Genomic DNA, 60,948 nt, shown 5'->3' on the forward strand with positions numbered 1-60,948 from the left:
GAGGCTATGGCGGCCATCTTGGACTTCGGACAGACCCGAAAAATAACAACACTTGGTCAGGACCATCTCAGGATCATTTCAGGCAAGTTTCAGCTCAATCCCACTGGTGGAACTGGAGAAGAAGTTTAAAATGTGTTTTTCAAGATGGCGGCCACGGCGGCCATCTTGGATTATGGACCGACCCAAAAAATAACAACACTTGGTCGGGATCTTATCAGAATCATTTCAGGCAAGTTTCAGCTTAATAGCACTAGTGGAACTTGAGAAGAAGTTTAAAATGTGTTTTTCAAGATGGCGGTTACCGCGGCCATCTTGGATTTTGGACCAACCTGAAAAATAACAACACTTGGTCAGGACCATCTCAGGATCATTTCTAGCAAGTTTCAGCTCAATAGCACTGGTGGAACATGAGAAGAAGTTTAAAATGTGTTTTCAAAATGGTGGCTATGGCGGCCTTCTTGGATTTCGGACCGACCCGAAAAATAACAACACTTGGTCAGGACCATCTCAGGATCATTTCAGGCAAGTTTCAGCTCAATCCCACTGGTGGAACTTGAGAAGAAGTTTGAAATCGGGTCAGATGACCTAATAAACCAAACCAAACCAAACCAAACCCTTATTTAGGTGAGGTTTCCAGCAGTGATAATTTCTCGTAGGGGTCGACCTTAAGACTTTTTTACACATAGGAGACAACTCCCTGATACATTGCTTTGTGCCATCCAAATTGGTACCAATGGCTGTAACTAATTACGTAACTATATTTCTAAATCAAGAACGCATACATGTACAGTATAGTCACAAAACAGATAAAAATAAAAATTATTTATTTTTACGAAATAGAAAAGATTGTACCGTGAACTAAATACCAAAATACTATTAACAGTAAGCATATCGCCGATAAGACATATTTTAAACAATTTTGAGAAAAAAGTCGACTTTTTGTACATGAACGACTTTTTCACTGTTGATCTGGTTTATTATTGTTTAACGTCCTTTATTGCATTTTTGCCAGTGAAATATAGAAATTTATCAAACTAATAAAACTTTTATTTTCACTGCAGCGATGAGCAGTGAAAATATAAGTTTTCCATTTTTGACCAATGAGAGCGACCCTTTGTATTCACCTCGTTGAAACTTGCCGATTTTTCCAATCGAAGCGGAGATAGATAAATTGGTTATTTTCCTGTCTTTCTGAAATTTTCAGATTAGTTTCTGACAAAATACTCACTAGACGTTGGCTATTCATGCTCAGATTCTCCAAAAACGGCAGAAAACATTTAAATTGCGTTGATCCGTCCTTTCAAAATGGCGCCGTCAAGTTAACGTGGAGTAACGTCACAAAGAGATGACGTCATTACTGATTCCCGCACTTTTTGACACTATTAATTTTTTGATGTTTTTTTATTTTGTTTTTAAGTTGATGAAATGCATGAAAAGAAAATTGAATGGTTTCCCCTTAAATATAACATATATTTCACTCGTATGACAGAATATTTCGATATTTTTCACTCGTGCTTCGCACTCGGTCTTTAAAAATGGTAGTTGCTACTCCTGTTTAGCGCTCAGCATATTTGGAGTGGGACGACTGGTTCGCCCGTTGTCAGTATAATGTGACCGGGTGGGGTGTGCTGCTGGGTGTCTTCGGCAGTATGCTTCAGCAAGGTAGCTCTATAAATCGGCAAAAGTTCCGGCCTATCACAAGGAGACTTAACACGAACATACCGCAGCCTCCCAAAACACACATACGCACTCACCACACGCATGCATGTAGCACGCACGGGAAGCCGTCCTTAAATGACCTTAGCTGTTAATAAGACGTTAAACAAAATAAACCAAACCAAACCAAAAATATCGTTATTCTGTCATACTCGTGAAATATATGTTATATTAAACGGGAAACCATTCAATATCCTCTATATATACAGCTAAGGTCATTTAAGGACGGCCTCCCGTGCGAGCGACATGCATGCATGTACGTGTGGTGAATGCAAATGTGTTTTGGGAGACTGCGTTATGTTTGTGTTAAGTCTCCGTGTGGTCGCCTGGAACTTTTGCCGATATATAGTGCTACCTCACTGGAGAATACCACCGAAGACACCCTGGACCCCACCCGGTCACACTATACTGACAACGGGCGTCCAACTCCTAATATTCTGGGCGCTAAGCAGGGAGTAGAAACTACCAAGACTGGTATGTCTCGGACAGGGGACAGAGCATAAAGCCTTCCTCACAGGGGCAAACGCCCAGCTAAAGGCCAAAAGTGAGGCATTGTTAAGGGAGACATATAAGGAAGGAGAAAATTCTGAGGAAAGGAGAGAAAAGATAAGATCCCGAATTTAGTCGCCTCTTACGATCATGCTATGGGGCAGGAGGGTACAATTCTTACGCCCTGCATGAAGGGAAAAATTTTAATGCCCTTAATTTCCATATTCAAAGATTTCAAAATTATTTAGTGTATAGAGAGCTGTGCCACTCCTATCCTATCCTGCCCAAGGATCAAAATTTTAAAATTTGGGCAAAATGATGACTTTTGGCCTTCATGTGTGTCACACCAATATGACCGGGTGGGGTGCGGCAAAAGTTCCGGCCTATCACAAGAAGACTTAACACGAACATACCGCAGCCTCCCAAAGCACACATACACATTCACCACACGCATGCATGTCGCACGCACGGGAGGCCGTCCTTAAATGACCTTGGCTGTTAATAGGACGTTAAACAAAATAAACCAAACCAAACACCAATGACTTTTTTCTAAATGTTTTTTACAACCCATAGTTACGCATTAAAGTCATGTCAATTCAATTCAAACTTAATTTATATTCGGTACAGATTATAATAGGTCAACATTAGATCTAATGAGCTATCAAAACCGACTCAAACAGTAAGACATGCACAGATACAAAAGAAATAAAAAAATAATAAAACAGCAAAAACATAAGCTTACAAGGATATTTACCCGATTTTGAGTTTAAAAACATTATTTTAGAACTTAATACATTGTAAAAACAGATCAGTGCAGAAAATAATTGTTCGGAAGTCTATTTCTTTTTGGATACCTCTTTAGATATAGCAGTAGCACTTGACAATATGGGGAAACTGACCGTCTGATGTTTTGTGTCCGTCTATATGTTCTGTCTGCATGTGCTGCATTTCATTGTTGCCAATACCAGCTGTTTTTTCACTGATTTGAATTGTGTGAGTGAAGTTGTTATTCTGATGTGATTTGGTAGGGCATTCCAGATTGAAGGTGCTTCTGACAGAAAAGAGTGCTTGCTATATTTTGTTGCCCTAACATGTAATAATATATGCAGTGTTGTGATATCTGAATGTGTATGGGTTTTTTCTGTGATATTGTTTAAGTCATGGAAGTATGTTGGTGTTTGTTTGTTTGAGATTTTAAAGACTTCTATTGCAAAATTTCTGAGTTTCATGAGTCTCCTTAGTGATGGTAATTTTGAACGGGCTAGTATTTTTTTGTATCTTCCTGTGTGTCGTATTTGAATCTTAGTCCCCTTTCCTGAATGTTTTCAATTGTTTGGGTGTTGGTTGCTCCGCAGATGTGCCATGCGAGTGGACAGAAATTAAAGTTCGAAGGGATAAACGCCTGTGATGTTTGATTAATATATGGTATTAAATATCACCACTGCACACATAAATAGTGAAACAATATTTGTACTAGCAGTTACATTGACATTGAAATTCGACCTATCATACCGATATTCAAACAATTTCATGCATGGAACTATATTGTTTTTATATCTTTCAGAGAAATAATTTAATTGAAAAAAATGTTTATATATATATATTAATATATTAACCATTAAATACTCCCAGGTATATACTATATACGATTTTGATTGTATGTTAAATATATAGGACTTTTACCCTTTTACAATGTTCTGTATATATAAAAAATACCAATTTTTGATTTTGTCGAAATGTTCACCGGAGACAATCAACACACTATACTAGATTTTGACCAAAATATGTTTGTGTGCTAATGCCTGGAATTAGTGTTCACCTATCTAAGATAAGGTGCACTACCCAAGGTAACTCTACTAAATTATTATTATTTTTTTTTTGAGAACTTTTACTATTTCACGACATCTGTAGTTGAACTCATAGCTTGCATCACACTTTACTGATTACTACATGAATAGAGTCGAAAGCGGTGTTTGTGTCTAACTGTGAGGTACTAGCAAAGTCCCTATAGTTGCTGGATTTTTTCAAAAGGAGACCTTCAAACAACTCGATGTTGAAATTGACAGTTTACGGGGTTTTGTTTTTTCTTGAAAATTTTACCATCATTACAAATTGTTTTTGTGTACAAGAACCAAAAGTGGATGTCTCATTTTCGTAAGGTAATGTCATAGCTAAAATTGTACCTATGTATTTAATTGCAGAAAATCATACTCTTGAGACCATTTGACAGCATACGGCAATGTTGTGATAGTTTTTTTATTAAAGAAAGTGAGCCCTATCGTACATATCTTACGGGCAACACTATAAGTAGGCCATGGCACAGGGCTATGACATCTTTTGAATTTTTTAAAACATACATCATTGGTTGTTTTAAGGTTGCAAAAAATAACAGCTGGTTTTGGTCAAATTGGTTCGAAGTCCTTTTGACATGTTCTTTTCTCTTTCTTAATAACTTTCCTCCGTCTTATGTCTCCTCTGGTCATCGCTCTTATAATTCCATTTCGATTGCCCCTTGGAAACAACATTATTAAACTGATTTTATCCGAACTGCTTTACATTTTTTAATTGATTCAATTTTGATGCTTCAACATTGACATTTTACAGCATTATAAAATCATATAGCTAGAATTAATTTATTCAGTAAATGTATTTATATATAGATATGTATACTTTATTAATCTATTCTTACCTTCAGATCATAACTCATATTAATACTTGCTATGATATGAAGGTATCGATAACAAATAAATATACTGAAAAAGTTAATACAAGTTTATTTAATCTCGCAAAACTGATTTTGTTTTGATTGCTCAGAACGTTTGTTTTTTCCCCATTACATTAAGGAACGTCTTCGTTCTCTTGTGATGAGAGATTTATTTTCCAAGAAAGACGTTAGAAACAAAGTTATTAACTACACGAGAACTATTTCGTACGACTTCGACACGTAAAATACACTTAGGATGAAATTTTGATATTCTGATCAACAGCCAATCTTATTGAAATATAGATGCTTAAGTCTCCCTACGTTAAATGAACATCGTTGATGTAACGTAATGAAAATTAGCATCTATATTTTAATTAGATTGATCGACAGGCTATCTCTAGTTTGGTGACCATACCATCCAAAATTCTGTTGGCATAACCATGGATAGACTGTGTCCCAGACGACCGAGTTGGTTTTGTTTTCATAAGATATTGATTATATATGAGCTGATCACAGAATATAACAAACCTTGAATTTTACCCATGAATTGATGATGTCATGACTTTTAGATAACAAAATAGTATTGGCATTGGAAATAATCACCCGGTAGTCAATATACTGATGCCTCACTAGATGGTTTTTCAATGTCAAAAATCCTGTTGTTGAATTCGAAGGTTATCTAAACCATATATACATGTAACATGTTTTATATCAATTAGATGGTGACATTGGCATGCTTGTTTATATGTATTAAAACAATTACCGATTGAAATGTGTATAATCAACATAATCAATGTTTTCCTACATGGAGTCCTTTTTCTTAAACAGAGGAAAATATGTGCTTACCTGAGAAGGTTGATATATCTGGTAAAATCTGCAAAATTATTCAGGTAAATTACAGCGTTCTTGGCGGCGTTGCTTGATTGTAACAAAACTGCGATGTGGTGCTTTAAATAGCGACAGTAAGACAGGCAGAAGATAAATTGAATAGCATCGCAGTTGTCACATGACGTTATTGTACAGAGAGATTGGCATTGGCTGATTGACTATCCAATGCTTGACTCGGTATTCGTCCTTTACATCATTCAGGTTTATATATATTTATCAAAAAGGCTGGAACGCATGAATAAGCCATATTGGCGATCCAATTTTAAATACCATCTCAAGACTTGAATGCACTTTAATTTTGTACATGGTGTAGTTTTGTTATACTTACTAGAAAAACAGCTAATCTATGTGCTATTGGAAAATGCCAGAAAACACATACAGTTTAGAAACACATGGTCTAACAAAAGCACACAAATTTCCTCCTTTTCGTGGAAATATAATGTTAAGTTCATCATCATTCAAATTCAAGTTTTTACCTCTTTTTTGCAAGAGTATTGCGTGTCCGTTAGGTTTGTAACTGTAGTATCTCAAAGCGATCTATCTTGCAATGTGCGTACGCCCTGCAGGTAGGGTAGGGCGTGAGGAGTGTACCTGCTGCCCCCATTGCATTATCGTATGAGGCGACTAAATTTAGGATCGTATCTTTTCTCTTCTTTCTTATAAGAATTCTCCTTCCTAATGTCTCCCTTGACAATGCCTCACTTTTGGCCTTTAGTTGAGCGTTCGCCCATGTGAGGAAGGCTTTGGGTTCTGTCCCCTGGCCGAGACATACCAAAGTCTTTAAAAATGGTAGTTGCTACTACTGCTAAGCATATTAGGAGTGGGACGACTGGTTCGCCCGTTGTCAATATAATGTGACCGGGTGGGGAGTCCTGTTGGGTGTCTTCGGCAGTATGCTTCAGTGAGGTAGCACTGTAAATCGGCCGTTCTTATATGACCTTAGCTGTTACTAGGACGTTAAACAAATAAAACCAAACGTGTAGCATACCTTAACATATCAAAGTGAAAATGAAAGTTAGTGGTTCCTTACCTATGCAATCAGTCCGTGTAATACCAGTTTAAACATATTTTATGTGAACATTTCAGATTAAATTGGAAACAATTTATAAAACCTAGCAACGCCCTCTTTCAAAAGACAGTATATAGTGGTAAATGCATGTCAGCATTTAATGCATTTGATATATACTTATAGATAAAACAAACATCTTAACATTATTAAATTCTGATGTAGATACACAATAAATTAGATACATGTAAGTTATTGTATGTAAATTAGAAATGAATCACCATTTTGGCTATAAATGGTATTTTCAATTACAGATTTTAGCTACGACAGTCTTTGGAAATCGATTGGTATTCCTAATATATTCTTGTACTAATAATCATATATAATCATCATCATCGTCGCGCTTTAGGTTATAAGAACAATTAAACACAAAAATCATATCAATAGATATATCATATTAAGACAATTTTCTATGAAGTATATCACGACAGTGATTCTATACTTTACACTAAAAAAAAGTAATAAAATTGATTTTTTAACGAATACCAAGCTGTTCTTGTTCTGTTTTATAAGGATTAAATCTGCATTCTATTTCTTCCACCAATAATCAAATAACAGCAAAATCATGGTTCATATAATGTTTAATATCTACGCTGTTATTTGAAGAATATGCTAGAAAAGTGTCGTTGGCAAACATTCCAAATATTGAAAACAAGTTTTCTCAAATTGCATTGATATGTAAAAGTATAGTAGGTATGAAGTGGTACTAAAGCCCAGGTTATTTATGGGACTCCAGGGTTCCGTTTCTTTAAATAATGACAAGAGATAAAGTTTTGGACAGGCTAAATGTAGTACACAGGAACGACAGATACCAAAGAAGGTTATCACAAACAACAACACATTGTATACATGTGAAAAAAATTGAGCGCGACGTGCCTTCACTATGCTGCCCTGCAGGTAGGGCGTAAGTGATCGTAAGAGGCGACTTAATTTGCTATCTTATCTTTTCTCTTTCTTAGCAACGTTCTTCTTCCTAATGTCTCCCTTGACAATGCCTCACATTTTGCCTTTTTTTGAGCGTTCGCCCTGTGAGGAAGGCTTTGGGTTCTGTCCCCTGGTCGAGACATACCAGAGTCTTTAAAAATGGTAGTTGCTGCTCCTGCTAAGCGCTCAGCATACAAGGAGTGGGACGACTGGTTCGCCCGTTGTCAGTATAATGTGACCGGGTGGGGTGTCCTGCTGGGTGTTTTCGGCAGTATGCTTCAGTGAGGTAGCACTATAAATCGGCAAAAGTTCCGGCCTATCACAAGGAGACTTAACACGAACATACCGCAGCCTCCCAAAACACACATACGCACTCACCATACGCATGCATATTGCACGCACGGGAGGCCGTCCTTAAATGACCTTAGATGTTAATAGGACGTTAAACAAAATAAACCAAATTGACCTTCAAACTGACGGTCACCAAAATGATAGTGTAATGATTTTGAATGAATCTGGCATCTGAGATGAAACATTTCAAAAAAGGAGTTGGACGAGGGGAGATAACCCATACAGCACATTGTACAAGTTATCTCCCCTCGCCCAAATCCTTTGATTTTTAAATACTTAGAATATAAAGGGAAATATTCAAAATGGCATCTCGAATTAACGACAAGTGTTACTGAAAAACTAAGGACAGCAAAATCATCAGAATGACAAACTGCGTCATACTTCAAAAGAATTTTGGAAAAAGATTGAAAAATGACGATTTTCTAAAAATAGACACATTTGATCCCATAGCTTACTTGTTTAGGTCACCTGAGACAAAGTCTCAAGTGACCTATTCTTATCGCCTTTTGTCCGTCGTCGTCCGTCGTGCGTCGTGCCTCGTCCGCCCGTAAACAATCTACATTCTCAACTTCTCCCAAACCACTGAACCAAATTCAATGAAATTTGGCAGGGAGCTTCTATGGCTAAAGGTCAACTAAAATTGTGAATTATACGGTCCCCATCCACCGGGGGCCTGCGGGGCGGGGCCAAAAAGGGTCAAATTGACTAAAATTTCAAAAATCTTCTCCTCTCCTCTCAGATAAGGTGGAATCAAACACTCTTCATAGATGAAAGGGTCTTAAGGTGCTCTACCAAAAGTGTGAATTTCATGTCCCTGGGGTCTCACGTTTGCCCCTCGGGAGGAGGTAAACTTTACTATAGTTTATATAGAGAAATCACATTTTTGACTATTTTTTGTTGGATTTACAGTCAAACCTCGATGATTCGAACTTCGTTGATTCGAATTTTTCGCTGTATCGAACTTTTTGCTTGGTCCCGAATTTTCTCACTATATAATACTACTAACGAAACTATGTATGATTCGAATTTTTATAAATCGAAGTTTTCGATGTATCGAACTTTTTTCATGACCCGTTAGCTATGATATTATAGGTAATTGACATCTCATGATTCGAACAAAAAATTTACCTGTACTGACCACTGGACAGGTGTTTGTCGTGACCCCTGCGGCAAGATTTCACACCTCTCCCCCAAATGCCCCGACTGACAATAGGGATAAGGATAGCGTGTGTTGTCACTCCCGGTCATGGGGTTAATTAATAATCAGACCAAATTGATAGATAAAAGGTGTATTTAGAAGCCATGACATTTAATCACTCCGGTAAAACATTTCGGTAGTCGCCTCTGATAATCTCCGCCGCCATTGAAATCAGCGGTCGGTGAGTAAATTTTACGGAACTGTAAAACAACCGGACCAATTTTAAACACAAACAATTAGCGATGGCTTCACTCATATTCAAAGTGTCACGTTTCAAACTTATACATAAATATCCAAGTAAATCGATTATTTGTCATTCAATCATGCATTCTCCAACCGATCGGCATTCCGTATTTTATATGCACATAACGTAAACGCACGTGTCTTTAGCAGAAAAGCCTAACGACTTACGTAAGTGTTCATTGTACTTCTTTTGCTTTATCTGTTAAACGCGATATAAGTGTTTTGTAACCGATACAAATTTTGTTTAATTAATGAAATGCTTAGATATAATTAATGAAAATAATTTTTATTTTGTTGTGTTTGAGGTATAACTTTTCGATGTGAGCCTGACAGGCGACGATCAACAAGAAGACACTGAGGACATGTAACGTTAACAGATATGGTCATTATCAAGAAAACATCAATCTATTGTCAACCATGAATAATTCGAAGTTCCGCTGTTTCGAAGTTTTTCTGTAAGTCCCTTGAACTTCGAAACATCGTATATTGGAATTCATACTAACTTGGTTCAAATTATCAGCATGGGATGACAGTTAAATGGTATGTACATGTTGGCCCTGGTTGACCCCCAGGGGCTGGCGGCCGGGGCCAAAAAGGGTCGAATTGACTGAAATTTCAAAAATCTTCTCTTCTCTCAGATATGGTAGAATCAAATACTCTTCATAGATGGAAGGGTCTTAAGGTGCTTTACCAAAATTGTGAATTTCATGACCCTGGGGTCTCACCTTTGCCCCTGGGGAGGGGGTAAACTTTACTATAGTTTATATAGGGAAATCACATTTTTGATTATTATTTGTTGGATTTGTATTGAAATTCATTCTAACTTGGTTCAAATTATCAGCATGAGATGACAGTTTGATGGTATGTACATGTTGGCCCTGGTTGACCCCCAGGGGCTGGTGGGCGGGGACAAAAAGGGTCAAATTGACTGAAATTTCAAAAATCTTCTTCTCTACTCTCAGATATGGTAGAATCAAATACTCTTCCTGGATGGAAGGGTCTTAAGGTGCTTTACCAAAACTGTAAATTTCATGACTCTGGGGTCTCACGTTTGCCCCTGGGGAGGGGGTAAACTTTACTATAGTTTATATAGGGAAATCACATTTTTGACTATTATTTGTTGGATTTCTATTGGAATTTCTTCTAACTTGGTTCAAATTATCAGCATATGATGACAGTTTGATGGTATGTACATGTTGGCCCTGGTTGACCCCCAGGGGCTGGTGGGCGGGGCCAAAAAGGGTCATATTGACTGAAATTTCAAAAATCTTCTTCTTACAACCCAAATAAGGTAGAATTGAATACTCTTAAGGTGCTTTACCATAATTGTGAATTTCCTAGCCCTGGGGTCTCACGTTTTCCCCATGGGAGGGGATACACTTTACTATAGTTATAGGGAAATCACATTTTTGACTCTCATTTGTTTTATTTGTTTTGAAATTCATTCTTTCATTCGAATTTACTGAAATATTTCAAAAATCAGGTGACCGTTAAGGCCCACGGGCCTCTTGTTTTATTTGACCTTTGACCTGAAAACTTTTTGTGGTAAATGTTAGCGCCAGGCATTATCTACAAATAACATAATTACATGACCTCTAGAATAAATCCTTTTTTAGTTATGGTCATTTTAAACTTTTTAAAACATGACGTCATGGCGGCCATATTGGATTGTGGATCGACCCCCATGATAACAAGACTTGGTCAGTACCATCTCATAACCGTTTTGTCAAAGTTTATGTTGAATCGCACTGGTGGAATTTGAGAAGAAACTTAAAATGTGAGTTGTAGGCATACATAAGATATAGAGAGAAATATTCAAAATGGCGTCCCGCGTTAACGACAAATGTTACCAAAGAACTAAGGAAATCAAAATCATCAGAATGATAAACTGCATCATATTTTGAAAAAAAAATCGAAAATATTGAAAAATGAGGGTTTTCTAAAAATAGACAAAGTTGACCTCATAAGAAACTTTTATATTTGACCTCTGACCTGAAATCTTTTGGTGAGTAAAGTTAGCACCAGGTATAATGAACAAATAACATAATTACATGACCTCTTTAAAATGAATCCTTTTTTAGTTTTGACCATTTCTAAACTTTTCAATACATGACGTCATGGCGGCCATATTGGATTTCAGACCGACCCCATGATAACAAGACTTGGTCAGTACCATCTCATAGACATTTTGTTAAACTGTGTGGTGAATCGCACTGGTGGAATTTGAGAAGAAACGTAAAATGTGAGTTGTTGGCATACCCCAAAAAATATAGAAATTTTCAAAATTTGCCTTTTCGGTAACCGGAAGTGCTATTGAAAAACCAAAGGTACCAAAATAATCAGAAAGACATACTGCATTCATATTTAAAATATTTTTTGAAAATAGAGAAAAAATTAAAAAATCTAAAAATAGCAATTTTTGACCTCTGCTATGTTGGCCATCTTGGCGGCTGCGGCATCCATGCTGGATTTCGGACCAATCCGAAAAATAATAACTCTTGATTAGAAACATCTCTGGATTAATTCTGGCAAGTTTTGGCTCAATCACACTGTTGAAGCTTGAACAAAAGTTTGTTGAATAAAAAAAATTGAAAAATAACTCATTTGAACCATGTGACCTTGAATGAAAATCAAGGTCATTTCAATGAAAATCAAGGTCATTTCTGTTAACATACTTTGTAGTCCTTAACGCAAGCTTGCTATAGACCAAAAATGAGTTCTCTGGGCCTCTTGGTTCATGAGGATTTGTCCTCTAACGATTTAGCAATGATTGCGCAATCACTGAAAATTTCAAGATGGCGTACTGCCTTAACCGGAAGTGATATGAAAACACAGAAGGTATGAACACGATCGAATTGGCATACACCATTGATTTGTAAAAGAATTTTTCAAAAAAAATTATAACGAAAAATTTCTAAAAATAGCATAACTTTGACCTCCAGCGTTTTTTTTTTGTTTGACCTCTAACCTCAAAGCCGTAATTATGTAAAAGTTGGCCCCAGATGAATCCTAAATGAATATACCTTTGAATATTTTTAACCTCATACCGTGTTTGAGTTGTGGCCATTTAAGCAAAATAAGCTTTGACGTCATGGCGGCCATTTTGGATTTTTCGACCTACTTAATTTTTATTTCCTGCACCCCTTCAAATCATTCTTTAATCAAGGCTGAAAAAGAAATCTGAATAACTTTAACCAGTTTGGCGTTACAGTTTCTTGTAAATGAAATGCAGAAGATTAGGAAGAATAATAATAATAATAAGAAACAGAACAAAAACAAAGTGAAAAGCCCTAATAATAAAAAGAAAAAGCATAACAATAACAATAGGGATTTCCATCCGAAATTGAAACTGATGGAAATCCCTAATAAAGCCACATGCTTATCTATTACATATACACCTACACGTACGTACACACCTAATACTTGAATAGGTATGTTATATCATTGGACCTTCTCTACTATCCCAGGAACTTAAAGTAACACAAATGAAAATATGATATGTACATTTACGTGTATGTGTATTGTAGCCAGACAATCTAAGAAAATTGCTAGACTTTGTTACATGTACTTTTCCTCACTGTTATTTAGCATTTTTGATAAAGTTCATTTTGTCTGTTAGCGTTAGACTGGGGATGTATGCTGTGTTTTTTAATGTTTTGTTTTTGTTATTATTTTTCCAATTTCTGAAGCGACATGTAAGCTGCACTTAGCCTGTAGTTGAGATTATCTTTCCAATGATATGTGATCTAAGAATTTCAATTCAATTTATTTATTAACTGGACCATATTGCCAATTGGTACATATTGTATACACAATCGTAATATACGTGAACAGCAATACAAAATGCAAAGTGGGGAACGAGTGACGGATCTGTACATATAGCCTGGATCTTCTTGGCTTCAAAAATAAATTTTCATGGTATGATATAATTCACTGACATGTTACACTCAATAACTTACTAGTAGGGTGACACCTAAAGGAGTGTCATTGAAGGAATGAAGTGTAGTGAGGGGCGATAACTCTGTTTGAGCACGAAAGACGGATAAAAATAAATACTCAAGATAATATAAGAATATCAATCTTGAGTTCAGAGGTTCCATGCACGAGTCCTGGTTTTCATCAAAATCGCTCAATGCCAATATTTCGACCAATAAGTTTGGTTTGGTTTGGTTTGGTTTATTTTGTTAAACGTCCTATTAACAGCTAAGGTTATTTAAGGACGGTTTGTTTGTTTGTTTATGTTTTACGGCCCATCGACAACTAGGGTCATTTAGGGCCAAACAATATACTATCGTTTTTTTTATTTTTAAAGTTAAAATCAGATAAAATTTGTCATTTTTAAAAGCATTCGTATTGTATATTTAGATCATTATGATAAAAAAAGTTGGTTAAAAATGGTAAAATATATATATGTACGAATAGATTATGTGAACTTTGTGATATAAATAGAACGACAAAGAGAGTAACGTAAAAGACATCAAATTCTATAGAATAGATCGATTTCTTTCAAGTAGCTAAATATTGTTTAAGGACGGCCTCCGGTGCGTGCGACATGCATGCGTGTGGTGAGTGCGTGTGTGTGTGTTTTGGGAGGCTTCGGTATGTTCGTGTTAAGTCTCCTTGTGTTAGGCTGGAACTTTTACCGATTTATAGTGCTACCTCACTGAAGTATACTGCCGAAGACACCCAGCAGGACACCCCACCCGGTCACATCATACTGACAACGGGCGAACCAGTCGTCCCACTCCCAATATATTGAACGCTAAGCAGGAGTAGCAACTACCATTTTTAAAGACTCTGGTATGTCTCGGCTAAGGGACAGAACCCAAAGCCTTTCTCACAGCGGCGAACGCTCAACTAAAGGCCAAAAATGAGGCATTGTCAAGGGAGACATTAGGAAGAAGAAACTTGTTCAGAAAAAAGAGAAAAGATAAAATCCCAAACTCAGTCGCCTCCTACGATCATGCAGTGGGGACAGCAGGTACAATTCTTACCCCCTACATGTAGGCCAGTCGACCAATAAGAAGCCTCGCCGTGGTTCTATGGCAACACATCCCACGAGGTTGAATTTTCATGTAAAAGTTGACCAATTGGATGCTTCCATGTGGTTGCTATATGAATCCCGTGTGGTTGACTTCGAATTCCCCTATATTTACCATTTTCAATTCAAATCCAATATTTAAACTTCGACCAATCAGAAGCCTAAGTATGGTTGATATGACAAGGATACCCATGCAGTGGAATTTGCAGTCCCCTAATACCTCTATATAAATTTTAATCGAAATCAAACAATATATAATTTGTTTACCAGTTAGAGGCAAGCAAGTCTTTGGCGGTCATCTTGGTTGACTGATCGGAAAATAAAGGGTCAGTTGCACATCACATGACTTAGATGAACACTTGTGTAAAATCCCCTTCCTTTAGCATTGATACCTTCACTTGCACTTAATTTCCTTACTTTAACTTAATTCCCTCACTTGCACTTCATTCAATCTCGCGACATTTAAAACCCTAAATATTACGTTTGAAAATTAATACTGGCTCGAGGAAATTGACAGTTTTGTGGTTACCAGTGTATGTTTAAAAAATAATACTGGTGCGAGGGTATTGAAGGTTTTGGGGTTACCAGTGTTTAAAAATTAATACTGGCGCGAAGAAATTGAAGGTTTTGGGGTTACCAATGTATTAATTCTCACAATTGTAGTTTTTGGAATATGACACTGTAATTGATGATGAGACATAAGTACATCTATTGGCATTTATCCAAGCATAAGTTCAGGGCCTCTTGTGTGTTGTTCAATGAGGTAGTCACCAACTACTACAAGGAGACCCAGTCCCAAAATGAGCTTGACTGAACCATTCACACGTGGAGATAAAACAAGCAAACAAAAGTAACCGATGTACTAGCGGTATTCTAATCGATAAATAGTGACATATGCCATCAAAGATTACAAAATGCCATCCATATCATATGATGTCAAAATCAGGGCATCTAGTATGTTGTTATATGAGGTAGTCACCAACTACTTCAAGGAGACCCAGTCTCAAAATGATCATGCATGACTGAACCATATGTGTGGTGATAAAACCAGCAAACAAACCAACCCAAGTTCAGCTTCGGAACAAATGCACTTGCCGTATTCTAATCGATGAATAGTGACATAACCTTTTTAAAATGTCATCATTTGATGACAAAATCAAATATTAATTTACGCATACCGTATTTTATTGTAAAAATCTGTTAAAAATAGCGGTTTCATAAAAACAAGAGGCCCATGGGGCCTGTATCGCGCACCTGGTTGGATTTGGTCAAATGTCAAAATACTGTTCATGTTCAATTCGTTTTGTTTGTCAACCTCAAACAATGCTTTAAAGACATAATGAAGTCCAGACAACATGCATTCATAACTTAATGGCTTGTAGCGATTTAAAGGAATTACCATTATTTCCCATATGGGGCCCCATCCCTTTGGTCCCTTAGGGGTCAAAGTCATCATTAATGCAAAATCCGTTTTGCTTTCTCCAAGGATGTTTCTGACCAAATCGGGTTTAAATCCATTCAATACTTTATGAATAGTAGTGATTTAAAGGAATTACTTCTATTTCCCCTAATGTGCCCCTACCCTTTGGTCCCTTGAGGATCAGAGTCGCTATTTATGCAAAATCTGTTCTTCATTCCCCAAGGATGTTTCTGACTTAATTTAGTTAAAATCCATTCATACCTTTATTACTTGTAGCGATTTAAAGGAATTACCTCTATTTCCCCTATTGGGCCCCGCCCCTTTGGGCCCTTGGGGGCTAGAGTCTCCATGTATGCATTATCTGTTTCCCTTCCCCCAAGGATGTTTCTGACCAAATTGGGATCAAATAATTTCATAAACTTTATGACTAGTAGTGATTTAAAGCAATTTCCTCTTTTTGCCCGGTTTGACTCCGCCCCATTTGGCCCTTCGGGGTCAGAGTCACTATTTATGCAAAATCCGATCCCCTTCCGACAAGGATGTTTCTTACCAAATTGGGTTCAAATTCATTTATACCTTTATTACTAATAGCGATTTGAAGGAAATACCTATATTTTCCCTATTAGGCCCCGTCCCTCCGACCCCTTGGGGGTCAGAGTCACCATTTACGCAAAATCTGATTCCCTTCTGCCATGGATGTTTCCGACTAAATTTGGTTCAAATCTTTCATAACTTTATGACCAGTAGCGATTTAAAGGATTTACCTCTATTTCCCCTTTTTGGGCCCAGCCATTTACCATTAATGCAAAATCTGTTCCCCTTCCCCAAGAATGTTTCTGTTCCCCTATTAGGCGCCGCCCCTTTGGCCCCTTTGGGGTCAGAATCACCATTTATGCAAAATCTGTTTCCCTTCCCCGAAGGATGTTTCTGACCAAATTTGGTCAAAATTCAACAAGAACTTTTTGACTAGTAGCGATTTGAAGCAAATGTTGACGGACGCCGGACGCCGCGCCATGACATAAGCTCACCGGACCTTCGGTCCAGGTGAGCTAAAAATGGGAAAAAGAAAGAAAGAAACCTTCCAGTGTCTTTATTTGTTTCCATGGATACTGTTACTGGTTAATAGAGCGCATAAAATAAACCAGGATAAAGTCTAAATTGATTGTGCGATAGTTACTTTGGGTTTGTTATAAAAAATGAATAATTATTCAATTATCACTACATTATAATCAATCTTAATATCATGACCAGATATGAGTGAATCATCAACCTTTATTTATCCCAAATGACAAATTAGGTGATTAGCAAGTTTTAAATTGTTTTCATGTGATTTTGAGCGATAGTTAATGTAGATGAAGCTTAATCAAGCATAATAAATTGCGTTTTCAGTAAATTTTTCAACCTCTTATAATTAAGGAAGCATGTCTTATTCTTACATATGTTTTTGCTATGTTTGCTTGGTTAATCATCCATGAAAAACCAGGGTCATTTTGAGGAAGAGTATCCTTGTAGTAGTTGATGACTACCTCACTGAACAACACACAAGAGACCTGCAATCTAATTAAAATCTAAATGGTCATTCCACTACGTTACATGAACATCTAACAACATCGTTCTGATGACCTTTTGGATTAGCCAATCACATGACTACTTCCAGAATCTTGGAAGTGAATTTTATATGTCCGAATTAGCAAGACTAGAGTGCATAACTTGCCTAATCTGTCACAATAAATACATAATAGTTCAAAAACCTTTAGTATAAATTTGTCAGAATTGGTTTCTATGTAAGCGAAAGGTTGAAATAAGTTGGTATGGAATTTAAAGCAAAGATATTTCAAAATTTACTAATTGCTACATGTGTGCAGATGCCATTTTGAAGAAAAACTATTTTGTAAAATAGTGATAATAAAATATTGGTAATTCTTGAATTTTTTGAAGTAGTTTTCTGTAATACCTTTTGTAATAAGTTGAAACTGATTCAAATTCAAAGTCGACTATTTTATGAAATTGTGATAGTTAAAACCTGGTAGCTCTTTGATTTTGTCAAATTATTTTTTTCTTCGTTGCATGAAAATCAAAGGTATATTTTATGGTATTTGAGGCAGATATATTTGAAAATTGACTTCATTTATATATTAATGCAAAATATGATATAATTTGACCGTCCTAAGAACCATCTCAATGAAGGTCAGGTAAGAGACTTCTACAATTTTGTATTTCAAAATTTAAAGCATTTGTATATAAATATTTCATAAAAAAGGTTTGAGAAAACAAATATATTATTGAAAACAAAAAGTCATATTAAAAAAGGCCAGTTGCCAGTGCTGAATGGTATTATATTGCATTGTTCAACGACCCTTTGATAATTTGAGTTATTTAGGGCAAAACACAAGAAAAACAAACTATAAATCACTAATATTGTGATAGCTATAAAGTCAGCTTCCGTTCCGCGCTATCATGTCTCTTTGACATCAGTCATCATATGACCCTGCTGTTAGGAGGACTTAATCTCCGAAAACAAAACAGACTTCCTCAATGCACACCAAGTAGTTATTATACATTTTAATCGTACTGTAATGTAAATAGTCCAGCAGGGAACATCAGTTTGCAATGAAAATCGTGTAAAGGTTATCTCTCTTTGCTTGTATCAATTTGTTTCCGTCTTTGATATAATATTTTAATATGTAACTTTAGTTTAAACTATGAAACAAAATCTTCTCTTTTTTTCTTAAATCCGCTAATTTATATTCAGTTATTCACCAAAAAGCACATTCCTTCTACAGTTTTTGGGAAAGAATATTGAATATTTTGCATACAAAGTTGAGGTATAAATATGGTTCATTAAACGATTATCTGTTTAGATGTATGATCTGCATAGAGTAAATCTACCTGAAACTTCTGAGTGCTCTTGTGGAAATCCCTGTGGGAATGCCGCTCGTATCTTTTTAATATGTCCTCCATAACAGGCTTTGGGTTCTGTCCCCTGGCCGAGACATACCAGAGTCTTTAAAATGGTAGTTGCTGCTCCTGCTTAGCGCTCAGCATATTTGGAGTGGGACGACTGGTTCGCCCGTTGTCAGTATAATGTGACCGGGTGGAGTGTGCTGCTGGGTGTCTTCGGCAGTATGCTTCAGTGAGGTAGCACTATAAATCGGCAAAAGTTCCGGCCTATCACAAGGAGACTTAACACGAACATACCGCAGCCTCCCAAAACACACATACGCACTCACCACACGCATGCATGCCGCACGCACGGGAGGCCGTCCTTAAATGACCTTAGCTGTTAATAGGACGTTAAACAAAATAAACCAAACCAAACCAAACCTCCATAACATAATTCTTACGCCCTACCTGCAGGGCAGCATGGTTGTGCAATCGTTGATAAGTCTTAAAACGACATCTCAGTTAGTGCTACCAAGAATGATCTTGGAACTACATGCAAGGTCAAATTGGTCACAACGCTTGAATCTTAAGAACAACTTCTCAATAACGAAGAAATCCAAGGACTTGATGCTGACCTGTAGCATGTTTGGATGGAGGACTACCATGTTTATTCAAATGAATAACCTTTAATTAAATTCAAGGTCAAATAAGTAAAAACAATTGAATTGCATCTTTTCAAGAACCAAGATACGGACCTACGGCTCCAAGCTATTGGGAGGATACCGGTTTTAACTTAAATTACCCCTGTGACCTTGAATGAAGGTCAAGGTCATTCATAACACACTTTGTAGTTCTTCATCCCAGCATGATTCAAACTCAATAACCTGAAGCGGGATTTAGGGTTACAAATGTCTTTGATGTGGATTATCTTCATTCAAGGTCATCAAGGTTATCTCAGCCTTTAGTTTGTCAAAGGTTTTGTGTGAAGTATCAGGTCATTTCGTAGGATAAGTGATAAGTTATCAATATCGGAAACTTCCGCGGAGTCCACAGAAACTTGTCTTATCAGTTGCTCCATAATGTCCTCCCGTGATGTACATATACCGGGACGCGGCAACTTAACATCTGGTAGTACCAGAAAAAGACACGACATGTATGCGTTGAGTTGCTGCTTTACGGAATGTGAGACGCGGTGACGAAGAATGAAACGCATTTTGATTTGAATTTAGTATCTGTAATTGCGTGACACAGGAAACGCCAGAGAGCATATGAGATATAAATTAGCACGTGACTGGCTCAAGAGGTTTCTTCCGGCGCCCGTGCATGTTCCGCGCGCTATCTGTTTAATAAAGTAAATTTGACAGCACAGGACTTGAGCACGTCTGTTCTCTTCTTCATCAAATCGATCTTGACCCTTGCGGATCTACTAACATCCTTTTCCGCGTTATTTTATCTGCTCTGACACGTGCTCTGGTACCTGTAAGACGATATATAGCACACATGTGGACGCATTTCTGTTCACATAATATGTTTAGATATCGATTTTGATGTAATACACAATGAAACTTCGTGTTTTACTTCAATCCGTTTACGTAATATCGCCGTATGTTACTAATATAATCATGTATATAACACCTTGTTTCAAATAGCATACCAAGAGAGATTGGTGTAATCTTCAAGCCTAACAATATTTTGTCGGTAGATTTTCTAACACGATACCAGCTAAATACAAAATTTATTTTTGTTTTATATCTGTACCCCTAGTGTCGTTGCGAATTAAAATAAAGTTTTATTTATTGATTAATAATAATACAATTTTAACTTTTAATGAACCAACAATCAAGTTTGATTACTCGGACACATAGACCATTGCCAATCAAAAGTGCACAAAACTTTCGGGAGTGTCAGGTTAATCTTCTACTAATATCACATCAGAATTCCTTTTCCCCTTTGGTACCTCCACAAAATCCTATGTAAATTGATTGCAAGATGTGAAGTCGATTCAAGCTAAAGTTATACAGAATACAACAAAAAATAAATATCTACATATGCATGCCGTCACTCACCACATCAATCTCACAGTTTTCTGATATCACGGCCGGTTAAACTCGGTAATTGTCGTGCGATATGTATGCAATAATGGACGACAACAGAATTTTGGTCGCCGACGCACATTTAATTGTCTTTTGAGATTGCAATTTTACGTGAAATGGAATAAAAATCTATACCAGATGTGTGACGACCATTATATGACTTACTCTAGCTGTGTTTGTGTGTAATGTCATTATTTTAAAGTAAACGTGTCATCATGATGCCGATTGCTCCCTTTCTGCCAACCACGTGTTTAATTTATTGCGATATATTTAATAGCCGATCATAGTGAATACAAATTCAAGCCATGTCGGCGCATGTACGTGCTTTTACCACACTCCAGTTGATGCGAGTACGCGATTACGACCCCGCTTTAGCTATGAATGAATTGGTTGTCTAATCTGTAGGATATCTCAAATATCGTTTGCTCTGACCGCAGACTTTCGGACCATGGTGTCGCCAACTTGTTTCGGTGCTCCATCACCTGGTCGACGTCATGTACCGATGTGTTGGCGAGATAAATAGCCTTCTCTTGGTCCAACATATATACATATAGATATATTTGTATCGATACCTTTCCAAAAGATATACGTGTATTATACGATATCCATACATCACAGCCATTGAATGCCATAGAAGCGTATTAAACAAAGCATTGTTTCAGTAAAAGTTGGTACATTTATCAAGCAAGTGTGCAATACGATTGTATGCTATGGTATGCCTAAGGGGCATCTTAACAGCAAATCAAGTAAAAACAGTCATAATTTACAAGCCTATAAATTCCTACTGTGATGCTATTTAAATAGATTTTTTTTAGTATTGTATCATGACAAACCTGACTTACTGTAGACATATGATCTGTTCAGTTGTTTGTAAATTTAAGCAAAACATGCGAAAAATGTAACCTTCATGGGACATGTTTAGCTCATTTGTATCGCATTTATAGCACAAAATAGCCATACAAGTGTCTAAAGCTCTAAATAGGAGCATTGGTTTGACAAGAATTGACTTGAAATGCAAATGGCCGTTATGAATAATATCACGAAAGTATTTAAAATATTCAAAATGCTTTCTTATAAGACACTAATAAATTCTTGACATGGCATTTCAATCAATTAATATACTCCTATATCATACTTTTAAGACATATCATCATAGTAAGACAAATTGTTCAACCCTTGAGGTTGGGGTAAAGTATGCATATTTCTGAAAAAGGCCCCAAACTCACCAGTTGGACAATTTGTCTTAGAAAAGTCCTTCTTACTATGCTATGACCATATTTGTCTTAAAAGTATGATATAGGGTATATTTATTGATTGAAATGCCACATTTGTGTAATTTTTCCAAACCGCAATTTGCATATCAAAGTCAAAACAATATTAGTGTTTATGCGTATGTAACGTTATAGGGTAACATACCTTTTTTAATTTGTGAGTTATTAATTAATTGTTGTACAATTTATTAACATATTGTACTGATCTCATAGTGTTGTAAAGGTACTTAGTTTATCGAGAGCATGACGATATTTGAGGACTGTGTAGCGAGTCGTAAGTAATTTCAGAGTTTATATCGTATGTCCATGATTGATTATGTAATTCGCCGTTTGTATAGATCGTATGTGAACTGTAACTATGCGTGTTACCTATGTCAGATGTTATGTATCGGCGTAGTAAGTCGTACTTGTCAGTTTGTCTCGGAAGTTTATGTTTTCACGTTTCGCGGGTGTTAATTAACCAATCAAATTGGGATCCCGGCAAGTCAATTTCTCGGGACCGAGTCCCGTTAGTTTCGGGATTCTGACATTGCATCGTCAGTCACGACCCACCAGCCGGTGAGTACAGTAGGTTTAGGTCTCGGAACCGCTTACCAGGTTCGGGCGTGATTCATTCCTATTTTTCCTAGGGAACAAAACTTAATGTCTTGTAGAAGTATGAATTAGTCTATTTATAGCAGGGATTTCCCTGTTTATTACGCCATTGTCAAATTATATAGGTCATAGTTTACATTAGTGATAAAGCTACCGCATCAGTTGTACGGCTACCGTTTAGTTGGGTTACATAATCAGGTGGCATTTATATGCACATTGATTTAATCAGTCTAAGTAGGAAGTGATCATACATTTCTAGAATTATGTTAGAATAGTGAATCAGAGTGAAAGTTGAGAAGAAAGCTAGCGATAGACAACATTGAGTACTTGTGTATTACAGTTACGTTATTGGTTGATGGTTGATGTACCTGTCTGTACTTTACCCAAAATAAATTGTTATTGAACTGTTAATTTGGCGTGTGTTGACTGTCACTGTGTGGGTAATTCTAGTGTAAAAAAATCATTAGCCTTGTTGACCAGAGGCTGCAGAAGCTATGCTGACCAAGAGTAATACAGACTGTAAAGACTCTGATTGCTAAGGGTTTGGTTTGGTTTGGTTTGGTTTATTTTGTTTAACGTCCTATTAACAGCTAAGGTCATTTAAGGACGGCCTCCCGTGCGTGCGACATGCATGCGTGATGGCTAAGGGTATAAGAGGCCTGATTGACCAAGGCATATAATAGTCTATGTGAGTAGAGAGAAATACATGTAGATGGACCCAACCACGTTACAACTGGTGGCAGCGGTGGTGTAAAAAGTTGAACCCAGTATTTGTAGCTACTACTAGTCCTGAACGCCTGAATGAATTTTGATAAAATTTTGTCTGGAGCATTATTGGCCAAATGGGATCAAAAGTATAAACGGAGGGTGCGGCTCCCCTGGGGCCGGAGGGGCGGGGCCTAATCGGGGAAATTGAGTCAAGTCCTTTAAATCCCTACCAGTCATGAACGCTTGAATGGATTTTGATGAAATTTAGTCTGAAGCATTACTGGGCAAAGGGAATCAAATAAATGTATAAACGGAGGGTGCGGCTCCCCTGGGGCAGAGGGGTGGAGCCCAGTAGGGTAAATCGAGGGTAATCTTTTAAATCTCTTACAAGTGCTGAACGCTTGAATGGATTTTGAGAAAATTTAGTCTGGAGCATTATTTGGCAAAAGTGATAAAACATTGTATAAATTGAGGATGTTGCTCCCCTTGGGCTGGAGTGGTGGGGCCCAGTAGGGGAAATTGAGGCTAATTCTTAAAATCCCTACTAGTGCTGAACGCTTGAATGGATTTTGATGAAATTTAGTCTTGAGCCTTATTGGGCAAAGGGAATCAAACGTTGTATAAATGGAGGATGTGGCTCCAATGGGGCTGGAGGGGTACGGCCAGAGAGGATTGAGGTTAATCCTTTAAATTGCTATTTGTTTAAACCCCTGAGATCCTCACCCAATAACATTATATAGCATTGCTGGTTGGTTGGGTTGGTTTTATTGGTTCAACGTCCTATTAACAGCTAAGGTCATGTAAGCCCTGGGGTCTTCCTCCCACCCTATGGACTCAGTTTCTTTGATATATCTTTGAAACCATTGAGATCCCCACCTTACAACCATTTATAGCATTGTTGGACATAAACAAATAATTTGGTTTGGTTTGGTTTATTTTGTTGAACGTCCTATTAACACCTAAGGTCATTTAAGGACGGCCTCCCGTGCGTGCGACATGTATGCGTGTGTTGAGTGCGTATGTGTGTTTTGGGAGGCTGCGGTATGTTCGTGTTAAGTCTCCTCGTGATCGGCCGGAACTTTTGCCGATTTAAAGTGCAATCTCAATGAAGCATACTGCCGAAGACACCCAGCAGCACACCCCACCCGGTCACATTATACTGACAACGGGCGAACCAGTCGTCCCACTCCAAATATACTGAGCGCTAAGCAGGAGTAGTAACTACCATTTTTAAAGACTCTGGTATGTCTCGGCTAGGGGACAGAACCCAAAACCTTCCTCACAGCGGCGAACGCTCAACTAAAGGCCAAAAGTGAGGCATTGTCAAGGGATACATTAGGAAGAAGAAAGTTGTTAAGAACGAAGAGAAAAGATAAGATCCCAAGTTTAGTCGCCACTTACGATCATGCAATCGGGGCAGCAGGTACAATTCTTACGCCCTACCTGCAGGGCAGTAAAAAATATAAACAATCATGATGTAAAAATAGGCCCTGGGGTCCTTCCCCACCTCAAGGGACTTAGTTTGTTTGATAAACAGTATCTTTGGAACCATTGGGATCCCCACTCCATAACCATGTATTGCATTGTTAGGCATAAAGAGATAAACAAAATCATGATCAAAAATATGCCCTGGTGTCTTTTCCCCACCCCTAGTGACTTAGTTTCTTTGATATATCTTTGAAACCATTGGGAACCCCACCTTATAACCATGTATAGCATTGTTGGACATAAAGCAGATAAACAATATCGTGATGTAAAAATAGGCCCTGGGGTCTGTTTGACATCAACAAATAGAACATGAACATTATTTTGATGTTTGGTCAAATCCACCCAAGTGAGCGATACAGGCCCTATGTGCATCATTTTAAATTCCACTCAGTGACAGTTGTTGCTAAAATTGCTATGAAATTAAATATATAAATAAATAAAAATGGTAAAAATTATAAAAAGAGAAAGGGAGAGGCAGACTAGGAAAAATAGGGACAGAAATGATTTAGTCCAGAAAAAAACTAGAATTGTCGCCAGGATGGGTGACTAATACCCCCGCAATCTGCACGAGTCAAAGGTGAATTGGAACTGTTAATGAGAGGCTAACTAAGATAACCCAGTAATATAGTGACCAGTTGCCATAGCAACCATACTTTTGAAAAAAACAGAAAGTGGCATGCACATCTACACATGGTCCCCTATATTTGTGTGAAGTTTCATTGAAATCAGCCCTTCGGTTTAGGAGGAGTTGTCCGGACAAACTTAAAGTTATGGTTCTTATCAGAAAACCTGTTTATAGTGACCAGTTGCCATGGCAACCATAATTTTGAAAAAAAGTGGCATGCACATCTACACATGGTCCTCTATAATTGTGTGAAGTTTCATTGAAATCGGCCTTTAGGTTTAGGAGTTGTTCGGACAAACTTAAAGTTAATGTTCTTATCAGAAAACCTGTTTATAGTGACCAGTTGCCATAGCAACCATAATTTTGAAAGAAAAGAAAGTGGCATGCACATCTGCGCATGGTCGTCTATATTTGTGTGAAGTTTCATTGAAATTGGCCATTTAGTTTAGGAGGAGTTGTCCGGACAATCTTAAAGTTAGGGTTCTTATCGGAAAATCTGTTTATAGTGACCAGTTGCCATAGCAACCATAATTTTGAGAAAAATAAAGTGGCTTGCACATCTACACATGATCATTAATATTTGTGTAAAGTTTCATTGAAATCAGGCCTTTGGTTTAGGAGGAGTTGTCCGGACAAAATGCGTCTACGGACGGATGGACGGACGGCCGGCCGTACTCACTCAAGTGACTTGTGATTATTTTCACTTATTGGGTGCAATAGGTATAATATGCACTTACAATTGTAGGTGCTGCACATTAGTGTCCGTTATGTGAGGAAAATCATCTGAACGTTATAGAGGGGTGCACCTTACATTTAAAACTACACATTAACGTAGACATATTTGGTTTGGTTTGGTTTATTTTGTTTAACGTCCTATTAACAGCTAAGGTCATTTAAGGACGGCCTCCCGTGCGTGCGACATGCATGCGTGTGTTGAGTGCGTATGTGTGTTTTGGGAGGCTGCGGTATGTTCGTGTTAAGTCTCCTTGTGATAGGCCGGAACTTTTGCCGATTTATAGTGCTACGTCACTGAAGCATACTGCCGAAGACACCCAGCAGCACACCCCACCCGGTCACAGTATAATGACAACAGGCTAACCAGTCTTCCCACTCAAAATATGCTGAGCGCTAAGCAGGAGTAGCAACTACCATTTTTAAAGACTCTGGTATGTCTCGGCTAGGGGACAGAACCCAAAGCCTTCCTCACAGGGGCGAACACTCAACTAAAGGCCAAAAGTGAGGCATTGTCAAGGGAGACATTAGGAAGAAGAAAGTTGTTAAGAAAGAGAAAAGATACGATAATGCAATGGGGGCAGCAGGTACAATTCTTACGCCCTACCTGATGAATTCCGGACAATATTCCGCATGTTTATCGGACAATGCACCCCTTAATCTATGACGGTTTTCTTTAATTTCGCACCTCATGATTTCCGGACAATATTCCGCATGTTTATCGGACAATGCACCCCTTAATCTATGACCAAAATCGTACACCAAGCAATTGAACAAATTTTAGGAAACAACGTAATCATGTTAATAATTTAAAAAGACGGACAAGATTGTCCGTAGATTGTTAAAATCAGCTGATATTTCAAACCCTATACCACCACTAATTAATGATTATACTGGAATTCTTGAATTTACCGATGAATGTAAAGCCAACATCTTAAATGATTACTTTGTTTCTATTTCTACAATTGATGATACTGACATTGACGTACCTGAAGTTGAATTACGTACGGACGCTACTTTATCAGACATACCCTTGAGATTAGATGAAATTACCGACATTCTCAAATCCTTACAAACAAATAAAGCAGTTGGCAATGACAAAATCAGTCATCATATGTTAAAAAAACACCGCTGAATCTATAACATTCCACCTGTATTTAATATATAGGTCTTCCATGGAAACTAGTATCTTTCCGAAACTATGGAAATTAGCTTTGGTAATGCCGTTTTTCAAAAAGGTGATAAGAAAATGTCTTCTAACTATAGACCGATATCTTTACTTAGTACTATTGGAAACATTTTTGAGAGGTTAATTGTTAAACATCTACATAACTTTTTACTTGAAAATTCGTTGATATATAAATACCAATCTGGCTTTCAGCCTGGTCACTCTACTGTCCACCAAATAATTGAAATCTATCACACTTTATGTGAGAATCTAGAAAAAATGAGGCCAACATGCTTAGTATTCTAGTATTCTGTGATATTTTTTTAAAGCGTTCGATCGAGTGTGGCACAGGGGACTAAATGTAAAATTAGCTAATTATGGTATAAGAGGGAAACTTTTATCTTGGTTAAGTGACTACGTAAGTAATAGAAACCAGCAAGTTTTCGTTGGGAATGGTAAATCTACTGTTAAATATATAAATGCTGGTGTTCCACAAGGTTCTCTATTAGGTCCCTTACTCTTTATTATATACATCAATGATATAACTGATAACCTTGAAAGTCTGTCTAAACCATTTGCAGACGACACCTCCTTATTATGTTCTGCTAATTCTCTTTTGGCTGTCGAAACAAAAATTAATAATGACCTAGCAAAAATTCAAAGTTGGGCAGAAAAATGGCTTGTTAAATTTAATCCTTTAAAAACGGAAGCTCTAGGCTTGTTAAATTTAAAAAATAGATATTAATTTTAATGGCTTGTTAAATTTAATCCTTTAAAAACGGAAGCTCTACTCATTCCCAACACTGAACACGATTGTGCTATAGATATTAATTTTAATGATGTAAGTGTTGATTTTGTGGATCATCACAAGCACCTACATTGTAGGAGTAACGTTAGATGAAAATTGTAAATGGAGTAAACATATCGAAAATATAAGTAAAATCATTGCAAAACAGATAAGTGTACTTCGTAAATTAAAATATGTATTAAACAAACTTTATTACAGATTTACAAAGCTTATTGTCTACCACTATTTAAATATTGTTGTGAAGTTTGGGATGGGTGTTCCCTCAGTGATGCAGACAGACTCGAAAAGCTACAGTTAGAAGCTGTCAGAAATATAACTGGGTTACCATCGTATGCCAGCAGCGAACCCCTCTATTCAGAAAGTGGATTGGAACCATTGTGTAACAGACGTTCTAGAAGAAAAATTCAATTATTTTATAAAATTAAAAATCACCTGGTTCCAAAGTACTTGTCGTCACTATTACCTCCTCCTGTTTCAGAAAACTCTCAATACAATCTGCGTGATGCACACACCTTCTCTTCCAAACTTCCGTCTACAATTAACTAACTCCTCTTTCTTTCCATCCTCCATTCGACAGTGGAACCAACTTGATCTTGAAATCAGAAATAGTGTGTCTTATCCGTCCTTTAAAAAATCCCTCAAAAACAGTTCTGTAGTTCCAAATTATTATTCTTTCGGTGATAGAAAATTAAATATATTGCATGCTAGACTAAAAACAAATCATGCACACTTAATAATGACCTATATAGAGTAAATTTGATTAATTACCGTCAGTGCCAATGTCGACATCCAATTGAAGATGCATATCACTTTTTCCTTGCTTGTAATAATTATGTGAACCAGAGCATACCGTTGTTTCGTGATTTGAATGAGTATATTCCACTAGAGCTGCAGTTACTTTTTACACGGAAGAAATGATTTATTGCAAGATGAAAATTTAAGAATTTGTCAAGTCACTCAGATATACATCGCTAACTCAAATAGATTCTGATTTCTCTCCTACACCCATTATAGATTTATATTTTATGTATATATTTACAATGGTATATTATGTTTTTGTGTATGTATACAGAAGTATGTGTGTATATATAAAGTATCAATTGATTATACTTAATCTTTTCAGTTGCGGACAACAAAAGAGAAACGGATATTCAAGGAAGTAAGGAGTGAAAGGAGAACGAAACATTGGCATGGGAAGTGATGAACAATAGTACCAGCAGGAGCTTTGGAAAGTGCTTTGTGTATACTTCTGTTCTAAATGCTTGTGTGGGTATAAAGATATGTAACACTCTCTCTCTTTCAATTTAAATATGTAAATATGCCATCTTGTTGTAATGATTATGTGTAATTATATCGGGAAAGGGCTTTATGTAAGTTGTATAACTTGTGCCCAATCCCTTTGTAAAGTTCAGTTACAAATAAAAATATGTTTAAATCAATTTAATCTGACGGTTTTCTTTAATTTCACACCGCATTAATTTCGGACAATATTCCGCAAGTTTATCGGACAATGCAACCCATAATCTAAGACGGTTTTCTTTAATTTCACACCTCATTAATTGCGAACAATATTCCGCATGATTATCGGACAATGCACCCCTTAAAGCCTTTACTGTTTTCTTTAATTTCACACCTCATGAATTCCGGACAATATTCCGCATGCTTATCGGACAATGCACCCATTAATATACTGTATGACGGTTTTCTTGAATTTCACAACTCATGAATAATTCCGGACAATATTCGCATGTTTATCGGACAATGCAACCCTAAAACACTTAACTGTTTTCTTTAATTTCGCACCTCATGAATTCCGGACAATATTACGCATGTTCGTCAGACAATGCAACCCATAATCTATAACGGTTTTTAATAAAAAAAATTCACACCTCATTAACTCCGGACAATATTCCGCATGTTTATCGGACAATGTACCCCTTAATCTGTGACGGTTTTCACTCCTAATGAATTCCGGACAATATTCCGCATGATTATCGGACAATGCACCCCTTAAAGTCGTTACTGTTTTCTTTAATTTCACACCTCATGAATTCCGGACAACATTACGCATGTTTGTCAGACAATGCACCCCCAAATAAAGTGTGACGTGTCCTTCCAGTACCAAGCTAATGTCAGTCATCAAAATATCAGGATTTAAAGAAATATTTGTAATATTTGACTCCAGTCACTCTGTATATGGGTCAAAATTATTTTGTTTTCCAAACTGACAGTTGTTTGTCCAAAGGACTGTTAAACCAAATATCACACTATATATAGCTAGTTTCTTTTTTGTTTCTGCGAAGAAAAAAGAACTATTTCAAGACAGCATGACAAATTAAAGCTTTTATGGGTGGAGTTGAGTTAAATATCAACAACAAGATGGGTTTTTTCTTCTTTGTTTTGAATTTCTTTTACCATCAAAACATAACAAGAATTCCTCGGAAGTGGATGTGTCGCCTGCACAGCAAACCAGAAGATGAATTTCAAAAAACAGCTTGGATATTCATTGTATATATTCAAAGTGTAATTTGTATGTTTTGCAAGATGGATTCTTATGCAATTCATGAACTCATTTGGCCCAAGGGAACCAGTTATGCACGAACGCCACTTATATATTATAGTAAGTGACCTTGACCTTTGACCTTTGAACCTGAAAAGCAATCCCAAGCGCACCTTTGGCAAGGAAGCACTGTATGAAGCTTGAGTTTGACTGGCCAAACGGAACTCGAGTTATTGGACGGAAACCAATTTTCTATTGATAGTAAGTGACCTTGACCTTTGACCTTTGAACCTGAAAAGCAATCTCAAGCATGAACTTTTGGTAAGGAAGCACTGTATGAAGTTTGAGTTTGATTGACAAAAGGGAACTCAAGTTATTGCACGGAAACCAATGTGCAGACGTCGCCGCCGACGCCGATTGATAATTAACTATTTTGAGTGGTTGCTGCCACTCAGGTACATTTCAAAAGAAATCAAACTGTACTGTATTTCGTTCTCTAACAACATAATAAAGCATATACATTTGTATGAATCGATGTATTAAACAATAAACTCATCACTTAGAATTGTTTTTTTTTTTTAAACTTTCCTTGTATACAATTAACAATTACATAGTATTATCAACTGTTTCCTCATCCTAATTATTTCATATTCATAGTTAACTCATCAACTTTTATCCAAGCAGAAGAAAACCATATACATGTACTTAAGCATTGAACTGTTACCAAATGGTAGTATACAGTCGATATGAATACAATTTGGATGACAGATAAATATAATGTAGGGCGACATGAAATATTTATCTGTCACCCAAATTGTTTAAAAATAAAGCCGTTTTTCGGCGCATGATATACGGTTAACATTTAGAAGTGATGCGGCGTTGAATGAGTACTGCACAAGACAGACTCGATTCCTCGGAAACACTTATGTTTCTATCGACTGGATTTACGTTATTTTCAGAGGAATATCATCTCTTAAATTCTAAATGAACGTCGTCTTGACAGTAGGTGAAAACGATTCCAAGGCTATTTCATTAGAAACAGAATCCAGTCTAACCGGTCACATCAGTGTCGCTTACTTAGCAGACGATGTTCAACTTCACAGGGGCTCGATTTTGGAGTAAGGTAGGCCTTTGGCATCAGTGAATAACCACATAACTATAATTCAGTATGCATACACAACCAGAAACCATGTCGATACTGCCGATTTTTCGCACGATTTTTTTTTTAAAATGCTGGACTTTAAATGTTGTCGTGTCTAGCATTTCTGACAATTCGACAACGAGCCCCTGTGTGACGACAGTGACAATTTGATTACTTCCTATAGACCAGGAATAGAGCTTATAATAATTTTGTGTCGAGTCCGTAGACTTCATTTTTTCTATTATTAAATTTTATTCTCATTGCGTTGCTTTTTTTGTGGTGGTTTACGTAGATAAATGCTAGCATTCGAAATCTCTTCTGGCCAAATGTAACTGGGGACCATTGTTTTGACCAGCAACACCTGTGGCTGTATCCCTACTCTGACCGAATCACTTTAAATTGTAGTATACACCCTGATGAATACAATTTGGTTTACTAACGACATATAGGCAAATGCAACACAGAATGTAAATATATCTATATGTATATCTAAAATCATCAATTCATACACGCCCCTGAAACACTGTTTAAGTCTTAGACAAGTGTTATTACTGTATCATACCTAAAAGTCGTATATTCTGAATTCATAGCTTACGGGCTATTACAAGAAACCTGTTAATGCTTGCCTGTGGCAAATGGTCTTGATTATTTTGTGTATTATCTTTTGACCACGTCTTTCAATGTGACTACAATACACTATACATTTGATAACTCGTCCAAATTATCCTTGCCCAAATACTAACAATATACTGCTCTATGTAAGGCCACAGACTTTCAAACACATTATAAATGTTCATCATAAAATGTTCATATCAGATTTTTTTTTAAAGCAATATAGCAAAAACTGATATTTTCAAAATCCAGCATTAAATCCTGGTGACAATTTTAACAAGAGGCCCAAAGGGCCTTAACGGTCACCTGAGATTTGAAATATTTCAGTTAATTTAATTGACCCTTTTTGGCCCAACCCATCAGTCCTTGGGGTCTGTCATGGCCAATATGTGCTTATCATTAAGCTGTCATCCCATGCTTGTCAAAATGATTGTCAAAAATATGAATTCCCTATATGAACTATAGCAAAGTTTACCCTCTCCCTAGGGGCAAACGTGAGACCCCAGGGTCATGAAATTCACACTTTAAGTAAAACACCATGAAACCCTTCCTTCTATGAAAAGTATTTGATTCTATTTTATATAGGTATTGAGAAGATGATTTTTGAAATTTCAGTCGATTTGACCCTTTTTAGCCCCGCCCATCAGCCCCTGGGGGTCAGTCAGGACCAACATATGCATACCATCAAACTGTTATCCAATGCTGATAATGTTGACCAGGTTAGAACGAGTTCCAATACAAATCCAGCAAATAATGGTCAAAAATGTGATTTCCCTATATAAACTATACTAAAGTTTACGCCCTCCCCAGGAGCAAACATTAGACCCCAGGGTCACGAAATTCACAATTTTGGTAAAGCACCATAAGACCCTTCCATCTATGGAGAGTTTTTGATTCTACCAAATATGAGAGTAGAGAAGATTTTTGAAATTTCAGTCAATTTGACCCTTTTTAGCCCCGCCCATCAGCCCCTAGGGGTCAGTCAGGGCCAACATATTCATACCATCAAACTGTTATCCCATACTGATAATGTTATCCAGGTTAGAATGAATTCAAATACAAATCCAACAAATAATAGTCAAATTGTGATTTCCCTATATAAACTATACTAAAGTTTACCCCCTCACCAGGGACAAATGTGAGACCCCAGGGTCATGAAATTCACAATTTTGATAAAGCACCACAAAACCCTTCCATCTATGAAGAGTGTTTGACTCCACCATATCTGAGAGTAGAGAAGAAGATTTTTAGTCAATTTGACCCATTTTGGCCCCACCCCTCAGGCCCCTGGGGGGTGGGGACCATATAATTCACAATGTTGGTTGACCTTTAGCCATAGTAACTTTCTGCCAAATTTCATTGAATTTTGTTTAGTGGTTTTGGAGAAGAAGTCGAAAATGTAAATAGTTTACGGACGCACGACTCACGACGACGGATAAAAAGCGATTAGAATAGGTCACTTGAGACTTCGTCTCAGGTGACCTAAAAATGCATACATAAATAAGAAACTCAGATAATCACTTCAAAATTATCCTTGCCCAAATACTTACAATATACTGATTTATGCAAGGTCACAAACATTATAAATCAACATGACTATTTACATAAGATTTGTTTGGAAACAATAAAGTAAAAACTGATATTTTATAAAATCCTGTATTAAATACTGGTGTCAATTTCTACAAGACACCTAGTGGCCTTAATGGTTGTCTGACTACCAATTGAAAAACAGTTATGTAATCATGTCACAATATGCATGTTTAGGTTACAAAGTTTAAAATGCGTTTTCAAGAAGATATGACTATAAATGGCAGCCATCTTAGATTTAAGAACGACCAGAAAAATAACAACACTTTGTCTTGATAATGTCAAGTAAATTTTAGCTCAATTGCGCTGATATAACTTAAGATGTTGATAATATGTTTTTCAAGATGGTGACTATGGCAGTCATCTTGGATTTGAGATATAACCTAAAAATAATAGCACTTGGTCAGGATGATCTCCGGATCATTTCAGCCAGGTTTCAGCTAAATTACACTAATGGAACTCGAGAAGAATATTAAAGTGAGTTTTCCAAAGGCCCGATTCCACTTGAACACCTTGAACAAAAGAAGTATTAAATGCGTTTTCAAAATGCCAGCCATGTTGGATTTTGGACCAACATGAAAAATAACAACACTTTGTAGGAACCATCTCAGAATCATGTCTGGCAAGTTTTAGCTCAATCTCACTTGTAGAAGAAGTTTAAAGAGTGAAAAGTTTACTCACAACAAACGGCAGACAGTGCACAAAGCAGTCCGATTGTTGGGTCAAATGACTTAAAATGCATACATCATATACATCAAACTCATCAACCCTGCGAATCTAATATCAAACAAATTGTGAAATAAAAACAAGAGGTCACCGTTCATGGGCCTTAGCGGTCACCTGAGTACAAAAATGAAATGAGCACCCGACTCGCCCCTGTGTACCGATGCAACCCAGGTTCGATTGGGTATTATGTACTTGTTTGTTGGGGAGAGGAAGAACAGACACTTGACTAACAGTTAACAATTTATTATGAATAACATAAATATTTACAACAATTAACACATGAACAGTCACAATCTAGCCAACAAATATTACTACATTCTACACATACCGATCCCCCATACCCGACAATAGCTACGAAACTAAACCCATCCCGGCCCACTCCTAACGTTATTTACCTAAACCCTAACCTAACTATAAATACCTGAGAATAGAAAGTGACAGCACGCAGGAAGTGAATCCGTTAGACTGCCCAGTATACAAGTAAAACCCTGAATTTATCACCCAATACGAAACTAAACAACCAACCACAACACAGGACTCACAGAGGTACATGTACACGGGTAAGACAGACTCTCACGAGGAAGCAAGCGACAACTACACGACAAAGATATGTGAAGATCCTATTAAGTCGCCTGTGGAAATGTCATGACCATGCACGAGACAAAATGAACGTCACAGGTGACAGGCAAAAGAAACATTACATTAAGTCGTCAGATACTGAATTTAATGGGGGGGGGGGGGGGGGGGGGGGCAGTTTAGGTACATGATAATAAGCGGTATGTTGGAAGTAGAAAATTGTGAAGACCATGGGAGGGATCCTATACACTGGTCAAGAAACTATCAGATGTAGTAGACTGTCAAGAAGGGGCCTCATGCCAAGACAAAAACCGTCATGAAGCTTGGAGGTGGCTTACACCAGCATCTGACAGGGTACTGAGACCCACAACATAATGTTTACATATATGCGCTGATCATCAAAGGGATCAAGGAACCAAAGTTTGTTTTGTTGTGTATTGCAGGAGACCGATAATGTACCGATACGGACAGCAAAATTACTTGCGAGTATGCACCAGTGTGAGGAGTGTGGGAGAGGTTTCACTCCATGGAGCGGTTTATGCACCACATAAAGAATGACTATGGCTCAAGAGTGTAACTACTCAACAGCCAGAACAAAGGCAGCATATGTTGAGAAACCACATGAGGACCCACTGCCGATGACCAATGGCGAGGGGAGGAGGAAGTAGGCATGAAGTGAAGTCAAGGGTTGAGTTCCCTCCTCTTGTGAAAATAGCCATTACACCACAACGCAAACTACTAGAGTCGTCACCACCCATGTTCCCTTTGCTATCAGAGAGGGATGGAACCCCGAAGATCTCTATAGGAGATGAAGCAGAGTTTCACGATATTGAAGCTGAAGCTATGGGTAGGGACCAGGCATGTCTGCCAGTTATCTCCATTAGCCAGGCAGCTGAGCGGCCAGCCAGACTTGCCAGGGAACACAGAGGACGCACCAGCCCCATCTGTGCCAGGTAATCATCCCAGCTTGCCTGATACAGGGAACCCGAAGGAAACGCCAGCTACATGTACACCTAAACCTGGGAACCAGCCCAACTTGCCAGAGGTAGGGAACCCTGAGGATGAACCAGCTCCATCTGTATCTGGGAACAAGATCAACGTACCAGGGTCAGGGAACCCAGCGGATGAGCCAGCTCCATCTGTATCTGGGAACAAGATCAACGTACCACGGACAGGGAACCCAGAGGATGAACCAGCTCTATCTGTATCTGTGAACAAGCCCAGCTTGCCAGAGACCGGTAACCTGAAGGACACGCCAGCTCCATCAGGAAACTGCCGGACCTCCAGATATTGATGGTTAGGGGAACTGGATGGACTTCCTGGCTGAGGACCCTCGATTTTTTTTGTCTATTTGGAGGCCCCGAGTTCTGTGTTACAGCCGAGTTGCTGAGAGCAGCCAAGGACAAGGTCAGAAGACGGGAGCGCCTACACAGACACTACGTGTCCATAGATATCTCGGTGTCAAGATTGGTTTGGTTTAGTGTCAAGAGGGTTGAGACGGCCACACTTCCAGATTGAACCACCTATACCATCGCGGACTACTGCACCAGGGATCCAAAGTGCATGAGGACGAACAAGAGAGCGGTCCAGACTGAGTGAGTATAGAAGAGTGGTGTGAGTGTTATGGTGCAGAGAATGTATGGATCATGATGCATTTATGTTTTTCTACATTATAACTCGTTGTAATTTTAAAAACAATTCTAGTCAATACAGTTAACTCAGGGAGATCATTCTTTTAAAGTTAGTTATAATTATTAGACATTTAGAAAATAATACTACACAAGTGTATAGAAGGCATGTGTTAGTTGATTTTTATGATAGATGTATATACTATAGTGCGAGTGAAGGTGAAATATCTCTGGAAAGCGAGTCAATATGGCTTGTGTTGTGTGGAATAGCAGATGTGTTCATTTACATGAAATAGGAACTTGTAATATAACATGAGAGGATAAATAGTAATGTGTTAATTTATTTGTGTTCATATTGACCATGGTAAATCGAGGAATGAGAGTGATTAATTTCGCATTATACATATGAATATAAATGAATGTATTGTATTAGAGAGAATGATATACATGTACAAGAGGGCAAGTTAGTGGACCTGTGCATATAAAGTTAATGTATCTTATTAAGTAATTTGTGAGATTTAGGTGCAAATGGTAAAGTTATGGGACCAATGTACCATTAATGTATTTTGATACTAAGATTGATAAGTAAGAGTTGAAGTAATTGGACTTATGTAAATAAAATTAAGCTATTTTATATGTGAGAGTGATGGAAATTTACTTGTCTGGATTCAAAATTATCTTACAGATAGATTGCAAAGAGTTAGCACTGAAGGTTATTTCTCTCAATTCAAGGTTATTAATGCAGGGGTTCCTCAGGGATCTGTTCTTCGGCCCACTTCTCTTTCTTCTTTACATAAATGATATCACAGAAAATGTTAATACTAATATTAAGCTTTTTGCAGATGACACTTCCCTTTACATAATTATTGATGAAAACCCCGCTCAAGCTGCACAAGCACTAACCTCTGACCTTACTAACATTAGTGAATGGGCAAACATATGGGACATCAAATTTAACCCCAATAAAACTAAATCAGTCATATTTTCAAGGAAACAAGACACAAATCACCCAAAATTAACTTTTCAAAACAGTCAGATTACTGACACTACATCACATACACACCTAGGGCTAACCCTTAAAGATGATGCATTATAGAGACAACATATTCAGAACATATATGAAAAAGCATACAGCAGACTTAACATTCTTCGATACATAAAAACAAAAGTCAATCGAAAAACATTAATTAAAATTTACACTGCTTTTATTAGGCCAATATTAGAATACGCTGACATTGTTTGGGATAACTGCACACAACAATCTGCCGATCTTCTGGAATCAATACAATTAGAAGCAGCAAGAATCATCACAGGCCTTCGCTCTGGCACTTCACATATTAAACTGTATACGGAACTTAGTTGGGAAACTCTGGCTGCCAGAAGAATGAAACATAAACATATTATGATGTATAAACTAATGCATGAACTCGCACCGCAATATTTACAAGATATATTGATTCCATTTACTAACAATCCTAATGATAATACCTATCCTCTCCGACACATCAGACATTTTAACCCACCTTTATGCAGAACTAATAGCTACTTTGATAGTTTCTTCCCGTCTATGTGCCGCACAGCTAACAACACAGATACTAACTACTCTGATTATCCCTCACTTGCAAGCTTTAAACATAAACTAAATAATAATAGCACATTGGAAATTGAATCTGTTAAAATCTTTAAAACTGAAGGAAACAGAGGGGCGAACATAATTTTAACTCAGCTTAGAAATTATTGCAGTGATCTAAATTTTGATTTAAACCAGGACCATTTAACAGACAATCCTTTATGTAATTGTTCAGATGACCGTGAAACAGTTTCTCATTTTTTTCTAGATTGTCCTCTACATAATGATTTGCGGATAAATTTGTTTACTTCCCTCAATAATTTTAATATTGACCATAACCATATTTGTATTAACATAATTTTAAATGGATGTCCTAGTTGTGCTGGAAATATTAACAGAGTAATACTTAATGATGTCCAAAATTGTATAGGAAAATCTCATCGTTTTAACTGATATAAGATCTAGAAAGCCAGCATACTGTTCATCTTGAAAAATACTACTACTTAATGAAATTAATAATTTTTAAGTTAAGTTAAATATCATATATAACCCAGTTGAACATAGCTGATATTTATTTATGTATTAAAATATACATTAGGAAGAAGAAAGTTGTTAAGAAAGAAGAGGTCGCCTCTTACGATCATGCAATGGGGGCAGCAGGTACAATTCTTACGCCCTACCTGCAGGGCAGAGGGAGGAGTGTAGTGGAAATCGGGGGAGTTATCTCCCTTGGTCGGAACTCAATACGCACGTGACCTAGTATATAATCACGTGGGGTGTCAGAGAGCGGTCTCTTGATCCTGAACCACCATCACTGACAGACCACGAAACGTGAGTACTCACTGCATTGTTGAGGGTTTTGGGATACGGGAGCATTCATTAGTCTTTTAGAGAAGGCTGGTGATATACTTGGTTTGGTTTGGTTTATTTTGTTTAACGTCCTATTAACAGCTAAGGTCATTTAAGGATGGCCTCCCGTGCGTGCGACATGCATCCGTGCGGTAAATGCGTATGTGTGTTTTGGGAGGCTGCGTACGTTCGTGTCAAGTCTCCTTGTGATAGTTTTCTCTGCAATACCATGAGTGGGATGCAAAAAGGTAAGTAATAATAAGTGTTTTTAAATTTCATTTTTTTTTTACATCAAACATAAAATGTTTTAAATAGATATTGATATTAAAAGTATATCGAAATTCGAATTTAGAAATCAAATTAAACAGTGACTGCCCAAATTTGATAAGTAACGAAGAGTATGAAATTTTCAATCACTTTAATTCAATAAAGAATATTCAGTTATGTACTGGCATTAAACATATTGAACAATATGTAATACTTCCAAACTTTATACTCTTTAATATTTTGAATTCACAGATCTGCAAAGGAGGATCCGCCATGCGAGTCCTTTTGCACTTTACATCAATTGTAGAAACCACAGACTTGCCCTGTGTTTAACACGTCTTATAAAAAAAATTCCCGTTGTTGCAAGATGTTGATGCAACCGTCTGGACATTATGGAAACTATTTGAGTTTTCACCCCCCAAACATGGCAGTGTTTAAACTTTGTTTGGTTTGGTTTATTTTGATTAACGTCCTATTAACATCTAAGGTCATTTAAGGACGGCCTCCCGTGCGTGCGACATGTATGCGTGTGGTGAGTGCGTATGTGTGTTTTGGGAGGCTGCGGTATGTTCGTGTTAAGTCTCCTTGTGATAGGCCGCAAAGTGTTTAAACACATTCAGACTGTGTATGGTGAAACCCCGCTGACAATTAGACGTGCAGCAACGACTAGGTGGCTCTCGCATCTCCAGGCCTGTGCCGATCAATCTAATTAAAATCTAGATATCCGTTCATGTAACGTAGTGAGAATGACCATCGAAATTTTAATTAGATTTGTGTCCAGGTATGGTTTATTATCATCAACTCATCTGAGATGAAGTGAACTGTTTAGTAAAATTTCTCTGAGATATTTTGGCATTGTCTGATATCAACATTATTTGTTAAAGAATAAAAATTGAGGATGATTTTGTTTCATCTACTTTGTAGGTATGCATGTATAGTGGATTGCCTTGATGCATTGTATGGCGAGAAGCATGATACAAAGATTCTTGGGCTCAGAATGAATGCGACAAACAAAAGTATTTTGGCAACAATCCTCCTCTGTGACATTCTGAAACCAGTAAACATGCTTTCCTTGTATCTTCAGGAATAGCATATCAAATTCCCCAGCATGTCAAAGATACAACAAACTTACTACACCAGTTGATTGATATATACAATCTTGACCTTGACACTTTAGAGGCAACAGACACCGAATTTGCAAACTGCAGGGCAATGTTTAATGAAATTGATGAGCGATGTGATCTTGCATGTCGGATGAGGCAAGGTGGCCGTGCAAGGGAACTCACACCCAAAGTGTACTTAACTGAAATAGGTAGCTACAGTTAAAATAAAATGAGCAATTAGATAATGAGCATGGATCTGGTGATTTTTTTATGGATTGAGTAATTAGTACATAATTGATGATCATTCAAAGAATTATATAATTAGACTGGACGTAGTACATCATAAATAATGCAACATTTAAAATTGCTTTTGTCCTAATGTATTTACCCTGTAATTGTTGGAATTATTTACAGGAATTCCACTGATCTACGACCTGATCAATGAAGTGGAGGATGCCTTCAACACTGTTGCATCAGCTGAGTGTACTGAATCCAACAAATCTGCCTCGGACTCTGTTGGAATTGCAAGCATATGGAAATATATGAATATGACTTTATACCCATTCCACGGTAGAATGTTTGATATGTTTATAACAAATTGAAATACCTAACGAGTCTTTAAAAATGGTAGTTGCTACTCCTGCTTAGCGCTCAGCATATTTGGAGTGGAACGACTGGTTCGCCCGCAGCCCCCCAAAACACACATACGTCTCACCACACGCATGCATGTCGCACGCACCGGAGGCCGTCCTTAAATGACCTTAGCTGTTAATAGGACGTTAAACAAAATAAACCAAACCTAATTAACATACCATTATCATTATGTAATCAAGTATGGGAAAAATAATTAGATGATTTTAAATGCATTAATTTGAAAGAGAAAAACAAAACACTTTCGGCCAGCATCAATACCACACACTCTCTGCATAGCTAATATTTTGAAATCAGAATCAATTATTGATATCATAGAGTCAGAATGGTCAAAATTACTTTTGTAGATGTCAGTACAGGGCCCTGCAGATTTCTATGGAACAAACAAGGAGGATAGTTTCATAGGAGACATTGTTAATCAGGCAGCACTGTTTGATAAAATCCAGTTGCAGACTGAACCGACAAGCTTCAAGACACAGCTTTTCATGATGAGGTAAACTTGTTCTCAAGTTCTGACATTGTGTTAAAAAATATAAAGATATCATTCTGGTTCCTGTTTTGTTCCACATTTTACTAATTTAAATTTCAGACTAAGTGGTTGAGTTTGTGTTTTATTTTGTTGTATTGATCATTTATTATGAGTGATGAGTACTAATGAGTTTTGATTAAATTTTGTTGTGTCGAGGTCAAAATTGACTGCTTATAGTTACTAAGTTCTTCAGCTTCTATAATTAATTAACTACGCCTTATATTTTCAGCTTTATGGACATAATTTCAGTTTTACAGACATTGAAAGGTAGGGAAAATGTTCCTACCGCTTACAAATGACTGCCCTGCAGGTAGGGCATAAGAATTGTACCTGCTGCCCCCATTGCATGATCGTAAGAGGCGACTAAACTTGAGATCTTACCTTTTCTCTTCTTTCTAAACAACTTTCTTCTTCCTAATGTCTCCCTTGACAATGCCTCACTTTTGGCCCTTAGTTGAGCGTTCGCCCATGTGAGGAAGGCTTTGGGTTCTGTCCCCTGGCCGAGACATACCACAGTCTTTAAAAATGGTAGTTGCTACTCCTGCTTAGCGCTCAGCATATTTGGAGTGGAACGACTGGTTCGCCCGTTGTCAGTATAATGTGACCGGGTGGGGTGTGCTGCTGGGTGTCTTCGGCAGTATGCTTCAGTGAGGTAGCACTTTAAGTCGGCAAAAGTTCCGGCCTATCACAAGGAGAATTAACACGAACATACCGCAGCCTCCCAAAACACACATACGCACTCACCACACGCATGCATGTCGCACGCACCGGAGGCCGTCCTTAAATGACCTTAGCTGTTAATAGGACGTTAAACAAAATAAACCAAACCAAACCCCAGGGTCATGAAATTCACAATTTTGGTAAAGCACCTTAAGATTCTTCCATCTATGAAGAGTATTTGATTCTACCATATCTGAGAGTAGAGAAGAAGATTTTTGAAATTTCAGTCAATTTGACCCTTTTTGGCCCCGCCCATCAGCCCCTGGGGGTCAACCAGGGCCAACATGTACATACCATCAAACTGTCATACCATGCTGATAATTTGAACCAAGTTAGAATGAATTCCAACAGAAATCCAACAAATAATAGTCAAAAATGTGATTTCCCAATATAAACTATAGTAAAGTTTACCCCCTCCCCAGGGGCAAACGTGAGACCCCAGGGTCAAGAAATTCACAATTTTGGTAAAGCGCAGAAGACCCTTCCATCTACGAAGAGTGTTTGATTCCACCTTATCTGAGAGTAGAGAAGAAGATTTTTGAAATTTTAGTCGATTTGACCCTTTTTGACCCCGCCCCTCAGGCCCCTGGGGGATGGGGACCATATAATTCACAATTTTTGTTGACCTTTAGCCATAGAAGCTCCCTGCCAAATTTCAATGAATTTGGTTCAGTGGTTTTGGAGAAGTTGAAAATGTCAATTGTTTACGGACGGACGACGCACACCGCACGACGGACGACGCACGACGACGGACAAAAGGCGATTAGAATAGGTCAATTGAGACTTTGTCTCAGGTGACCTAAAAACCAAACCAAACCAAACCGAGGTTCGCCCGTTGTCATTTTTATGTGACCGGGTGGGGTGTGCTGCTGGGTGTCTTCCGCAGTATGCTTCAGTTAGGTAGCACTATTAATCGGCAAAAGTTCCGGCCTATCACAAGGAGACTTTAACAGGAACATACCGCATCCTCCCTAAACACACATACGCACTCGCCACACACATGCATGTCGCACGAACGGGAGGCCGTTCTTAAATTACCTTAGCTGTTAATAGGACGTTAAACAAAATAAACTAAACCAAACCGAGCTTACAAATGATATCTTAAAGGATTTAAATCCTGCTGCTTACAATGATTTAAAAGGAAATAGATGTTTGGTTTGGTTTGGATTATTTTGGCTACCGTTGAGCTGGGTTACATAGTCAAGTGGTATTGATAGGCACATTAATTTAACCAGTCTTAGCAGGAAGTGATCATAAACTTCTAGAATTATGTTAGAATAGTGAATCAGAGTGAAAGTTGAGAAGAAAGTTAGCAATATACAACTTTGAGTACTTGTGTTTTAGTTACGTTATTGTTTATGATTGATGTACCTGTCTTTAGACATTACCGAAAATAAATTGTTATTGAACTGTTGATTTTGCGTTTGTTGACTGTCACTGAGTGGGTAATTCTGACGTAAATTGATGAGCCTTTTTGACCAGAAGCTACAGAAGCTCTGTTGGCCAAGAGCAATAGAGGATGTAAAGGCTCTGATGACCAAGAGTATAAGAGGCCTGATTGACCAAGGCATATAATAGTCTGAGTAGAGAAAAAGAGATAGACCTAACCACGTAACATGTATATACATTTGTACAGTCAAATCCGGTCAAACAAATGCGCCTACCCTGTGTACACTTGTGAGCATAACAATTTGGCTATCTTTCAGGTTAGTTTATTTGTGTGAATTATTCTGTGCTACATGTTCCCACAGAGTAACTATAGACGTTTTGCATCATCCCAAAACACACATACGCACTCACCACACGCATGCATTTCGCACGCACGGGAGGCCGTCCTTAAATGACCTTAGCTGTTAATAGGACGTAAAACTAAATAAACCAAACCAAACCAAACCCCTCTGCCATCTTTGATCCGGGTCATTTGCCGTAGGTCAAAGGTCAAGCGGTTAAATTCCCCCCCCCCCCCCCCTCCCCCCGCAACAACAACACTGGAACACTACGGAGGTGAAAGTTTAAGCAGTGTTTTCTCCGTTTAGAAAAAATGACAGTAAGTTTTAGATGCCCAAATCTTGCTGTTTGTTATCAGAGATACTCATACTAACATCTTTTTCCAATGTCACCGTTTATTTTAGCAATGAATGTATAATATGGGTCCTACATCAGCCATTTGGTAGGTTTCAGCTGTCCAGTTCCGATATAGAATATGTAGCTGGCAGCTTTATGGGGGGGGGGGGGGGGGGGGGGGAACTATATAATCGATTTCAAGCAAGAAACTTAAACCAATATGTTATTTTCAAAATGTGTGTCATGTTTTAAGAATACAAAAACGAACGTAACACGACAGGCCTTGGTAAACTGGCTGACATGCAGCATGTACATAATTTTCATCATTCAATTCCATGTCTAATTGAAATTGATAAAAAATAATATATACTGTTGTTACATAGACTTTTATCAGTTGACCACCTGATTATCGACACATGGTTTTCACTACTGTATTCATTTAGCATTTTGTGGTTAAATGTATAATGTTACACTTGTAATTATAATAGACCTAATAAAGTTGAATTCGATAACAGAGTAATTTCTATTGATACACATTTTGAAGCCTGTCATTATCATACCATACTCATATTTTTAAATTTAATTTTTTACTTAAGAGCACTCTCAAATTAAAGAGATGGCAAAAATATTTTAAGATCTTGTATATCAAGTTTAACATGACAAAGGGCTGGTATAGCTTGTCATGAAATGATTTATCCCTTCAATTTATTCTTAGGTATTAACATGCAACTAATGCCATTATTTATTTATTTATTTATCAATTTGTAAGCTTGGATCAATATGCCAAATTTGACAATATTATACATTCCAAATTATCCTGTACATTATCCTAGTAGTTCAAAAATACAATGTCATGTTCATTTTCTAGGTTTGAAGGAAAAAATTACAGATCAGATTTAAATTGATTCATTCATGTGAAATTATATATATTGCTGCTATTGTGTTCCAGACTGGTGTAAAACTTGCTGAATACCAGTTTATTTGACCTCTTGTTACACACGTCTGAATGACCAATATGATCTTGAAATCCTCAACGCTGGCATCATTTAACTCAAGTTCAGACGGTCCTGATTATGAGTTCAAGTCCATGTCTAGTTGCATTTTACCTTTCCTGTTGTGCTTGTTTGAGAGGAATGTTCCTTAAAAGCAATGTCCTTTGTTCCCCAAAACCATAATATACATGTACAGGTACATCTGTATATTATATCACTATATTTCTATAATGTCTGTTTTTTCTTAATACCTTCCTCAAATATGGCTAATTTGTTTCTGCTCAGTGACAGAGATAATTTTATGCAATTGATGGAAAATGAAGATATAATATTGACCAACCCATTGCCTATTTTTGGGATATAATTCATTGTAATTAATTAGAATACACATGTAAAATCTAGTTTATGAAAGAAATCAATCTATACCCTAATGTCAAACTACAATTGAACCACAACTTCATAATTTTTCGACATGTTTTATAATCATCAATGATATGCATTTGATTGATTAATGATAATGAGACTGACATGTGTTCCATAACAGTTGTATTGTAATTTGTTTCATCAACATGTAAACTAATGTGGCATTGCATGAAGAGAAAGATATATACCTGGTAATTGAAAATCTTGTATGTGGAACAAAGAGGTAGGTAATCACTGTATCAAGTGCAACATAATGTAATTATAATCATTAGATGTTCAAAAGTCTGGTCTGGGCTGTCATGGTTGTGCCCTTGGGCAAGACACTTCACCCTATAACTGCTCTTGATGGCATGCGACAGGCCTCCTGTATGTTGTTCGGTAAGGTAGTTGCCAACTACAACAAGGAGACTCCACCTTAAAATGACCCTGGCTGTCCACAGGACAATAAATGCAGCAAGCAAACAAGTCCCTTACCAGAAGCTAAAACAGGATTAAAATCTATAATTTGTCAAAGTTGAATTCCATCTGGTTATCATCAACTTTGCATCAATTTTGTTGCATAGTTTTCCTTTCTTTCCTGTCTACTTTATTTCCTTACAATTTAACTTTTTTCACCAACTGTTTTCTAGATCACACATGTACACGAGTCATTCCTTTGAACACAAAAACAGCAAAAAATATGTCCAGGGCCAGGCAATTTAAGGTGAGGCGCTATTGGTAAAATAAAGCATTTTTCCATTTTCTTACTAATATTTTTTTTCACCAATCTTTAGATTATGGATTGGTGAAAAAGTTAATAAGGTAAAACAAGAGGCCCATTAAGTAAGAAAAAGTAAACATGTTTTACATTACTACAATGGTAAAGTGAATCCCTGTGCCCCACCATAAATCCTGATCCATACTTTTCTTATCTTAAAATAATAAAGTGAAAAAAAAAAAAAAAAAAAAAATTAGTTGAAAACAAAATATAAGGCAATTTCATTTCACTATATGGGGTTCACTTCACCATAATGGTAGTGATCTGCAGTTCACTTAACTATGAGCTTTACTTGACCATGCTACACCTGTGTCATTGTCGAATGCCTGCTTCCTCCTTTGCAACACTAGAATATATTTTCCCTGTCTTCTCTACAATTAATTGCTTTGTCATATAATTATGTTAGATATTGATAAATATAGCTGTGGTATTAGGGTTCTTTTGCAAGAATGACCAAAACGTTCGTCGGTTCTAATTCCTTAACAAATATGGTCCCTGCAATGTTAAAAATACAAATATATATAAACGAACTTCGTACACGAACGCACCTGACCTATAGACAACTAGAACTGTCGCCAGGATGGCTGACTAATACCCCCGCAATCTGCACGAGTCAATGGTGAATTGGAACTGTCAATTAGAGGCTAACTAAGATAACCCAGTAATAAAGTGACCAGCTGCAACAGCAACCATAATTTTGAAAAAAAAGAAAGTGGCATGCACATCTACACATGGTCCTCTAACTTGTGTGAAGTTTCATTGAAATCCGCCCTTCGGTTTAGGAGGAGTTGTCCGGACAAACTTAAAGTTATGGTTCTTATCAGAAAACCTGTTTATAGTGACCAGTTGCCATAGCAACCATAATTTTGTGAAAAAAGTGGTATGCACATCTACCTATGGTCCTCTATATTTGTGTGAAGTTTCATTGAAATCAGCCCTTTGGTTGTAGGAGGAGTTGTCCGGACAAACTTAGTTATGGTTCTTATCAGAAAATCTGTTTATAGTGACCAGTTGCCATAGCAACCACAATTTTTTAAAAAAAAGTGGCATGCACATCTGCACATGGTCCTCTATATTTGTGTGAAGTTTCATTGAAATCGGCCCTTCTGTTTAGGAGGAGGTGTCCGGACAAACTTAAAGTTATGGTTCTTATCAGAAAATCTGTTTATAGTGACCAGTTGCCATAGCAACCATAATTTTGAGAAAAATAAAGTGGCATGCACATCCACAAATGATCATTAATATTTGTGTGAAGTTTCATCGGAATTGGCCCATCGGTTTAGGAGTTGTCCGGACAAAATGCGTCTACAGACAGACGGACAGACAACCTGATTCCAGTATACCACACACACACACACACCCCCCCCCCCCCCTAACTTCGTTGCGGGGGTATAATAAACACATACAAAACACTAGCGTGGGTTTCACACGGACTTACATACCCGCGCACACTGGCTGAATTATTACACGGTTCAGAAATATATTAACTGGTCTAGCTAATAAGGATAGTTAGAAATATGTATATAAACTGGCTATGAAATGTACTGAAACTATATCTAGGTTCGGCCCAGAATTATTAGAAAATACAATAATAACCGATACGGCATTATTTAATATAAAATATATAAAAATCCTATAGAATATAATAGCAATAATTAACAAAATATCACTAGCTGTACTCAGTGTACTCACCCTGCATATGGTGCTGGGGACCCGGCACAAAGTGTAGACAAAATAGCTATAGTGGTTTCGTAACCATGGCCAGACACCGTATGTATATGTGGACAGCTCCACGTCTGGCTGAGAAGTGCGGTAGAGAGAGAGTCGAGGGAAAGAAAGAAGGGAAGACGACGGGAAAAGAAATGCGCCCAAGTCATGACGCACGAGGTGTCCGTGGTCAGTCAGTCCAGTCACGAGACAACATGATTGACAGATACACAAACATTACGTCACACAATAACTTACATAGATAAAACGAAAGAAGCAATCACGTGATATCGCGTGTACGGCGGTACGGAGTGCGGATCATAGGAACATACATAATGTAATAAGATTCTAAGCACCAACAATGCGGAGCGCGGATTAACACAATGGATTGCATACATATATATAATATAGCAAACAAACACTGCTACAAACACCCCCCTGTTGAGAGATATGTTGCCCCCAACATATTCCTGGAGTGAAAGGATTAAACAAGAAAACAAATTTATTAATGCTCTGAAATCAAACATACAAGCTACATATATAATATATTACTAATCAACAACTAACTTAATGATTGCAGCTAGTAATCCCTCGGCACCAGGAGCTAGCAATCCTTCTGGAGCAAGTGACTACAAGTAGTCTGCTTTAATTATCCATGAACTATCCGTAGCCATAACATAATCACGGTACCGTTCCGGCTGTCGTCGTTCTCTTGTTGATCTCCTAAGTGTCGGTGACTGATCAGTAGACTGAACATCTATGGTACCGTTACTGTCCTCCTCCCCCCCACTTGCTTCAGACTCCTCGACCTCGGTTACATTGCCCTCAGTCTCGGATCCGGCAGTGGTTCCAACCGTTGTCGACTCACGGTCAGCATCCCCAGCATCACCATCATCAACACTCTCCGAAGTGTTGGGTTGATCCTGTGTCCTTGGAGTCACCGGTATCCAGTATCCACCTTCTTCGTCGCTATCACTGGTTTCACTCTCCGTCCGTTCATCCACAGATGGGCTCTGTGGCGGTGGAGGCTGGCACCTGAGACCGGATCTGGGTGTCGGTCTTGGCTTTGGCATGGGAATAAAATTTTCATCTGGTCTTGGAGTGGAGTCCAAGTATCCAATAGGCAAAAGTAGATTTCGGTGAAGTGTTCGCTTTCTTCCTTCCCCGTTTTCTTTCCTCACCACAAAAACTGGCATGTCTGGGTTTGGCTGGTCAAGCACGACGCAGACATCTTCCTCCCATCTGTCGGCTAGTTTATGCTTACCATCAAAAGCTACGACTTTTACTAACACGCGGTCCCCGGTGCTGACACAAGCTCCGCAAACTCGTTGATCATATCCGTCTTTCTGTCGTTGCTGGGCAGTTGTTACATTTGTTGTCGCTATGCCGTATAAATATTGAAGGCGCTTCCTAAGATCTTCCACATACTTGGTTGACGAACCCTTTCCCTTGTTTGTTTCTCCTATGTTGAAAGCTAGATCTATGGGTAGACGGGGTTCACGGCCGAACATCAGGTAAAATGGAGAAAAACCTGTGGCGTCACTCCTTGTGGCATTGTAAGCATGCACCAGTGTGGCGACATAGGCTTTCCAATCCCTCTTCTGGTCTTTCTCGAGTGTACCCAACATGCTTAGCAGAGTCCTATTGAAGCGCTCACACTGACCATTTCCTTGCGGATGGTATGGGGTGGTCCTTGATTGGCTGATCCCCGCGAGCTTATATAAATCTTTCATAAGGTTACTCTGGAAGTTGGCTCCCTGATCAGAATGTATCCTACAGGGCATCTCGTAATGGACGATGAATTGATTGAATAAAGCTTCTGCCGTTGTCTTTGATGTCTGGTTTTTTGTAGGTACTGCCACTGCATACCTGGTGAAGTGGTCCGTAATCACTAAAATATGCTGGAAGTTTCCTTTTGATGGCTCCAACGTCAATAAATCCATGTTTACTAGTTCCAAGGGCTGTGTAGTTGTCACGGATACCATAGGTGCTCTTTCGTTGGTAGGGGATTTCCTTCGAAGGCACCTTGAGCGTTCGCCGTTGTGAGGAAGGCTTTGGGTTCTGTTCCCTAGCCGAGACATACCAGAGTCTTTAAAAATGGTAGTTGCTACTCCTGCTTAGCGCTCAGCATATTTGGAGTGGGACGACTGGTTCGCCCGTTGTCAGTATAATGTGACCGGGTGGGGTGTCCTGCTGGGTGTCTTCGGCGGTATGCTTCAGTGAGGTAGCACTATAAATCGGCAAAAGTTCCGGCCTATCACAAGGAGACTGAACACGAACATACCGCAGCCTCCCAAAACACACATACGCACTCACCACACGCATGCATGTCGCACGCACGGGAGGCCGTCCTTAAATGACCTTAGCTGTTAATAGGACGTTAAACAAAATAAACCAAACCAAACCAAAAGCACCTTGGACAACCTGTAATCCATTGTTCGATGTCAGCACCCATGGATGGCCAGTAGAATCGGTCCTTACATAAGGAGGTGGCACGGCTGATTCCGAGATGACCCATCTTGTTGGGCCTAAAATAAAAAATTAATTGTTTGCTGCTGCCGCCCTACCCAAAAAAAATGGTCCCGCTGGAATTATTTTTTTACGTTTTTTTCGGTCATTTTTTTTTTATAAATCGTCATTTCCGGATTCCGGATTTACCGGATTCGTTTCGGTTTTAGTTTTGACTCTTCGTCGCTCAAACGCTTTATAATAGCGAGTTGTTAAAGCGTGCAAAGCACCTTGCTGACGTTGTGGGCTCGGAGCCGCCATGGACGTCGCTACGCTAAAACGAAAGTTGGCTGCAGTCAGCAATGATTACGTATCGCTGTGCTGTAGTTTGGTGTATGAAGGAGAACCAGATATGCATAAACATAACAAGAACAACTATATTATGGAGTTTGGTGTCGGGGACACGTGGAATGAAGTGCTTGATGAGCTATTACATACCGGCACACACTCGCCGTCACTGCCGGGGAAAACAGATGTGGTTGAGTTATCTCTTGCGGCAAAAAACTCGATCACTGTCTTCCACCCCCATATGGATGAGGCTATCGAGGTAGCCCAAAACCTCGACAACACTTTGAAATATGCGACTTTTAAAGTGATCAAATCTACCACAACAACAGAATCCGAGAGTAACCCGACTAGTACTAGTAAAAGGAACGCCTTCAGTGTCCTGATGTCGTCAGCGACCGAATTGTCGAAATTTGCGAAACACAAGGATGCTACAGGGCAAAAATTCACAGGTAAGTCACATTTTGTGGTAGAGGTTAGCCTACAAAATGTAAACATGCAAAAGACTAACCTCAGTGTATTATTGTTCTCTGATATTTTTTTTAAAAAGTAGTTTGAATCAATATATTGAAGCATCAACTTTAATATTAATGTGTATCTACTGTGTCGGAGTTTTAGAATTTTTTCGTCCTTTGTTTAAAGGTTTAACATGCGAAGGGTGGGTGGGGGTGTACAATGTATCGTGTAAAGAGAGGTCCTTTTTAATATATAATTATAAGAACCTATGAAGAAACCGAGATGCACATATTAAAATGATAAATGGACTTTAATTTGAATATAGTGAAGGTACCTTGTCTGAAGATTTGGATCTCTATGTCGACCGATTGTTTTAAAATTTACGACTTAATTATTAATTAAATTCTGTACTTTAATTTGACAATTTGTGGTCTGATGTGTATCGACGGGCGTATTATGCATCCGTGTACGGTGCTGTTGTTAATATATTCGTATTTACAGTTTGATATTTTCAATATCTTTCAGAAAAAGATCGGATGTGTAATGATGTTGTCGATGCTTTGGCGAAAGACGATGTAAAGTTTCCCGCCACAATGTCCGATGCTGTGATCAGAAAAAATGTTGATGCTATAACGAATGCCTTGTGGTATGTGGATGGCTGCCTTGGACAGGAGAAACTTGTGTCAAGGAACAAGACAGAGTTTGGCATGCTTAAAAGGTATTATACAAATACTATTAATCTTAATTGACTCAGACTTTCAAAAGAAAATGTTCAAAGGGTACATTGGCTTTTTTACCATCGTTTCCTAATTGCAACTCAAGATTATTAGTCTCCCACTGTTTGGAAAACGGGGGGACTATAGGTTTCCTCTCCGTCCGTCTGTCTGTCCTGTCACACAACAGTTTCCCGGACTTATTTTCGTTGTGCTTAAAGATATTGAGCTGCAAATTGGTATGTGACTTTGTCATAAGGACTTACTCAAGTTCAAGTTTTAGAGGGATCGACCCCTTTTTGACAGAAGTTATTATTTTAATTTCCCCCTCTAAAGGTCACTTGACTTCATATACACTAAAATCTTTGATTACCAACTGGAAATATTAGATGCAAGTCAACGAATATCTACTAGTAATGTCGTAGAACACTGAGTTTATTTACTTAATAAATATTTAACCAAGAAGAATTAGGAGTTTTAAAAACAGAAATTTAAAACTAATACAATATAATATGTGTCAGACCGAAACATATAAATATTTTACAAAAAAATGTTGTTTTAAACCGAATTTTCTTAATTTCTAAATTGTCAAAACCAGTAAATATGTTTTCAAATTAATTTACAGCTTCCTGACCACTTTCACGGGCTATAATGACCCCAAACGGAAGAAGCAGAAGGTCCAAATGCTATCTGCAGAATCCCTAAGGTTGCACAGCTCCATACTATTTGGAGTTTTGGCATCTCCATATACAGCACAATGGGGAAAGATGAAGGACACCCTCAGTAAATTTGCCCTATGTATGAGTTCATACTCTGATTTTTTATTGAAGTCCAATGAAGAACAAAAGCACAGGCAACGGTTGGATCATCCGGTCAGGGAAGTAGCGCAGCATGCATTCTTACAGGAAGTAGAAGCAGTCGACACAGTTCCAAATCAGTACCGTCAGCTGGATTCTATCCTTGGCCAGCTTGGCTTTTATGAGTATCTCTACTTTGACGAGGAAATTCACGCTTCAGTCTCCTTCCGGAACACGTTCGAGCGCCTTATCTTTACACGGCACATCCAACTATCCTTCCCTATTAACATTCTGCGGTATGATCCAGGAGGTTCTTGTAGTGCCACCATATTTCTTTGGAAAGTGTCTAAAGACAGGGGTCTGAGTCAGGTGATGAATGAGGCAATTAAAGTTGTACATCACTTAAAACCAAGGTTACCGGAATACCACACAAGGAGGATGAGGACGGATTTTGTTCACAGGTACTGCAATCTTCACGATGTCACAATTCCAAAGCATGTACTTCGTGCCATATATGCCGAGACTACGTTGGATGCCACTTCAGACCAAAATCCCGCAATGGATGCAAGGGTGAGACAAGCATTGCTCTCTGAGGATTCTGATCTTGTTTTGGATATGCGCCACTTGAATAAAGGACGACCTGGTGATACGTTTCAGGTTTTTTATGACATCCTTGCAGCAAAAGTTGAAGAAATGTGTGCTGCAGACGAGCGCCGACATAATATTGAGCACATGTCAGCATACATCTCAGTCAGGGACCTCATTGAAGATGTGAAGAAGGTGCTGGAACCAGACACTCCCATTCCCAGCGAGTCTTCCGTATTGTTTGCTTTTGCACCAAAAAATGCATATCTCCACACAGCAAAGCTATACAAGTCCAAGGTGCCATTACAGTTTAAGATACAGACGCGACAACTGAGACTTTCACACCAAGATGATCACTACTGCGCAGCACAGTACAAATACATGCGTCACTTTGCACACCAGTTTAGAGACCACGTGACTTTCCTCAGCATCGATGATAAATCAAAGATTGACTTGGGAGAGCCCGGGCAGCATGTGACTACTGGCGTCCGAGGGAAAAAGAGCATTGTGCCCGCTGCTTCCCAGCTCTCTGCCCTTGATCACGACATTTCAAGCAAAGGGTCCATCACACCATCCGTGTGTTTGAATGTAGCGATTCCAGAGGAAAGGGATGGGTCATTCTACACAGGTTCGGTGACGGTGACATACAAGGACGCAATTTTTCAGGCAAGTAGCCCGTTCCGCCATGTTGCGGAGATGCAAACCATGTTACAGTCGAGGGGACAGGAGGTAAACCCAATTCTTATGATCTTCTCTGACGGAGGCCCCGACCACAGACTCACCTACCACTCAGTCAAGCTGTCACTAATAGTTTTATTCAAAAATCTAGATCTGGACCTGCTTGTGGCAGGGAGAACAGCCCCAGGCCATTCCTGGTTGAATCCAGTCGAGCGGATCATGTCTACCTTGAACCTGGCTTTCCAAAATGCAGCCATTGCAAGAGAAGAATGTGATGGGGACATTGAACAAGTTCTGAGAAGCGCGAACTCGATGGCGGAGATAAGAAAGAAATCTGAGAAAGTCCCAGCTCTGAAACCGGCATGGCTGGAATCACTGCAACCGATTATCTCGGTCTTGCGAGAACGTACTGAGAGGTTATCACTAAAAGGAACACCATTCCAATGTCGGGATGCCTCTAGTGACGAACTAGTTAAAGCGGTGGAGCACCAGATCCGGGATGATATAGACCAGCAGATTATGACTGGAAAATACACACAGAAGGACCTGTCTTCCAAACAAGGTACATTGTATATCTGAAAAGTTAAGTATTCTTGCCAACAAAAATAAAAATTTCACACATTTCACATTCACACATATTATTAGGTCATCTTGACCTTTCAGGTCAGATGACCTAATAATATGGTTAAATGTGTGAAATTTTTATTTTTGTTGGCAAGAATACTTAACATTTATTGTCATCGTGTTTCGTCCGCCGTCGTGCGTCGTCTGTCGTGCGTAAACTTTTCACATTTTGAATTTCTCAAGTTCCACCAGTGGGATTGACTTACGACCTTTTAATACTATGACGTCGATTTATGTTTTTAAAAGTATTAATTCAAATTGTTAAAGGTAATTTTTCCCCATTTTGTTGCTTTATTTATAAATAAAAACATTTTGGTATAGATCTGTACTGTATATATAAAATCTTTATATATTTTAGACTATCAACAGTTCCTGAAAACCCACTGCATCCAGCGACAGTATTTGTTTCAAATACGAAAGTGTGAAAACCCTACATGCTGTACACCAAAACGATGTCCCCAGACCGAAATACCTGCAGTGCCAGACCCTGTCCTGTCCCAGGACAAAGCCCACTTCAAGCCTTTGGAGGCAGTGATTGGCCAGGCAACCACAGATGAGGATCGTCCATCTGCCTTAAACAAAACTGTAGCTGCAGTGGCAGAGGAGCTTCAGGTATTTGTTCGACAATGTGTTATATTTATTTTAATAAAGTTACCTAAAGCCTTTATACACTGAGTGATAATATTAAATCTGTTTTAATGGTGTAAGAATATAATTATTATGTAGTATTTGTTTTAATGCAGAAAGAAAAATCAATATTTAATATTTTATTTTTGAAATAGAATGTCTGGACAAAATGTACAAATTAAAGAATGTTTAAAAAAATCTTTAAGCAGTAATTTTATTTTTTTTAATTGAATTTAATTAATAAATATATGCATTTGATATACTGGTATGTATAATGTAAGTGTATTATAATAAATATATGCATGTTGTTTTAAAAAGGGAACCAAGAACAGTCAGCTAACTGCACAGAATGTACGGCGTACCGTCACCTGCACTGACTGCAGAAAGCCCCGCTGCATTTATGCAAAAAAGCAGCTATCACTGAGGGAGTCCAGGAGCCTGACGAGACTTCTAGAAAGGCATGATTATTCGTGTGGGGCATTACTGACACCAGATGGTAAATATTTAATCCCAAATTACCTCCTGCAGGAAACTGGCAGACAAGTTGAAGTATATTTAATAATCAAAATTTAATACTTTAATACTTAGTAGGTAAATGTTAATTTTAAGCTCAAAATTAATAAATTAAATGTATTGTAAAAGGATTTCATCTTTAATAGTATGCATTTGCAAATTATTTCACTGTGAAGTATCCATCATTATTTAATTTCAGGTGATGCTTTGCAAGGTATGGTGTTCGTCAAGTTGCAACTAGCCTGCAACACCCACATCGAATTTGCATACTATGCTACAGGATTTGCCACAAGGAAAGACGTGTGTTGTCACTGCGCTGTTGATGGAGTACAGCGAGATGCCAACTTGCTCAAACAGTATCGTGTTGTTCTGCCTGTTTGTGCGGATTGTTTATTGGCAGGCAAAGACAGTGTGAAAAGGAATCCAATAAAAAATTGAAATATTCAGATAGGCAGGTAGCCCGTTCCGCCTGGCATGTTGCGGAGATGCAAACCTGGCAGATGCAGGCGAGGGGGCAGGAAGTTGAAACCCCATTCTAACGATTTTGTCTGACAGAGTCCTCGACTACAGACTCGCCTTTATATAGTACTACTCGGTACCACTGGTTGAATTCAGTCGAGCAGATCATGTCCACCCTGACCTGTCCTTTTGTTAATTTTGTATTAATGACAATTTGTCTGTTTATGAAATATTGTATAACAGATACATAGTAACATACACAGTATCAATACTTAGTAGGGGTGGGCAATATATTGCACTTACAGTATTTTTCTTGCAATACTATATAGCAATGTGATTTTGAATTTTGTTCTAGTCATTTTAATGTTGTTTAAGTACAATTATTAACTAATTATTTAGAAATAATGTTATAGCAAAAGTATATCAGCCAAATTAAACTTGTTTGCTGTGATAATTTTTAGGGATAGATAGATACAGTTTGTCATTTTTAAATTTGTCATTGAAACTTGATTACCTGATGTTTTATTATATCTGTCCGTTTTCCTGTACATTTTTGTAACATGTTAAATCGACAAAATTTCTTAACATATCGCAATATGCCCCCAAATATTGCAATATGAACATTGCTTGCAATACCCACACTATCAAAAATCCATTCCAATTTCTCATATCGTGTCATTTTCAGTTTTGTTGTGTTTTAACATATTTTTGTATTTTTATATTTTTGTGCAATACCCACACTATCAATATCTACTAGTCCAGATCTAAAAAAAATCCATTCCATCCAATGTCATTATTAACAATTTTCTCATATCGTGTCATTTTCAGTTTTGTTGTGTTTTAACATATTTTTATGTTTTTGTATTTTTATATTTTTTGTGCAATACCCACACTATCAATATCTACTAGTCCAGATCTAAAAAAAAAAATCCATTCCATCCAATGTCATTATTAACAATTTTCTCATATCGTGTCAACTTCAGTTTTGTTGTGTTTTAACATATTTTTGTGTTCAATGAGATTTCAATTTATTAATTCAAGTGTTAAATAAAATTGTTCAATTATTTAAGTTATATATATATGTGTGTGTTATTATTTAAACACTAGCTGGAACCCCCAGGTTGCTTGAACATCCTGGCTAAATGATTCATATGATATATGGTACATGTACATTTGAAAAAGACATCATATCTGACACTCACCATGCATATATATGTTACAAAGCCAGCTAGCATTAAGCAGAGGATGTCAGATTAAGAACCAAAGGGTGCATTGTTAAAGATAAGTGGCAATACAGTGCGCATGTAGTAACCAATCTACCAAGAAAAACATCCAGGGTAAATATAACACATAGACAATCAAGTTTTCAAGTTTTTATTCAAACTTTAGGCATTAAGCCCATCAGTACAATCGGGACAATACATTTGTACCTTTAACACACTACACTACATGTCCACATGATGTTTCAGTTGTTTTGTAATATTTCACAAAATTATGCTATAAAATGTCTCAACTTAAAAAAAAAAAAAAAAAAAAAAACCTACCTACCCACTCCTAGAAGGGGTGGGTAGGCAACAGCAAACAAAGAATTTTTTAATGATGGCCTTGTGTATGCTGTGGAGAACAAAGGCTACAAGTTCCTGTGGCACAACGACTTGCAACTTTCCTCCCCCTTCTCCCTGTGTTTCTCTGTATAGTATTCCTTCTTTAACCCTCAAAGTGCTGTACTGGCGGTACAGTTGTGGACTCAGGCGACTGAAGGCATGGTCTCCTTTGTAGGTTTATGGCCTTTAAGGACAAATTCCAGGCGAAGTCCTAGGACGGGGTCTCGTCTCTGGGAGGTCCTCAAGTCCTGATGGCAAATGTCGTCCATGCTAACCATCTGTGTCCAGTAGCGTCCAACTTGGCACTCGTCAACACATAAGTCAGTGGGTTGTTGTCGGTTAGTACTGTGAATCGATGGTGGTATAAGAAGTCACGAAATTTCTCCGATACTGCCCATTTCAGTGCCAGGAACTCCAGTTTATGGGCGGGGTAGTTCCTCTCTGAGCGGGATAGGCCTCGGCTGGCATAGGCGATAACTTTCAGGCCTTCCTCCTGTTGTTGATATAATATGGCACCAAGCCCCTGGTGGCTCGCATCTGTGTGTAACTCAAAAGGCTTCTGGTAATCTGGATAGGCTAGTACAGGTGGTGAGGAGAGCGCGTCCTTAACCCTCTAGTGCCCGGACCTTGAAGAAATCTTTTAAGAATTCTAATATTTGAATTCCTTGCTTGGACCGAAGTGTTATAAAAGAATTAACATAAAAAAACCATCAAAATTATTTTTTTGTATATTTTTTATGACGTCTCATATATGAGACATGGGGCATTAGGGGAGTCGTGTATCATATATGATACATTTTTATTTTAAGGCTAGAATTATAATTGACATCAACTAAACACTAAGAAATAGTCAGAAACATGTTTATTAAACAATTTAACCAAAAAAACACAATTAAAACATTAATTTCAACTTTTTAAACAATTTTGTTTCATATTATGATACATAATCATTTATAATGAAACATATCATTATTCGGGTCACAGAAATGTTTGATCGGTTTGTTAAACAGTTCAAACTACCTAACAACATTGCATTCTGCAATTTTAAACCACGAACCATGGAATTTCGCTGCGTTAGTGGTCTGGTAACCACTGTCACTGTTATATATGGAAAGTAAGGAAACAGTTCCTATATCGGTTAAAGCACAGATACATGCCGCACTTGACGCACTTTACATAGGTAAGGCTGTCACAGGAAGCCATTCTGCACCTATTCCTGCTGCTTGACCACTCGGGAAATTGTTTTGTTCTGTCCTGTCTGACAACATCAATCGGCCTCTTTTTTGGAAGATTGTGATTTTTTTTTTTGGTGAAAGTGGAGACAACACAGGGCGTCCGCACTTTGCTTTCACGTTGACTAGGGCCTCTGCAATGCTGCTAAGGAGGTCGGATAACTTCATTGGTTTCTTCTTGAGTGATACACAGTGGCGTTTGTACCACAGCCAGGCATTGACACCGGCTACCATGACTGTGTGCCAGAAAATGTACATGTACCATCTTCTGAATTTCAACTTGTATTTGTACAGACTAGTGAGAGAGTCCATAAGATCAACTCCGCCCATGAAAGCGTTGTACGTCTGGATGATCGCTGGCCTGTCAGTCTGTAGGTATACTTTTGAGGCTTTGTCCCACCTCCTGACCTGTCCAACCGGTTCAACACCAACAAAGGAAGAAACTATATCAACACACTTGTTGTCATACCAGCGCACTGCTACAATGTTGCTTGTGGCTTCTACTTTACACTCATTTGATCCGGGCCCTTCTTTTCGTAGTTCCTTTTCAGTTTTGAACGAACAGTTTTTCAACCTGTTTGCTCTTACTGTACCCACGAACAGTAGTGATCTGTTTAATAACGCCTCACCAATGCCATAGACGTGAAAAAGTTGTCGGCGAATACTTTGTAGTTTTTTCCTTGTGCAAGCGTGTCTGTAAGTTTTAAAACCACGTCGCCTCAAACACCGATGGAATTTTCTGTCGGCTTGTCATATTTTCCTTGGTAAACATCAAAGTCATACAGTATCCCAAACGACCCAGCCCTTCCCCACATTTTGAATCCCCATGGGTTAGGCTTTCCACGTATGTATTGCTTTAGCGAAGATTTCCCTTTGAAAGAAACCATGATATCGTCAACGGAATGGTTTTCCTCGGGTGGAACTTGTAAACAGCTTTCCCGCAAATCCTTTAGCCATGGTCGTAACTTCTAGAGTTTGTCTCCCTTTTCCTCCTGGCTTACAATGAGGTTATCTGTAAAGTGAAGGAGGGAGGCCAACTTCTCGAATCTGTTTCT

At 38.0% G+C, this 60,948-nt stretch overlaps 2 protein-coding genes across 2 annotated transcripts; both read left to right on the forward strand.

The window, feature by feature from the left end:
• The first annotated feature begins 36,360 nt into the window (after window positions 1–36,360).
• On the forward strand, window positions 36,361–36,846 carry LOC117332236 (cell surface glycoprotein 1-like). Its single transcript, XM_033891121.1, has one exon. The coding sequence runs from the start codon at window positions 36,361–36,363 to the stop codon at window positions 36,844–36,846; it is 486 nt and encodes a 161-aa protein (XP_033747012.1).
• Window positions 36,847–51,342: 14,496 nt separating this feature from the next.
• Window positions 51,343–57,176, forward strand: LOC117333692. Its single transcript, XM_033893111.1, has 6 exons — window positions 51,343–52,057; window positions 52,587–52,779; window positions 53,400–55,396; window positions 55,817–56,070; window positions 56,404–56,581; window positions 56,798–57,176. Exons 1-6 carry the CDS (start codon window positions 51,580–51,582, stop codon window positions 57,034–57,036), a joined length of 3,339 nt encoding a protein of 1,112 aa, XP_033749002.1. The 5' UTR covers window positions 51,343–51,579; the 3' UTR covers window positions 57,037–57,176.
• Window positions 57,177–60,948: the final 3,772 nt, after the last annotated feature.

This window comes from Pecten maximus, chromosome 8 (assembly GCF_902652985.1).
Source record: "Pecten maximus chromosome 8, xPecMax1.1, whole genome shotgun sequence".
In the NCBI taxonomy this organism is placed as follows: domain Eukaryota; kingdom Metazoa; phylum Mollusca; class Bivalvia; order Pectinida; family Pectinidae; genus Pecten; species Pecten maximus.

What these genes read in the sequence shown, in the direction of transcription:
- LOC117332236 (XM_033891121.1), top strand. Translation starts at nt 36,361, where the DNA reads ATGAAGCAGAGTTTCACGATATTGAAGCTGAAGCTATGGGTAGGGACC.
- LOC117333692 (XM_033893111.1), top strand. Translation starts at nt 51,580, where the DNA reads ATGGACGTCGCTACGCTAAAACGAAAGTTGGCTGCAGTCAGCAATGAT. An exon ending in GGACCTGTCTTCCAAACAAG is followed by an intron (nt 55,397 to 55,816) that starts GTACATTGTATA and finishes TATATATTTTAG; the next exon opens with ACTATCAACAGTTCCTGAAA. An exon ending in CAGTGGCAGAGGAGCTTCAG is followed by an intron (nt 56,071 to 56,403) that starts GTATTTGTTCGA and finishes TGTTTTAAAAAG; the next exon opens with GGAACCAAGAACAGTCAGCT.